We start from the raw sequence: 70855 nt of genomic DNA on the forward strand, positions 1-70855 counted from the left end.
TGTTTGCTAAGGTTAATGGAAAGGTCGTTAATTATATAAGCGTCATTTATTTATCCTCTGTGTATTTACTGAACACCTACTATGTTCCCTGCACTGTGCTAAGGGCTGGAGATATATATGACTGACAAGATAGATATAGTCTGCCCTCACAGAGCCTAGATTCTGGCAGAGATAGACAGTAGCCAGTAATTACACATATAATAATTCAACCGTAATTGTGATGAGAATTATGATAAAGCATATTAGGGGTAGACACTGCAGTGAGGGTGTATCAGAGAATCTCAGAGAAAGTGATTTTTAAGCTGGTAATTGAAAGGTAAATAGGAATTATCCAAAGTGTGGTGGTGACAGTGGTGGTGGCTATATTGGTGATGTTTGTGGTGGTAGTGTTGATGGTGATGATGATGATGGTAGTAAAAATGGTGGTAATGTAGGGATGATGGTGTACTAACGGTGGTGGTGGTGATGGAATAGCGATTTGACAGGTTCAAGGAACAGAATGAAGGTCAGAGCATAAAGCAGGTGAGATTTTTCACAGATGTACATAGTACTAGATAAGGGAGACACGATGAGTCTTCAAGAACATGAACAGATGAATGGAAAATACTAATTAGCAATTTTTATTATTTTGTTGCCTTAGAGATCTTCCTAAATAAGGGGAAATATTCAGTCATTTCCTTTCCATTCTTTCATCGTTCATTTTATTCATAGATACACACACAGACACATTACACACATTTGTACATTTTTGTATATGTAATGTTATCAGAATGTACAAGACAGAAGGTGACTTCCCTTATGGAGATTATCATCTGGTTAATGACACTGAAATAACACAAATCATCCCACAATTACAAACTTCTAGGTGCTATAAAGGAAAAGGGAAGGTAGATTTCTATGAGAGTGCATAACGAGAGCACTTGGTTTAAAGCAGAGAGTTAGCAAAGGCCTCCCTGAGTAACCAAGCTAGACAGAGTTTGTTGAATTTAAGGTCTTGAAAGAACACCATTGTGGCTGGAGCATGGAGAATGAAGGGGACACTGGTGTAAAAGACCCTGACAAGTTGTGTAATCTTGGGCAATTTTTTTTTTGTCTCTGAATTCAAGTCTCTGTATATCCATGAAGTCAGTCAATGAAGTATCCATTTGTCAACTATCCATCCATCCATCCATTCATCCACTCATCCATCCATTCATCCACTCATCCATCCAACCACCCACCCAACCACCCACCCATCCATCCATCCATCACCCATCCATCCATCCATCCATCCATTGATTCATTAATTTCCTCCCACTGTCTTCTTCCTTTTCCATTCTCCTTTTATCTATTTTCCCTCTATTCATCCATCCAGTCATTCAATAAGTATTTTTTTTTTATATCCAATAAGTGCTCGATGCTGTGCTTTATACCACTGGGGATAGAATGATGGATAAGTTTAAGATGATCCCTGTTTTTGTGGAATTGATAGTGTGGGAGGAATTTGGTTATCGAAATCATGCTCATGTTATTCCAGGGGTATCATGAAAGTGAGGATATAAAAGTGTTTTATGGAAGTCTCAGGCATGAAATTTTTCTGCAAATTTTACAAGCAAATGAAAGCGAGGGGGTGGATTTGATGCTGTAAGTACTTCGGTTATATTCAGTATCAGGGACTGGGCAGATTGCATTTTTAAGGTCTCCTTCAATAAAGGGACATGTTCGGGTTATATTGTTTCTCTCTGTGAAGTATACACGTCAGGTGTTGTTTGTGTTTTAGAGATACAAGACAGAGAAGTTTCCTGCTCTTGTGGATTTATGGTAGCGAGGGAGATAGCAATGGGACAAATGGACAATACTAATATAAATTAATATATGCTAATAGTTACCAGCTGTGATAAGTGCTATAAATGAAAATGAAAGAGTATGAGGAAAATGTGTAACAGGGAGATCTGATATAGACTTGAGTGGCAGTGCTTAAGAAAGGCTTCTCAGGGGGCGCCTGGGTGGCTCAGTCGGTTAAGCATCCGGCTTCGGCTCAGGTCATGATCTCACGGTTCGTGGGTTCGAGNTAAAAAAATAAAAAAAATAAAAAAATAAAAAAATAAAAAGGCTTCTCAGAAGTGCCGTAGTAGGGATAGTAACAATAGTAATAGTAATAGTAATAATAGTAGGGATGTGTGAGGCAGTACTCGGGGAAGGTTAAGCCGAAAATTATTCCAAGCAGCATAAAGGTCTCCTGGCCTTAAAGAATTTGGTGCATTTAAAGACTGAAAGAGGGGTGCCTGGGTAGCTCAGCCGCTTGAGTGACTGACTCTTGGTTTCAGCTGAGGTCATGATTCCAGGGTCGTAGGATCAAGCCCCGCATCTGGCTCTGTGCTGAGCATGGAGCCTGCTTAGGATTTTCTCTCTTCTCTCGCAGCCCCTCCCCTGCTCTCTGTCTCTAAAGTAATACCTACAGACTGAAAGAAGTTGTACTCCCCACTATGTTAGGATGGGAAGAGCAGTGGAGGGGACTACAAACAAGGAGGCAGGGGCCAGATCACGTGGGCAAGGGTGTCAGGCTTGATCAGGGAGGGTGTACAGAGACGTGCCGAAGAGAAGAATCCATCGAGTAGACCTGGCTTTGCGCAAACCCGAGCTCCGCTTCTCCAGGCTTTAATTTTCCTCTCTGTGAAGTGGGGGAAATAATACATTCCTCATAAGGTCTAGTGGGAAGAGATGAGATGTGAGAACGTTTGTTAGAATCTTGGCACAAAGCCAAGGCCAACGGTCAAGGCCAAAGGTCCGCCAACTACAGCCCATGGACAAGTCCTGCCCGCCCTTTGCTTTGGGGTTAGTTGTATTTTTAAACCATAAATCATACTGTGTTTCCTACCTGGTTCAAAAGCCAATAGATGAACAATAAATTAGTCCCGCTAGAATAACGTGGCTCCAAGGTCTTATGTGGCCTGGCTCCTGGGGGTAGGAGCCTCTTCCACCTGCTCCCTGTGTTCTGGTTTCATTGGCTTCTTTGCTATTCCTCTAATCTCTCCTCCTCACAACATTTTGCAGGGCTCTCCACTTAGCCTGGAATGTTCTTCCACTAGATCTTCCCTTGTCTCATCTCTTCCTATCATTTAAGTCTCTGATCAAATCACACCTGCTTAGACAGACTGCTGTTGGCTGCCTTGTCCAGAGGAGGCCCATTACCTGCTGTGTTCCTACCTTGCCCCCTTTTCCCCCATAGAATCGATCGCTCCCTGAAATTATGTACTTGTGGATTCTTCCTTTGCTCGGGCCACCATAACAAAGTGCCACAGCCAGGGGGTTAAAGAACAGAAACTCATCGTCTCATGATGTGGAGGCTGGAGGTCTGAGACGCAGGCGTGGGCAGGGTCGGTCTCTCCCAAGGCCTCTCCTTGGCTTGTAGACAGCTGTCTTCTCCCCATGTCCTCAGTCTGTGTGTCTGTGTGTCTGTGTTCCCCTTTCCTTTCTTGTGAGGACACCAGCCATATTGCCCTCCATACTGGATTAGGGCCCGAATGGCCTCATGTCTATTATTGCCTTAAAGCCTCTATCTTTAGGGCGCCTGGGTGGCAGTTGGTTAAGTGTCCAACTCTTGGTTTTGGCTCAGGTTGTGTGATCTCATGGTTCCTGACTTAAAGCCCCTGCATCTGAGTGTGGAACCTGTTTGGGATTCTCTCTCTCTCTCTCTCTCTCTCTGCCCCTCCCCCATCACATTCTCTCTCAAACAAAAAAACAACTTAAAAAAAACAACAACACCTCTATCTTCAAATATAGTCACATTCCAAGAAACTGGGGGGTCAGGCCTCCGGCACCTGAGCTCCCGGGGGCACGATCCAGCCCACGGCACTGCAGTTCCCCGATTCGCGGTCGGTTCTCCTTCTGGCATGGAACTGCAGGAGGACTAGGCTTTCTTAGTTTTTTTTCCCTTTTTTTAACATTTGTTTATTTTTGAGAGACAGAGCAGGAGTGGGGGAGGGGCAGAGAGAGAGGGAGACACAGAATCCCAAGCAGTTCCAGGCTCTGAGCTGTCAGCATAGAGCCCGACATGAGGCTCGAACCCAGGAGCTGCGAGAGCATGACCTGAGCCGAAGTCGGACGCTTAACCCGCTGAGCCACCCAGGCGCCCCTGTGAGTCTTGTTTATATATTTTATGCTGGGTGCTCTATTAAGATGGTTGAATGAATCAAAGATGCATGAATTCGTGGAAGAATAAAGGGGCTGGAGGGTGTCCTGTCCCAGTGTTACTCTACCTCCAGTGCCCTAAGCTGAGCTGCGTGCAGCCAAAGGGGAGCCACTGACCCACAGGTCACAGACTCCCGGCTGCATTCTCCAGGCCTCCAATTAAAAACCACGAGGGAAATAAAGTACCTGGGACTGGGGAGGGAAGAGAGTCTGGGGTCCAAGACAGGAGGCACCTAGAACCCATGACTCAGGGCCATCAGCTGGTTGTACAAGAGCTGACCTCTGCATGTCCATTCCCCACCCCCCACCATCTTTGCTTCAGCCACACTGCCCTTCTTTCCCTCCCCCAGACACACTATCATTCCACCACAGGCCCTTTGCACCAGCCATTCCTCCCTCTTGCAAGGGTCATCGCTTAGTTTTGTGCTTCCTCCAGAACCTGGCCTCTGTTCTTCCTCCAAGTCTTAGTTGAAATGGGGTTTCCTGACGACATCATCTCAAAGTCTCTGCTCCGCCCCTGGATGTCACTTCCCTTCCCATCACCCTGTTTTATCTTTCCCGGCACACATCACTCTCTGAAATTGTCTCGTCTTCTCATGTGTTTACTTCTCATGTGTTTCCCGTGGCCAGCGAGGACTCATAAATGGACTTTGGCGGCCAGGGCATAATGCTTTCTCTGAACCAGTATTTCAAGGTTGGGCAAATTCCCATAAAACATAGGAATCCTTTGAAAAATTCCAGCGAATCTTAAAAACTTAGAAGATCTGGCAATTTGGGTCCCCATTTCTGAAGGATTGCAGTTGGCTGAAGCTGAGTTTGGGGATCTTTGTCATTCCCCCGNTCATCGCCTCCTGCAGGCATCTGAGCTTTGCAAGCCTTGGTTTATTTGTTTACCACCTGTCTCCTCCCCCTAGAATATAAGCTCTGTGAGATCAGGGTCTCTGTTTTGTTCTTCTTTTCTTGCTGTTTTTTTGGGTTTTTTTTAATCAAATCTCATTGCAACTTGACTTGACTGCCTTTCCTCTTGTTTTGTGATCCACCATCTTTACTGGGGTATGGTTGATGAGTAGAAGTTGTAGCTCTTTAAGGTGTACAACTTGAGGTTCTGACCTACATGCATGTCATGAAGTGACCGCAGTTAGACCAGTTAACAACATGCGTCACCTCACGTGGCTACCTTGGTGTGTGTGGTGAGAACATTGAGGACCTATTCTTGTAACAGATGCGATACGGTATTGCTAACTACAGTCACCATGCTGTACATCAGATCCCCACAACTCGTTTGTCTTGCGTAATTGAGTTCTGTTCCCTTTGCCCTACATCTTCCCATTTCCCTTCCCCAGCTCTTGGAAACCACTTCTGCTCTGTGCTTCCATAAGGAGTTCAGCTATTCCAGATTCTACCATTGATTTTTCCAAAAGCCTGATGGAGTCTTTTTTTTTTTTTTTTAAGTAAACTCTATGCCCAACGTGAAGCTTGAACTCATGACCCAGATATCATGAGTTGCATTCTCTACCCGCTGAGCCAGCCAGGCACCCCTTTTATTTTTTCAAATAATTTTTTAATGTAGTCTTTAATTAATTTTTGCTATTTTTGATTTTGGAGTTTGATTTTTTTTTTTTTTTTGAGAGTGAGAGTGTGAGTGCGGGTGAGGGGCAGAGGGAGAGAGAATCTTAAGCAGGCTCCACACTCAGCTTGGAGCCCAACACAGGGTTCGATCCCACAACCCTGGAATCATGACCTGAGCCGAAATCAAGAGTTGGACACTCAGTTAAGCCACCCGGGTGCTTTTGCTTTTTTCTTTAAAAAAATTTTTAATGTTAACTTATTTTTGAGAGAGAGAGAGCGCGAGCACGGGAGGGGCAGAGAGAGAGAGGGAGACCCGGAATCTGACAGCTGAGCTGTCAGCACAGAGCCCGACGCAGGGCTTGAAACCACGAAGCGAGATCATGACCTGAACGGAAGCTGGATGCTTAACCGACTGAGCCACCCAGGCGCCCTTTCGTTTTCTTTTTAAACTGATAAAATACACATAACATAAAGTTTACCATTTCTCCTGTTTTGTGCTCCGTTCTGTGGCATTTATGTACATTCACCATCCAGCTGCAGAATGTTTTCATGTACGTTTCCCCAGCTACAGCTCTGTCCCCACTAAGCCGCAGCCCCTGCCCGCCACCCCCCCACCCTGCCGCTCCTCTGCTCCTGGCGACCACCACGCTCCCTTCTGTGTCTGTCCATTCGTGTTGTGTTCCTTCTTCACCTCCAGCTTCCAAACACCCGCCACAGGGTGGATGTTGACTGAGCAGCTGTTGAAGGAACGAGGCGGGCGGTGCTGAGGGTCCCGGGGTCCTGAGCATGAGATGGGGTGTGCTGGGAGGCGCCCAGGCGGGCCGGGCTCCGGGCGCCTCAGTGCCATGCCTGTCCTCTCCCCCCACAGGTCTGCTGCTCCTGGTCAGCCTGGAGGTGTTCCGGCATTCCGTTCAAGCCCTGCTCCAGCGAGTCAGCCCCGGGCCTCCCCCAGCCCCAGCCCTGACCTACGAATACTCCTGGTCCCTGGGCTGTGGCGTGGGCGCCGGCCTGGCCCTCCTGCTGGCCGGCGGCTGCTTCCTCCTGCTCACGCTGCCTCCCTGGCCCTGGGGCTCCATCTGCCCCAAGCTGGGGCACAGGGCCCCCTAGACCCACCAGGGTGCCTTCTCGAAGCTCCTTCCTTTTCTTCTTTTTATCCCGCAAAATCCTTTCCCTTTGTCCTGGAGAAACCGTGTTCTCCCTGCTGCGGGGCACACGTGGTTTGCACAAACATCCCTCTTCTGTGAATATGTTCTTTCCCTCCTCCTTTCCCTCTGTGAATATGTTCTTCTCGGTGGCTGAATCGGGATGCTTGGGGGTGCGATGGGGGAGAGGCTTTTTGCAAACGAGGGTCCCCAAGGGAAGGCTTGCAGGGGGACCTGATGGGGTAACCAGGAAGTGGGGGGGGGATGAGGTCAGGGGGTTTGGGGACGGAGTTGGACTGATTCATTTCCCAGAGCTGGATGGACTCACTTGTGGGAGAGACTTCTTCCAACTAATCTGACCTTGGGGAAATGGGGCAGGCGGAGGGGGGTCTCTGGGTCGGGCCTCGCTGTGGTCTGGTTCAGGATTAAAGGCTTGGAAATTTAAGAGCTTTGATTTGGAGTCTGTCTGGATGTGGCCGTGCGTTCCGGGGTGGAGAAAACTGACCCCTCGTGCTCTCCAGAAACCGGCTACTTAGCGGCTCCGAAGTCATTTGTCAACAAACCCACAGAGGGACCGGAAAACTCAGCCACTTAGAGCACGGGCATCATGGGTTGAACTGCAGCCCTCCCAGCTCCCTGTGCTGGGATCCTGACCCCCACCCCCGCCCCAGGACCGCAGGGTCTACGGAGGTGTCCAGGTGAGAGCGAGGGCAGCAGTGTGGACCCTGCTCCGCTGTGACTGGAGGGGAGGGGAGAACGCAGACAGGCGGGCAGCCGGTTACCAGCCGGGGACAGAGCTGGCAACAGCTTCTCCCGCACGGTCCTCAGAAGGCGACACCCAGAGACCAAGACCCGCTGATCCCGGCCCCCCGGCCTCCCCGCCTCTGGTCATACAGACGGTCATACAGGCTGCCGGTCTGGCCTGTGTTGCGGGCTGGACGGATTCCAGGGCCTGGAAACGGCGCTGGGACAGGGGTCAGGGCCAGGCAGGGGGCTCTGAGGCCCAATGAAAGAGCCGCCCCGGCCTCCAGGAGACGGTCGCAGAGGGGGCAGGAGGGCTGTGGCACCGTGGCTGCGTTCTCAGGGGGCCCGGCATCGCTGTGCACAGGAAGCTGGTAGTAGCTGGAACAGCGCCAGCTGATGCTGCAGTGAAGACCCGCGTCCAGGGCTGCAGCGCTCGGGCCCAGGGCCGGCCTCGCACCTTGGGAAGACCAGGTGTGTGTTTCAGCTCACGAAGTCACAGCTGGAGGGGGCGTCCAGCTTCGGCTCAGGCCAGGATCTCACGGTTCACGAGTTCGAGCCCCGCCTGGAGCTCTCTGCTGTCAGTGCAGAGCCTTCTTGGAATCCTCTGTCCCCCACCTCTCCGCCCCTCCTCCTCTCTCAAAAATAAATAAGCATTAAAAAAAATCATGGCTTGAGTGCATTCTTTGGTTACACAGGAATAGCTAAAGCTGCTCTGTTACCTCTCAAAGGCCAAAGTCTCTTAAACCTAAAAGTATTTAAAACAGGAGTCCCTGGCTGGCTTGGTCAGTAGAGCATACAACTCTTGATCTCGGGGTCTTGAGTTTGAGCCCCACGTTGGGTGTAGAGAGTATTTAGTAAATGAAATCCTTAAAAATAAAGGGCACCTGCGTGGCTCAGTTGGTTGAGCTCCATCTTCGGCTCAGGTCATGATCTCGCTGTTTGTGGGTTCAAGCCCCATGTTGGGCTCTGTGCTGGGCTCTGTGCTGACGGTTCAGAGTCTGGAGCCTGTGTCTCCCTCTCTTTCTGTCCTTCCCCCAGTTGCCCTGTCCTCTCTCTGTCTCTCAAAAAATGAATAAATGTTAAAAAAATTACAATAGGGAATATGTGCTGGTTTATGAATACAAATGTGTTAATATTCTAAGTGTGATTTCTTAAATGCTATATTTATAACATAAATATAATTACATATATATAATATACCAATTATATATATCATATGGTATATATGATATCCATATAATCATGGATATAATATACATATCCCTAATCCATAATACAATTATATACCATATGATTAGAGTTAATTGGTTACTATTAATAATATGGATATTATATTTAAATGTTAATATATTATCTTAACATTTTCTATGTTTAGCTATGTATTATAAATACAATTATAGGGGCATCTGGGTGGCTCAGTCGGTAAAGCCTCCAACTTCGGCTCAGGTCGTGATCTTGCTGTTCATGAGTTCGAGCCCTGTGTGGGGCTCTGTGCTGACAGCTCAGAGGCCGGAGCCTGTTTTGTGTTCTGTGCCTCACTCTCTTTCTGCCTCTCCCCTGCTTGCATTCTGTCTCTGTCTCTCAAAAATAAATAGACATTGGGGCGCCTGGGTGGCTTAGTCGGTTAAGCGTCCGACTTTCGCTTNGCCACTCAGGCGCCCCTTTGTTTTTGTCTTTTAAGTTTACGTATGTTGAGAGACAGAGAAAGAGAGCAGGTGAGGGGCAGAAAGAAAGGAGGGAGATAATTCTAAGCAGGTTCCATGCTGTCAGAGCAGAGCCCAATGTGGGGCTTGAACTCACGAACTGTGAGATCATGAGCCAAAATCCTGAGGCAAAATCAAGAGTCAGACACTCAACCGACTGAGCCACCCAGGTCCACAGTAAATCATGTTATATGAATATAGCATTCATAATGTTACATATATGAAACATAATATACAATGTAATGTAATGTATAAATACAATATTTATAATAAGATCTGTAACATAATATTTATATAACATGACATGTTATATAATTACAAATTGTCCCAGGGTTCCCAGCAGCCCCCTTGCTGGGGAGGTGGGCTCACGGCCTTGGACAGGTGGTGGAAGCATGGGCCAGGGGCTGGTGGGGAAATGCTTGCTCCACCTTGCCCAGCCCGAGCAATTGTCTCCGCTTCTTCCTCCCTTACAGGAGCTGCTCACACGCTACCTCCTACAGCCAGTGCCAGGAGAAATGCCGTCGTAATCCCTGCAGAGCCCTGGAAGACAGCCTGGCACGGGGTCATGACTAGATCAGCCCTGCTGTTATTATTTATCTAGTGGCACTTTGGGCTCGGCATACAGTAGAGAGCAAAATAGGGACCCCCAGGGAGCTGACAGCCTGGTGATGGAAACAGATATTAATCACATAATCACACTAATGAACGTGTAATTATAAACTCAGATAAGAGCCAGGGAACGGGATCAGCAACACATTTGTTTTTTCCTGCTTGACTATGTGCCCAGCCGGCTCAGGGATGGCCTGGGAGCTGTCCGCCTCGGGCCAGAGCCCTCTGGTCTCGGGATTGGCTCCTTGTGTGGCCGGCCTTCACTCTGCACCTTCTTTCCCTCCTGCAGTCTGTGTGGACTCCTCAGAGGTGGGAGAAGGGAACGGAGACCCAGCAAAGACCAGTAACTGGACCCACATCATGGTCTGGGACTTGATTTCTTCACTTTCTAGTTTCTGCAGTAGAGGAAAAACAGAAGCTTTGTGAAATCTGCAAGCCTGGTCTTTACGAATACATTTTAAGGCTTTTAAAATATAATTTCAAGTTTACAGAGAAGTTGCAAGAATCAAAATACTGCACAGAAGACCCACATGCCCCTCACCCAGGCTCATCGGTTGCTCACACTTTACCCTAGATCCGAAGGTGTCTTTTTGAAATTCAGCAAACGTTTATTTTTAGTTTTTAAAAATGTTTTAATGTTTATTTATTACTTGGAGAGAGAGAGAGTGTGAGTGGAGGAGGGTCAGAGAGAGAGGGAGGCACAGAATCCGAAGCAGGCTCCAGGCTCCGAGCTGTCAGCACAGAGCGATGCGGGGCTCGAACTCCTGAACATCGAGATCACGACCTGAGTTGAAGTCAGCACTTAACCAACTGAGCCACCCAGGTGCCCCGAATCCTTCCCTTTTCATTATAGTTTTGCAAACTATAATTCTATTCTTTAAAGAAAGTTGTTTCATTTTGCTTTTGTTTGAACTTCATGTAAATTTTATGTAAATTCAGTCTAAGCATGTAAATTTTTCTGTGTAATACTTGTCTTTTTTTTTTTTTTTAAAGCCTGAAGAAGATTCAAACTTATGGCCAGAGGGACAGATAAGACCCACAGACCTATTTGTTTAGACTTCACAGTATTTACCAAGTTATTTACTTATTTAATCAAGGTAAAATTCACACAATGTAAAATTAAACATTAACCACTTTTTTTCTTTAAGAGTTTATTTTTGAGGCCCTTGGGTGGCTCAGTCAGTTAAGCATCCGAGTCTTGGCTTCGGCTCAGGTCATGATCTTGTGGTTCGTGAGTTCGAGCCCTGTGTCAGGCTCTGCACTGACACTGTGGAGCCTGCTTGGGATTCTCTGTCTCTCTGCCCCTCCCCTGCTTGCTCTCTGTCTTTCTCCAAATAAATTAATTAAAAGATTTTTAAAAAGATTTTATTTTTAAGTAAAGTATGCCCCCGACGTGGGGTTCAAACTCACAGCCCCCAGATGAAGAGTCACACGCTTCCACCGACTGAGCCAGCCAGAGCCGCAACCATTAACCACTTTTAAGTGAAAATTTAGTACATTCCCAATGTACTAAATTCCCCCTGACGGCCCCTCATCTGTCTGTCTTTGTGGATTGACAAATTCTGGATGTTTCGTGTAACCGGCAACAGGTGTTGTAACAAAGGCCTGTCTGTGAACGTTCCGGGCATCACTGTTCACCGGAGCCCAGAGAAGTCTATGTGGACTCAGAGGAGGGCACAGCACAGAATCTGATGGTATTAGCGCTAAACATTCACCTTCTACTCAAGGAAAAACAAAGAGCCCTCAAGTGTGAGATGTGAAAAGCCACAAGACAAGATAAGGAGGGCTTAGGAATTTTCGTGTCTCCCTTATCAGTGTTATGAAGGCACTTTCCACTTAGATGAAAATTCAGATTTCTTCTCCTGGCTCCACATGATCTGGCTGCATACCTTTCTTCCTGTGCTTCCAGTTGCACTGGCCTCGTATCAGTTTTAACTAGAATATGCCAAGTCTCCCCTGCCTCAGGGCCTTTGCACTGGCTGAATGGCTCCTGAATGGCAACTCCCTTTCCATTTCTCCTGGCTGGATACTTCACAAGCTTTTTTTTTTTTTTTAATTTATTAATTTTTTTGTTTGTTTTTTTCTTCACAGTCTTTAATTTTCCTTCTAAGCCTTCTCTAACTCCCTTCCTAAAGGTAAGACCTACCCTCCACACATCTTTTAGGCAGTATCATAACACGCTGTTTATATCTAGCATAATCTATAAATATTTAATTACTTGGTTCTGTCCATCTTTCCAAGCAGACTATAAGCTCCATGAAGGTGGGGATCTTGACTACTTTAAAAACATTTTTTAAATGTTTATTTATACTTAAGAGAGACAGAGACGGAGTGTGAGTAGAGGAGGGACAGACAGAGGAGACAAGAATCCGAAGCAGACTCTGGGCTCCTAACTGTCAGTACAGAGCTCTATGTGGGGCTCAAGCTCATAGATCACAAATGAGATCATGACCTGAGCTGAAGTCAGACACTTAACTGATTGAGCCATCAAGGAGTCCCTTGCCCATTTATCTATCTATCTATTTATATTTTTTACCAGTTTTTAAAAATAGTAACAGCCGGGGACACCTAGGTGGCTCAGTCGGTTCAGCATCCGGCATCAGCTCCGGTCATGATCTTGCAGTTCCTGAGTTCAAGCCCCGCATCGGGCTCTGTGCTGACAGCTCAGAGCCTGGAGCTGCTTCGGATTCTGTGTCTCCCTCTCTCTCTGACCCTCCCCTGCTTGCACTCTGTCTCTCTCTTTCTCAAAAATAAATAAAGATTTTAAAAATTAAAAAAAAAAATAGTAACAGCCCTGGGCACCTGGGTGGCTCAGTTGATTAAGCATGACTCTTGATTTTGGCTTAGGTCATGATCTCGTGGTTCAGTTCCTGGGATCGAGCGCCATGTCTGGCTTTGTGCTGACATCGCTGAGCCACCCAGCGCCCCTGAGGAGATGCACTTCTGTTGCTTAATCTGCCCAGCTATGATATTCAGGGGCTGCAGCCCGAGCTGACTAATACGTATGCACACACCACAGTTTGCTTGTGCATTCATCTGCTGGTGGATTGCTTCTACCTTTCTGTTATTGTGGATAATGCTGCTGTGAACACGGGTGTGCACACATCTGACACGAATCTGCACATTCGAGTCCCGGCTTTTGATACTTTCGGGTGTTTGCCCAGACGTGGAACGGCTGGAGTCTTACTTTATGAGTTGGAACCTAACGGTCTGGATTTTTGTTGTGTCAGTGAGGACTCAGAGCGAGAGACCGAAGCTCAGTGGGGGGACGGCTCTTAGGAGCGTGATGTCTCAACAAACTAGATCTCATTTCCTGGAGGGTCAGCAAAGACCAATCGTGGGGCAGACAGAGAAGGGAGGGAGTGTGAGCTCGGCAGCTTTGCAGAACTCCGGCTGCAGAACTGAGAGGGGGTCTTTGGGACAGGGACAGGACCCTGGGCTCCTGGGATGCTGCGATCGGCTTGAGGCTGGAAACGAGGCTTTCGGTGTGAGACGCGCAGGTGGGATTGGGTTTCTGTTAGGAAATCACCGTGACAGTTCTGAGTGACGTCTGTTGAACACTAGACTCGGCCATGGGGGAGCTTCCTTCTTCCCCATCTTCCTTTCTGCAGGAGACAATCATTAGCCGCCACCTAGTGGCAAAGAATGGCAGCAGCGACCTGGACGCGGAGCAGGGGCCTTGGGAACAGACTTTCAGGACCTCGTCCCTTCGAATTGCAGCCCCCAGAGCTGCTGCTTCCCTGTGCTGGTCATCTGCCGCTTTATGTCAAACCACCCCAGACTTAGTGACCTGAAACAACTGTCACCTCGTTATGCCCGTGGATCCAAAGGCTGGGAATCCAGACAGAGCACAGTGGGGGTGGTATCTGGCTCACAGCACCCCAGCCTCAGCCAGGAAGACCTGAATGGCTGGGAATGAGACCCCAGGACCCTGCACCCATGCTGTTCCCACCACGCTGTTCCCAGCACCCTGCGCTCTGTGCTTTCTCTCAGCCTTTGACAACTAAACTTTTTTTTTTTTTAATGTTTTAGTGTTTGTTTATTTTTTGAGAGAGACAGAGCGTGAGTGGGGGAGGGGCAGAGAGAGAGGGAGACAGAATCAGAAGCAGGCTCCAGGCTCCGAGCTGTCAGCACAGAGTCCGACACGGGGCTCGAACTCACGGACCACAAGATCATGCCCTGAGCTGATGTCGGACACTTAACCGACTGAGCCACCCGGGTGCCCCTAATAACTAAACGTTTAATTACAATAGTTCTAGGTCAGGGCATCTGGGTGGTTCAGTCAGTTGAGCATCAGAGTCTTGATTTTGGTTCAGGTCATAATCTCACAGTTTGTGGGATGGAGCCCCAGGGCTTTGCACTGACAGCATGGAGACTGCTTGGAATTCTCTCTCTCTCTCTCTCTCTCATTCTCTCTCTCTCTGCCCTTACCCCACTCGTGTGTGTGTGCATGCTCTCTCCCTCTCTCTCTCTCAAAAGAAATAAACTGAAAAAATAGTTTAAAATTTAAAAAAAAAACATTCATTTCTGAGACAGAGAGGGACAGAGTATGAGTGGAGGAGGGACAGAGAGAGAAGGAGACAGAATCTGAAGCAGCTCCAGGCTCTGAGCTGTCAGCACAGAGCCTGACGTGGGGCTTGAACCCACAAACTGTGAGATCATGACCTGAGCTGAATTCAGATGCTTAGCTGACTGAGCCACCGAGGCACCCCAAAAATAGCTTTAGATTTACAGAAACATTGCAAAGAGAGTACACAGATGCCCCTTTGCTCTATGACCTTTATCAGTTTCCTCTCTGCCCTCCATTAGTATGGTACGTTTGTCACAATTGATGAACCAACACCAATACATCACTGTTAACTAAAGTCCATGCTTTATTCAGATGTGCTTAGTTTTTACATAATGTCCTTTGTTCTTTTTCCAGGATCCATGACATTGATACATGGTGCCTCCTCTTACCGGCAAGAGTTTCCAGACTTCCCTTGCTTTCAGTGACCTTGATGGTTTTGAAGAGTGATGGTCATGTACCAGGGGCAGGCATACATTCACCTGAAGGTATGAAAAAAGGGTGTTGGGAACTAAGCAGCTGATTTGTTTTGTTTCCGAGAGCTCTTGGGGTGCTGTGAGTCCCAACCTGGGAGTGCAGCAACGATGCGGGGCTCTCACTCCAAGCCTCAAGAGGGGAGGCTTCCACTGGACCCCTCAGAGCACTTCGTCTGGGGTGAGGGCAGGCTCAGAGAAGAGTGGGATCCCGCTCATTTGAGACATCGAAGGGCTCAAGACTGGCTCTGAAGACCCTTGGGCAGAATGAATGAATCAGGTGTCTTATGTCCTTTCCACCAGCGCCACCTGGAGGTAGAAGGTGCGCCCTGCAGAGAGGCCGGCACTACGGCTGGACCCGGGGGCCTTCCGTGAACGCGGCCTCAGGGAGACTGCAGGTAAGAACGGGGGCTGCAGAGTGGGGAGGGGGCAGGCGCCAGATGGGGAGACAGAGAAAGCTGACCGTGCTCGCTGCAGCTGCCGGCAACCTGCCAAAAGCATTTCAATTACTGAACTGACACTCTTCTTCCCCTCGCATGTGACTAATTGGACGCCTTTATTGCCTCCTAAGATGACTGTGCAGGTCATGAGATTTGCCTTAGATGCCCCCCAGGAGCACAGGGAGAGAATGAGACCTGTGAGGTGGGCGTGTTTACAGCTTGTATGCTTACACTGAGGGCCACACGCTCTTCCTACTTGCCCGGGGCAGTCTCAGTGTTGGCCCCCAAGAACTGACATGTCTGTGTCCTGTGAAACTCCTCGTTCCCACATCCTGGGACACCCCCCCTGCACCCCCACCTCGGCCCCANGCACCCCCACCTCGCCCCCAGGCCTGGGAAAACTGGGACAGTGAGTCTTTGCACTTACAGGAACCTCTAGGGTGAGGACGTGGATTCCTAGAGATTTTAAGAAATCATCCTCAAGTTCACGTAACCTGAACGTATACCCAGCACCATCTGAAAACAAAGGACCTTCCCTTCCCAGTGTCCTGGCCTCTTCCCGGCGTGTCCCACCCACCAGACCGGCCGGAGAGCAGTGGAGGTGGGCTTGCTGCTGCGTTTGGAGTGTTAGGAAATAAGCAGTCAGGAGTCACCTCATTAAAGTTGAAGCTGTACCGGGCACATGGGTGGTCAGTTAAGTCAGGCGTCCAACTCCGGCTCAGGTCATGAACGGTTCGTGGGTTCGAGCCCCGCGTTGGGCTCTGTGCTGGCAGCTCAGAGCCTGGGGCTGCTTCCGATTCTGTGTCTCCCTCTCTTCCTGCCTTCTCCCCCCCTCATGCTCTCTCTCTGTCTCTCTCAAAAACAAACAACCACTTAAAAATTAAAAAATAAATAAAATTGAAGGTGTACGCTAGTGATTTAGGATGCGTACCAGAGGAGATGCCCACAAATGATCGCTGTCGGGGTCATTGGTTTTAACGATATTTGTCAAGACTGTGTTCAAAACAAAATCTCTCTTCAGACTCTCTCCGACTCAGAAACCTTTTCTGGGTGCCATTTAATTAATTATTTTGTTTATTTTTGGCTCAGAGGGTTCCAAGAATGATTGAACAAGAAAGCTGCAAGGATGGGGGGCGGTGCTGAGTTCGGGAAGCAGTCAGAGAAAGAAAACAAAAGGGACAGGCACCCCATCTCCTCCGCAGAGGCTCTGAGTCATCCTTGCGTTTCTCGAGTGGCTTCCTCCACATGCTGAGACAGATGGCCGCTCAGAGCTCCCAAGTTTGAAGAGAATGACTTCCGGGACCAGAGGAACAGAGGCACTGACCCCCTCCCCCTGGTGAGGGCGCTCGGGCACCTGGGCAGCCTGTGCAGGGAGCAGAGGGGAGCAAAGGGGAAGCCCCTTCAGATCCCGGGGTTTCTGGCTGAAGCTGGGGTACCCCCTCCAGGGCTCAGAGCGGGTCGTGGGAGTTCACGTCCAGAAGGGCGCTGGGCTTGGGACTGCCTGCTCAGTTCTGCCACCTGGAGCTTCTTAGTCATTTATCCTCAGATCTGTCTTTTGTTAACAAATTCCAACTCTTCGTGAAGACAGCCAGCTGGTTCTGCCACTTGCACGGGGGCCTGTTTCCCGGGAACTTCGCAGCTCCTGGCTGTGGCTTCAGCTTTACAGCCTGGGTCACATCTCTGTCGCTGTCGACTACCCCAACTGGTTTGGGGAGGGGGTGAACGAGCCCACGAGCGGAGAGGCCTCCTGAATCTTGGAGCCCTGGCCTGTCCCAGGTTCTCCCACCTTCCTTGGCTGTGTGGGTCTCTCTGCTCTCACTGTGTGTGTTGGGGGAGGGGCACTCTGGGGGTGAGGACAGGAAGCAGAGGAGAGAGAGGGGTCAGCAAGCTTGGAGGAAAGGGAGCAGAAGATACACTCTGGACTGCGAACCTAGGGGGGCCTCTGCTCTACAAAGTCTCTCTCTCTCTCACACACACACATACGCACACACATGCACACGCACACCATATTAGACTCCCTCTGGCCAAAATAACATGCTGTAGATTGGGTGATCTAAACAAAAGGCATTCATCTCCCTAATTCTGGAGACAGGAAGTCCAGGATGGGATGCTGGCCAGTGAACTTTCTGGCCAGAGCTGTCTTTCTGGCTTGCACATGACCACCTTCTCGCTGTGTCTTCACATACATAACCTTTCCTCTGTGCTCATGCAGTGGGTGGAGAGAGACAGAGAGAGAGACACAGAGACAGAGGGAGACAGAGAGAGAGGACGAACTCTCTGGTGGCTCATCTCATAAGGACACTAATCCTATCAGACGCCCCACTCTTAGGACCTTGTGAGCCCCTCCTGGAGGCAAAATCTCTGTGGTAGGGAAAGGGGGGGAGTGGCCCCTGGGGCTTAGCATGTCAAGACAGAGAGGACCCCAGAAACCATTCTATCCTGCTTGTTTCTCACTTTGGCAGATCTGAGAACTAAGGAAGGGGCAAAAAGGTCCCCATTGCACCCCAGAACACATATCTCCTAGCTTAATTCAATTCTTATTCCGGTGATGCATTTGGATTTCAAAAAATGTTGGTCTAGGATGGGTGTTGGCAATAGGCCATCACTTGTGTTTGTAAATAAAGTTTTATTAGAACACAGCCCCACATATTTGTTTGCATAACAGATATGGCTGCCTTCATGCTTCAAGAGCAGAGGTGAGTCATCATAAGAGATCCTATGGTCCCCAAAGGCTGAAAATACTACCCTCTGGTCCTTTTCAGAGAAAGTTTGCCAGCCTCTGGTCTAGGTGTTAGCAGGCGTGATTTTTCTATCCGCCATGTAGATACATGGATGACCTATCCTAAGCCATAGACCCTGTTATTACTCCTGATAAGGTGGGCGTGTGTCAGCCAAAGATAAGGGTTGGAGGTTTTCTTCTTCGTGGATTAGTTGTACTAATGTATGAGCAGACATTTGGCCTCCTAAACTATGTGGTTGTCCTGAGGTACGGGTTATAAGTGAAAGGCAAGATAAATGCTTGATTTCCTTCCTCTGTGTTTAATACTTTTATGAGTTGGGTTTCTAGCATGTTCCAAAGGTAGCCAATAATATCTTTTCTAAATTGATCCAGTAAGTGAAAGCCCCCCTTACCTCTTTGGCTAAAAGTCTGCAAGGCTCTAAGCCTAGAATTGTCACTGTCAGTCCCAGACTCCACGGGACAGCTGGTCTGAATAATAATGATAACCCAGAAATAGAAATAGGGATGAGAGATACAGAGAAGAGAAGTCTTTTAAATGATATTTGAGCCTGTGGATGCAATTGTCAGAAGATATCTGTAGTTCTGTCTTTTGCTTAGTTAGGTTACATGACTCAATATCTTCCTTCTTTCCCTCCTTCTTTCCTTCTCTCTCTGCTTATGTAAGCTCTACACCCAACATGGGGCTTCAACTCAAGACCCCAAGATCAGGAGTCACATGTTTGCCTCTACCAACTGAGGCAAACCTGGCACCCTTCCCCCCACCCCCATTTTTCCTGATCGTTTTCAAGTCTTTCCAAATTAGGTTTCCTCTTTTGTCATTTCCTACCAAGAATTTGGACTATGCTAACAATGGAAGGCAGCATGATGGAATAGAAGGGAGTGAATTTGGGGGGCCTGGGTGGCTCAGTCGGTCATGCACCTAACTCTTGATTTCAGCTCAGGTCATGATACCAGGGTCATGGTTTGAGCCCTATGTGGGGCTCTGCACTGAGCGTGGAGCCTACTTAGGATTCTCTCTGTCTCTCTCTGTCTCTCTCTCTCTCTTTCCCCCTTTGCCCCTCTCCCCTGCTTCCTCTTTATCTCTCTCTCAAATAAATCAATAATAAAAAAGAAGTGGGCATATTTCATCAGATTGAAGACACAATTTTTTAAGTTTATTCATTTATTTTGAAAGAGAGAGAGGGAGAGCAGGGGAGAGGCAGAGAGAGAGGGAGAGAGAGAGAGAATCTCAAGCAGACTCTGCACTGTCAGCACAGAGCCAGACATAGGACTCAAACCCACAAACCATGAGATCATGACCTGGGCTGACATCAAGCGTCGGATGCTTAACTGACTGAGCCGCCCAGGTGCCCCCAAATTGAAAACATTTTAAATTTAGGGCATATGAAAGAGTATATTTGTCATGTAAAGCTAGTCAGGACACAGAGAAGTCTCTCAACATGTAAGTGAAAAGATGAATTACTTTGATAGCTAACATTAAAAGATACTAAAGGAATGAAAATATGTCACAGACTTCCAGGAGACAGCTTACAAAGGAAAGGTGTGCCTGCTATATAAAAATCAGAAAGAGGGACACCTGGGTGGGTCTGTTTGTTAAACGTCTGACTTCAGCTCAGGTCATGATCTCACAGTTCATGAGTTTGAGCCCCATGTGGGGCTCTGTGCTGACTGCCAGCTCAGAGCCTGGAGCCTGCCTCAGATTCTGTGTCTCCCTCTCAATGACCCTCCTCTGCTTGTACTCTGTGTCTTTCTCTCTCTCAAAAATAAATAAACATTTAAAAATTTTATTAGAATCAGCAAGGAAAAGACTTATAGTTCAGCAGAAACATGAACAATGGATAGAAACCATCAATTTACAGAAAAGAAACCCCAAATGGTCAATAAGCCTCACCCATAATCAGGAAAATGCAAATTAAAACAACAATGAGATATCTTTATATAGGAGGCTTAAATTGGGTTATGAGTTCATCTATTTTAATCAGCAAAAAATATCAAGTTTAATATATTTCTGAAGTGGCAAGAACATGGGGAATTGGGAACTTATACATCCCTGGTGGAAGTATAAATAGGGAAAACTACCTTAGTTTTTTTCAGTTTGCCTCTCCCGGTGGGATTAAAGGTGTGCACATCACACAAGACAGATTTTACTTCTAAATGTATGCCATTAAGAGATCACATTTGTGAGCAAGAGGGCAGGTCGGTGGATGGAACTGGAAGGTATTATGCTGAGTGAATAAGTCAGTCAGAGAAAGACAGGTATCCTATGTTTTCACTCCTGTGTGGATCTTGAGAAACTTAACAGAAGACCATGGGGGAGGGGGAGGGGGAAAATAGTTACAATCAGAGAAGGAGGGAGGCAAAGTACAGAGAATAAACTGAGGGCTGATGGGGGTGGGAGAGAGGGGGAAATGGGTGATGGGCATGGAGGAGGGCACTTGTTGGGATGAGCACTGGGTATTGTATGGAAGCCAATTTGACAATAAATTATATTTTTTAAAAAAGAGGGCAGGTACAAAGATGTCAGTTGCAGGATTTTTCTAACAGCAGAGCCCTAAAAACAACTCAAACATCTAGCAGCCAAGGAAAGAATAAAGAGAAACCATGATTTGTGCAATATAACCAAGTTCTTTTCAAAAATTGGTTTTATTGAAGTATAATTCACATACCATAAAATCTATGCTGCTTCCTTTTTTTTTTTTTTAAAGATGTTTAAGTAATCTCTACACCCAATGTGGGGCTCGAACTTACAACCCCGGGATCAAGAGCTGCATGTTCCACTGACTGAGCCAGCCAGGTGCCCCACAATCTGTTTCTAAAGTGTACGATTCGGTGGGTTTTTAAAAATATATTTACAAGGTTGTGCAATATATTGCACCAGTCTCTAATCCCACAGCATCTCCATAACCCCCCAAAACGGAGTCCCATGCCCATTCTCACTTCCCTCAGCCCCTTGGCATCCATGCATCTGCTTTCTGTGTCTAAGGGCTTGCCTAGTCTGGATATTTCACATAAATGGAATGCTAAAGTATGTAGTTTTTTGTTTGTGACCAGCTTCCTTCACTGAGCATAATGTTTTTAAGGTTCATACATGCTGTGTCAGGTCATTCCTTGTTATGGCTGAACCGTAACATTCCGTGGTATGGTTAACAGCTGAATTCTATACAATGGGCAATGAGCCAGACCCACAAAATTCACCTGGGTGATTTCCAAAAGCATAATATTGAGGACAATTAAAAGGTCACAGGATTATAACCTACAACGTGATTCCATATATTTGTATATATATATATTAATAACACATAGACTCTTGCCCTATATTGACAATCAGTAGATGTCTGTGTAGTAGAAGTGTGAAGAATGCACAAGAACAACATATAGCAGCTTGGATAATACTCACCTCCAGGGAGAGAGGAAGGAGAACAGACTGGAAGTGGTAGAATTGAAACACGGCAAAATGTTAATGTGCAGAAAGTAAGGTCAGTATGCCTATTTCCATTGATATTTGGTGTTTTCTTTTTTTAGTTATTATTTTTTTAAATGTATTTATTTATTTTTGAGAGACAGAGCATGAGTGGGAGAGGGGCAGAGAGAGAGGGAGACATAGAATCCGAAGCAGGCTCCAGGCTCTGAGCTGTCAGCACAGAGCCAGTCGCGGGGCTCGAACTCACTAACCGTGAGATCGTGACCTGAGCTGAAGTCAGACATTTAATCAACTGAGCCACCCAAGTGCCCCTATATTTGGTGTTTTCCATAATAATTGAATCATTTCATAATTAAAAACCTAACCTAGAAAGAGAAAAGTTACCCTGTATATGCTTGTGAGCTAAGAATATTTATGTGTGCATCCCGAATCCTTACACTTTAGTTCATTCATATGTTAGAAAATGACTTTCAAACTTGATCAGGTGATGTAACTTTGGAATCAGGGTCATGTGTTTGTGTTTACATGTTCCTGGCCATTCGGAGTCGTTGTCACAGAAAAAAAGACCACCCTCAGAAAGAGCCTTACAATGACATAATACGTAAATTAATGAAGTTATGGGCTCCAAGCAATAATACCCACATATATGTGGCAAGTCTAGCTTCATTGTATCCTTTGATTTTAAAGAAATAATGTAAACAGAGATATGATGGGCACTGAGAAAACTCTTCCATGCAGGTCAGAAAGGAAACTGGTCTTGACTTTAAGACTAGATGGCTCTGCCCAGCACGGCTTGGAAGGATCATGAACCAAATACATCTAGTGACTTACTGTGGCCCATGCCACTTAGGGTTGCTTTTAATAGGTCACAGTTGGGTGTCTACATTTGTGGCTTGTACCTTGTGTTCCTTTTCAAAATCCCTCAGTCTATGGGATGCCTCACCCAACAGCAACCAATGGACTTTTCTGGGGAACAGTTTTCTTTCTTTTTTTTTATTTTTTTTAAAAGGTTTTATTTATTTCTAGGAGAGAGAGAGAGAGACAGCGTGAGCAGGGGAGGGTCAGAGAGAGAGGGAGACACAGACTGAACAGGCTCCAGGCTCTGAGCTGGCAGTCAGCACAGAGCCCGACGCGGGGCTCGAACCCACGAACCGCGAGATCATGACCCAAGCGAAAGTTGGACGCTTAACCGACTAAGCCACCCAGGCGCCCCAAGGGGAACAGTTTTCTATGTATGGGTCCCATCCAGCATTCCCTGAGTGGGTATCATGGTACTACCAGCCCAAACACATGGTACGTGTTCTTAGCCTATATTTTAAGTCAAACTGAACAAAAGTCACACTCCAAATTTTGGGGAAACCCAGCCAGTAATTCTTGAAAGTGTGGAAGCAAAAAGGCAGAAATGTAATTTTATTACTGTGGACTCTGAGCCAAGGACACACAGTGACCTGGTTTCCATGTGTCCAGTCATCTCCACCATCTTAAGCCCTGTTCTCCTTCTTCCCGGGATTCTGCAACACTGAACGTTCAAAGAATCCTGGGTGCTCCTCATCCGGGGACAGAAGCTGCCTCAGGTGGTGCCTTGGGGTTTCGATCAGCATAGCTCACTCTCTGGGAGTCTTTCAGCCTTTGGGGAAAAAACAAAGGCATTTAGAGCTTAGCTGTCTAATATGGTACCTACGAGCCATACATATGGTTATTTACATCTAAGCGAATTAAAATGAAATCTAACTTAAAACTCGGGCCCTCAGTCGCACCAGATGCATCTCAAATGTGCAACAGCCACACGTAGCCAGTGGCTGTTATAACAGCACAGCTACAGGGCCCTCCCACCATGGCGGGAAGTCCGACTGGACAGCTCCATCCTAGGAATGGCCGTGTTTCACAGGCAGTGAGGGTCGTGACTCTGTTTTTAACGGAACGATGCTAATAACTCTAACTGGTACTAATAACAGCCATCGCAAATGTATGGTTTGAGAATAGGAACCACCACCCTTTAAGAATACCTACTGGTGGGGTGCCTGGGGGGCCCAGTCGGTGAAGCGTCCGGCTTCGGCTCAGGTCATGATCTCGCGGTTCGTGGGTTCGAGCCCCGCGTCGGGCTCTGTGCTGACAGCTCAGAGCCTGAAACCTGCTTCCGATTCTGTGTCTCCCTCTCTCTCTGCCCCTCCCCTGCTCATGCTCTGTCTCTCCCCTTCCCAAAAAAAATAAAAAACAAAACAAAACAGAACACCTACTGGTTATGTAATTAGTGAATTGGTAGATTGATGTGGCCATGGCCACACTAAGTTTTAGAACATTCATCACCCAAAAAAGTTCCCTGGTGCCTGTGTGTGGTTACACCTGCTCTCCCCACCCCACCCCCAGGCAACTACTGATTTGCTTTTTCTGGACATTTTACACAAATCAAACACCCCCATAGACAGTCTTCTGTATCTGGCTTTTTTTCACTTGGCAAAATGGTTTTGTGATGCATCTGTTTACCATATGTACCTAGTTTCTTCCTTTTTTATTGCTGAATAGAATTTCACTGTATGGAGGTAGCACATCATAATATTATATTATTTTAGTATTATTATCAACAATTTGCCAATCAATGCCATTAATCCAGTGCTTAAAATAGGCCAGATTTGTTCATGGAGGCTTCATTTGTGAATCTGTGAACTCTGTTTTCCACACCTTAAAAAAATTATACACATATCTAAATGAATGCCATGTGCATAAATATTTTTAAAACACAACAGTGAACCATCTGCACTTTTTGTTAATGCCTCTCTTTACTTGCTTTGACATAAAGAATGAACCAATGAACTTCTGTGTCCCATGGGAAAATGTATAAATGTTACCTGATACTGTTCTTAGAGGTAATGCTAATTAAAAAAAAAAAATTTTATGTTTTTTCATTTTTGATAGACAGGGAGCGACAGAGCGTGAGTCAGGGAGGGGCAGAGAGAGAAGGAGACACAGAATTCGAAGCCAGGCTCCAGGCTCCCAACTGTCAGCACAGAGCCCAACGTGGGGCACGAGCTCAGGACCGTGAGATCATGACCTGAGCTGAAGTCGTACACTTGAGCAACTGAGCCACCCAGGTGCCCCCAAGGTAATGCTAATTAATGTTAAATCACAAGTAAACAGTATTTTAAATAGAAAAAAATTGATGATGTACATTGATTAACATTTGTTAATTGATGCTTTCATGCCATCCATCTGATGTTTAAAATTTTCTGGAAACTCCAGCAAACCCTTTATGATTAGTACATCACTGGATTCACACAGGCCTTTAGTTATCTAAACTAACAGGGAGGGGTCCAGATCACAGGGGTTGTGTGAGTTGCCTCAGACCATATAGGTAAAAAATAGTAGCCATGGGCAGCTGGAGTCTAGCTACTCTGGAATTCAAAGCACATGTATCTTTGTTGATTGCGATATATTTGACATATAACATTGTATAGGTTTTACTTCCACTATGGTGGTGATCATGTTGCAATATATAAATGTACCAAGTGTTGAATTGATAGATTTATATGTTACATGGTTACCGCCACAGTGTTAGCTAACACATGAATTCTGTCACATAATTATCATGTCTTTTTTGCAGTGAGAACAATTAAGATCTAGTCTCTTAGCAACTCTGAAGTTTGCACACAGCATTATGGACCATAATCACAATGCTATGCATTTCATCTCCAGGACTTACTGATGTACCAACATCTCCCCAGGTTTCCCACCCCCCTGGTAACCACCATCTACTCTCTGTTTTTATGAGTTTGGTCGAAGCATATGTTTTTAAACACAATGTTAGTTGGCTCCTCAATGTTGTGTGAGCTGCATGGGATGGGGGGCATTCACGTAACCAGACTATGGGCTAACGGGGTAGGGGCGAACAAAGTCAGCCTATGGAGATAAGTGAGCCCATGGGGAGAACTCACCGAGACAGATATCCTTTCCAGGTCGGGTGAATCTGCATGTGAGTGAAAAGGAAAAATAATTAGTTTTCAGATTGTAGGAGTCAGACTTATTCTTTCTATCCTCCGATGCCCTTGTGGTTTCTTCCCTCATCACTCACCCGTAGCCTCCTGCTGGGGAACTTGGGAGTGGCTGGCTCTGAGAGAGAGACACACATTAAAGTATGGGATCTGAAGATTGGGGAGCAGGATAGGGTTTTGGAGAGAAGAGGAGAGTCATAGCACAGGCCGGACAGGCGTGCGAATCACACGCAAACAGGGTCTGTGAAGAAGGGGGGGCACGAGATACATCAAGTTGATCTACCTCTTGGTGGATTCTTCTTCATGTGATGGACCTACAAAAAAAGAAGAAGAAGAAGAACAGGGAGGAATTTATCTAATGAGAAAATCCTTCACTTCACTCCCCTTCCCCAGCGTTTTGAATTGGTGCGTCCCTGAACTCACCATCTTGGGTGCATTTGTTGATGAAGAAGATGGAGAGAAAGAGGATCAAGATGGAAAGGCAGCTACAGATGGCAGCAATGGTGGATCCGGTGGCTGCTGGGAGGGGAGCAGGTCAGAGAGTCAGTTTGGCTCCCGTGACACCCTGATCGAGTTTACTTGAACAGTCGTGAGCAGCCAGACAGCCTGGCCTCTAAACCTTCAGCTGCTGCTTCTGAGCTGGAACTTCCAGTGACTTGGGGGAATGTTTCCGACTTTGCATTTCCCCATTCAAAGCAAGGATCAGAATAGTAGCTACTGTCCTGCATGGTTGGGGTGGGGGTGGGGGGCCCGGTCAGCATTCTCAGAGACAGCCTCACCTGAGGGAAATTCCCAGTAAGTGTGTCAGCCAATAAGTGTATCAGTAATATCGAAGATTTAGGGGCGGCTGGGTGGCTCAGTCGGTTAAGCATCAGAACTCAGCTCAGGTCATGATCTCACAGTTTGTGGGTTCGAGCCCCACATCAGGCTCTGTGCTGACAGCTCAGAGCCTGGAGCTGCTTCAGATTCTGTGTGTGTCTCTCTCTCTGCCCCTCCCCTGATCACATTCTGTCTCTCTCTCTCAAAGTAAATAAATGTTAAAAAAAGAAAAAAAGAAAAAAAGGCACACAGCCGGGATGGGCTTTGAGTCCTGGGATGCCTACCCTTCAGGCCAGGCGGCCACAGGTCAGGGCAGCCCTGTGCTGGCCCCTGGCTGCGGAAACCTCAGAGAAGTGAGCTCACAGTCTGGGCAGATGCGTGTCTACGCACACAACGGTGATGCTGCAGAGGCAATGGCAAGTCCCATCAGATGAGTGGAAGTCCGAACTCCGTCCCAGTTCAAGGGTTGTTTACATGTGACACACGCTGGGATACTATTCAGAACATCCTACCATGTGCAACAAAGCCTATGATCCTGGAGGGCATTATGCTAAGTGACAGGAACCAAAGACAAACACTACATGATTGGATTCTACTTACACTTGGAATCTAAAAAATTAAAAAAAAAATTTTTTTAAATTGAAGTCCCAGAAGCAGAAAGTAGATGGTGTTGCCAGGGACTGAGGGTGGGGTAAGTGGGAAGAGGCTGGTGAAAGGCTACTGGCTTCCAGTTAAAGGATGAATAGAGGCGCCTGGGGGGCTCTGTTCGTTAAGCATCCAACTTGGGCTCAGGTCATGATCTCTCAGGTTTGTGAGTTCGAGCCCCGTGTCAGGCTCTGTGCTGACAGCTCAGAGCCTGGACCCTGCTTCAGATTCTGTGTCTCCCTCTCTCTCTGCCCCTCCCTTCCTCACGCTCTGTCTCTCATTCTCACAAAAATAAATAAACATTAAAAAAATAAAAATAAAAGCTGAATAAGTTCTGGAGATGTAACATATAGCATGTGACAGTTGTTGATGACACCCTATTGTATAATTGAAATGTGCTAAAGGAGATCTTAAGCATTTTCACTTAAAAAACAAGGTGAATATGTGACGGGAAGACCTATTCATTAACTTAATGAAGGGATTCCTTTCATGGTGCAAACGTACATCCAACCATCACGTGGCACACTTTAAATATTTTATTTGTTGATTGCCTCTCCATAAAGATGGGGCCAGAAGGAGAGGGGTGGGGGTGAGACTCCCTAACTTGTAGAGCTGGATAATGATGGAAAGTGCTGGCTTTAAAGCACTCAGTCTAGAATCTGACTCATCGTGTAGGATAATGAGATTGCAGCGATAATGATTATTTTCTCCCCCGATATCTCGCCCACACCTGTCTCCCTCTGTAACAGATGATGCCGATACTTCTCCTTCCCCGCTCCCCCAGATTCCTTTGCCGTTTTTATGCACTCTGGATCATGGTTTCCTTCACTTTCCACTGTGAGCACTTGCATCTCTTTGTTGGGGACTGCCGGGAAGGATCCCGAATGCTTTGGGATTTATGTACCCAGGGACACCTCTCTACCCGATGACTGCCTTTTGTGGGAGCACAGCCACCCTATCCCCTGGCCGCCCAGTGTGTGTGACCTTCTCTGTGTCCCACACTTTCCTGCAGCATTGAGCAAAAGACACTCACTCTTGATCTGTCCTTTTCTTCTCATTTCTTCTTCTCCTGTGCTCCCTACGAGGTCACTTCCACCCTCAGACTTATGTGAGAGTCTGCCTCTGGTGGCCCTGAATCCAAGACACCCTCAAACACAGCAATCTATCAGTGCATCCCCAGGGATGTGAGAAATGGGGCAGGAGCGGCTCTTCCTGGACCAGCAAGGCCCCGAATGGACGCAGAGAAGCCTCAGCCTTCTTCTAGCCTGGATTTCTCTCCCACAGCAACTCACTAGAAATGAGAAGTAAACTCTTACAAGATTTTCATCTTCATATGGCCCCACACGTGCTGATCTGAGTTCACCCTGAGATGTCCACATATCCTGGTCAAATTTCACACTGCTGTTTACAAGGTGCCAGAATAAATTACAAAGAGCCTCTGGTGTTGGTGGGAGAGGAATCAGACAAGCAAGTGGATATGGCTTGACATGGGAGGTAAATAAAGTCACAGGCACAGAAGAGAAGGCCGGCCTCACGTGTGGGCTGGGGACATCCTATCTGAGCTTAAGGCTCTGTTCTGTTTAGGATTGCGGTGGTATAAACTTGAACTCAGAAAGTACATCTTAAGAAGACACCCACTAGGGAGTCTATAATAAAATGAAAGGAAAATAAGGGTTGGCAAGGATGAGGAGATATTGGAACCCACATGTATTACTGGTGCGAATGTAAAATGGGTGGCCACGTTGGAAACTAACTTGGCAGTTTCTCAAAGAGTTAAACATAGAGTTATATGCCCTTCTAATTCTACCCCGGCTCAGGGCAGCATTATTGCGATACCCGAAAGGTATGAACAACCCAAATGTCCACCATGGGGATGGGAGTGGGGAGAGACCGCTTAACAGGCTGGAGATTTCACTTGGGGGTGATGAGAATGTTCTGGAATTGTATAGCAGTGATGCTTGCACAGCTTTGCAGATGTATGAAAATGCCACTGAGTCGTATACTTTAAAAGGGTGAATTTACCGAGTGTGAATTATGTATCAATCAAACAGAAAGAAAATAACGCAAGAGCTGAAACCACGAATGTTTCTCTTCCTCTTTCATGACCACTGGACTTCCGGCTCTACCTCTGCCATTTTCATGCTCCTTGATGCTATCCGATTTCAGACCTCTCCAAGAAAACATTTGTGGCATGCATTACGTTCCTGGAGTTGGAATAGAAATCATTTCCCAAGTCTGCTAATACTGAATAAAAACATTGTCAAAGGCTATTACTTATTTTGTAAGGACATTTTGGGAGATAACCTTAAAAAAAACAAAAACAAAAACAAAAACAAAACTGGTCATGCCAGTGTTCACCCTAATGACGGCCCTGAACAATTCTGGCTCTTTGGAATAGCTTACAGGGAGGTTACGAGTTGCAGAAATTTAAGATGAGTAAGCTTCTAGTTGCCAACTTACATTATATATTTGGCCATTAAAATCTGGATGAGCTCCTGTTTTCATCCAAAGATGTCAAAAGCTCTAACTTTTACAGGCATCTCTGAGGATAGAATCTTAGCCAATTCTTTGTGGAAAAGCAACATTAGAGAAAAGTAACTGAATGTTCAGCTGTGTTTAGAATTTTGAAGTTTTAGCAAGTCCTTTGGTCACACGTGTTTCCACAGCACGCGGACTCCGCAGTATAGGGGTGCTGCGGCTCAAACCAGACACACGAGCCACCCCATTCTTCCCAAAACTCCATCATAGCTTTCTCGTTACGTAGAACGACAGACGATGCATCTTGTGCTCTCACTCATCAGATTTTTATGAACCCAGGAGGGGCCTGGGGGTCGTCTCCCCTGGAGAGGCAAACATTCTCCCAATCATATCGAAAAATCAGGCATCAAGATGCTTCTCGTGCCTTTTAATCAAAGGGGATCCCCCGCCTCATGAGGTGAGTATAATTTGGAAAAACATTTTTCTTTTTCTCCTCCTCCTTTTCCTCCTCCTCCCCTCCCCCCCTCCTCCTTCTTCTTCTCCTTCTTCTTCGTATTCCAATAAATCTTTATTTACAAAACCAAGTGGTGGGCCAGATTTGGCTTGCAGGCTGTAGTTTGCTAACCCTTACTATGGTGAACAGTTGTTGTTTTTTTTTTTCCCATCAGTGCCTTCCATTTCTGAAAACACTTGTCGAATATACATACTAAGAATGTTTAGTAATAATATGGAATTCACTATTCTATTCCTACTATAGTAGTATTTACTTGGTGCTTTCTTGATTTTTTATTAAAATATTTATAAAGAAATGAAGTAAATCTTGAAATTATGATTGCATCTGAATAAGTCACATTAGTTACATGCCTTGTCATACGGTACATAAGTCACCTTTATAACTGATTAACAAAAATGTACTCTTTTTTTTTTTTTTTTTTTGGTTAATATCTGGCTGGCCTCTGAACACACACTAAAATGATGAAAATAACCATTCTCTTATACTTGTGGGGATTCTTTTTTTTTCCTTATTTTTTAAAATATAGTTTATTGTCAAGTTGGTTTCCGTATAACACCCAGTGCTCAACCCAACAAGTGCCCTCCTCCATGCCCATCACCCACTTTCCCCTCTCCCCCACACCCCCATCCACCCTCAGTTTGTTCTCAGTATTTAAGAGTCTCTTATGATTTGCCTCCCTCCCTCTCCTTAACTATTTTCCCCTTCCCCTCCCCCATGGTCTTCTGCTAAGTTTCTCCTGATCCACATATGAGTGAAAACATATGGTATCTGCCTTTCTCTGCCTGACTTATTGGAAAAACATTTTTCGAGCTATCTTACCTTTTTCCTCTGGAGGACCTCTACGTTTATCATGGTCATCTAGAAAACAGGATGCAAGAAAAAAGTCACAATGATTGTGTGGGAACCTAAGGGATCTAAGTTCTCTTGCTCCACTCATAGACTCTATGCCTTCTTTAGGAAGCAGAGAATGTCTTTTCCACTCTTGGGATGCTTGCTGGGTCCCCAAACCAGGGTCATAATGTTAGATTGCTCTTTCTAATATTCCTGGAGTTTTGATATCATTTTTAATAACAAAACTATTTATATGACTCCACTAATCCCCCCCACCACCACACACACACACACACACTTCCAATCCTATTCCTTGCCAGTCTTCCCTATCCCAGGAAAGAGCACCACCATTTAGCAAATATTTTCTCCCATTTTGTAGGTTGTCTTCTCATCTTGTTGACCGTTTCTTTGGCCGTGCAGAAGCTTTTTAGCTTGATGCATTCCCACTTATTTATTTTTGCATTTGTTTTTTTATACTTTATGTGTCATATCTGAAAAACTCATTGTCAAGATCAAGCAAAGGAATTTTCCCCTTTTTTTTTTTTAACAGGAGTTTTATGGTATGGGGTCTTACGTTTAAGGCTCTAATACACTTTGAATTAATTTTTGTGAATGGTGCAAGATGGGGTCCAATTTCATTCTTCTGCATATGGTTATCCAGTTCTCCCCACACCGTTTATTGACAAGACTACCCTCACCCCAATGAGTATTTTTGGCTGCCATGCCAAATATTAGTTGATTGTATATGTGAGGATTGAATTCTGGGCTCTTGGTTTTGTTTCACTGGTCTATGTGGCTATTTTTATACCAGTACCATACCATTTGGATTACTATAGCTTTTTAGTATAGTTTGAAATCAGGATGTGTGATACTCCCGGCTTTGTTCTTCTTTCTCAGTATTGCTTTGACCATTCAGGATCCCGTAGTTTTTTGCTTGAGACTTTAGGATTTTCCACATATAAGATTTCATCATCTGCAAATAAAGACAGTTTTACTTCTTCTTTTCCAGTTTGGATATCTTTTACTTCTTTGTCTTATTTGATTGCTCTGTTACTACGTTTTACTACATTGAATCAAAGTGGTGAGAGTGGACATTCTTGTCTGGTTTCTGATGTTAGAGGAAAAGTTTTTGACCTTTCCCCTTTGAGTATGTTGCCAGCTGTGGGCTTCTGTATGTCCTTTGTTATGTTGAGATGCATTCCTTTTATACCCAATTTGTGGAAAGTTTTTTATCTTGAAAGCATGTTGTATGTTGTCAAATACCTTCTCTGCATCTATTGAGATGATCATATGACTTTCATCCTTTACTCATTAATGTAGTCTATCACATTTATTGATTGATTGTATATGTTGGACCATCCTTATACCCCAGGGATAAATCCCACTTAACCATGGAGTGTAACCTTCTTAATGTGCTGTTGAACTTGGTTGCTAATGTTTTGTTGAGTATTTCTGCATCTTTGTTCATCAGGGATATTTATTATATTGCTCTGTAGTTTTCTTTTAGTGTTGCTGTCTGGCTTTGGTATCAGTAATGCTGGCCTCATGAAATGAGTAGGAGTGTTCCCTCCTCTTCAACTTTTGGGAAGACTCTGAGAAGGATTGGCATTATTTCTTCTTTAAATGTCTGGTAGAATTCATCAGTGAAACCATCTGGTTGGTCCTAGGCTCTTCTTCTTTGGGAGGTTTTTTATTTTTGAGACACTCTCCTCAACTCTCCGTTATTGATCTGTTCATATTTTCCATTTCTTCATGATTCGGTCTTATTTGTAGACTTCCACACAGGTTCCCTTGTCCGTAAGTGATTGGTCACATTTCCAGGTGCTTCTGGACCATGGCCAATAGGGCCTGGAACTAATTTACAGTCTCCTGAAGGTTCCACAGCTGGTACTGAGGTCTGTCTGCCTTTTACTCAATGCACAGGAGGGTGAGACTCCTCTTGGGTTCCTTGGTGTATGGTGCCAGAACTGACAACTCCCACAAAAGCACTTTTGTTTGTGCATGGATGCCACATTGCTGTTGTTGAAGTTGGGGTGGGGGTAACAAAATTAAGGGATGTCTTATGCCGCCATGATGCTCAGTTTGGATTTTCTTATTTTCTCAACTTGTAGCAGCTCTGCGATCACCATTTTCAGCAGAACGATATCCTTACATTCAGTTCTGTTGTATGGACTCAGACATCAGAGTCTCATACTGTGACCTGGAATCATCTCAGGGTCTATGCCAAGTAAGAGGGTAGGTTTTAGGATTGATCCTGAAGAGGACAAAGCAAAGGGGTGTGAGGGGGAGGACCAGGGTTTCCCCTTTTCCAAAGCACCTGGGGACATTCTTACCATCTCTGTGTTAACCACAACTTTTATTTTCTGTTTTTGATTCTTTGACATCTTGGGACCTTGCTGACACTGGAGACATTCCCCTCCCGGGGTGTCTACTTCCTAGAGATAGGAGACAGCTCTTCCTCAAGCATGCCTCTCAAACGCAACCCAAGCAATCCGGAGCTCACCCTCCCAACCACCTCAACTATGGCTCCCGCACTCTGGACCACTGTTTGCTGGCCCTAATGACTCCAGAGCTAGATACCAAACAATCAGAGACAGCCTCTATACCCCAGAGCCAATCCTAAACCTGTTCCTTCCCGCAGAAACCACAGTGAAGACTCTGGCCCTGTCTTCTCTCTCCCTCTGCTTCCTGACTAGTCCTGGTGCTTCTCTTTGTGGTCCTGAATGGCATAGCGCCCCGCTCTTCTTGGGAAGTATAACAACACCCCTTTTTTTTCTAATGACAATGACCTCTCCATCTTTGGTCCGACTCTACCTCAAATTTTCTGTTAATACCTGTATTCTGGAACACTCTCCCACACCCACCTCATTGATACCCACTCAGAATCTCTGATGAGAACTGGTCTCCAAATTCAGTTCCCATCCACTACCACCCCCAATTCTCTACACTCAACCAGTCACACCTGTCTTTGTTTCCTGGATTCTTCTTTCCCCAGGCAGGTTCCATCAAAGGACAAGGAATATGTGCCTCAAGGACAGACCTGAAGCTGCCTTTCTCACCTGTGACCTCCAACTGCAGATGTTCACTCTTCTCTGACCACTCCTGGGAGTCCATTGCCTTGTAGGCACAAAAGTATGTCCCAGAATCCTTTGGCTCCAGGTAATTGAGGAAGAATTCAGCTGCATGTCCTGCAGATCTCTGCTCCTGTCTGTACCCAGAGTCCTGCAGCTTCCCCAGCATGAATGTCACATTCTGGCAGTGACCCTGGCACCTCAAGATCACATTACCTCCGCGTTCCACCACTGGGCTGGGCAAGGCACTGAGGTAGGGTCTGGTCAGTGTCTCTGGAAAGAATTCAGAGTTAGTCTGACTCTTCCTCATGATGACGGCCAATGCCCTCCCAGAATTCAGAGGATCTGACAGAAAACTTGGGATATAGGAACAGATTGAGTTTATGCAAGAAAACTCACCATTCTTTTTCTCGTCTTCAAAGCCCAGGGAAAGCCCTGGAAGAGAAACCCTCGTGAGACGTGAATTACATACTCGTCTTTGAGTACAAATCAGGCAGGCAATGCATGAGTAATTTGTTAAAGATCCATCCCTTTTCTTGAAGGTACTTCCTTGAGTTAATTTTTTACCTTTTGCTAATGTCCCATTGTTTCTCATTCAGGAGTTATGTTTATGTACAAAACTCCAGTAACCTTTCCTGATTTATTGTGTTCCTTTCACAATTAGTCTTTTGTTTCACCTTCTAGAAATCATTGCACATTTACTTGTATTTTCCTCTCCTATCTTGTATGACTGCACTTTTCACCCTTACCACTTAAATGATACAGTGGTTATTTTACTGTAGAGTGTGAGTGGAGGGTTCCCTCTCTGATTCAGATGGAGAGCAGTTGCTCTAACAAAGTTCTTCTTTTCACAAAGAATTCAAGACATTCATGGTCCTAAATGCTTTCTTCACTCATGGCTTTGATCTTGACAAACATTAGCTCCTCTGTGTTCTGTTCTATGTATTTCATTCTGGGACAGGAACGTAATCCCATGGATGAAAATATGGGAAACCAGTCTTGGGGTCTGCCAAGAGTTGAAGCTAGAATTTCTCAGTGCAAGAGTAACTCAAGACATCTGGCCCTTGTTTAAACTCAGAGGCCAACTTACAACATGGACCCTCAGGCTTCACCAAGAAGGAAGGAAGTGGGTGCTAGAGAGTGTACTGAGAGAGCACCTGCAGTGACAGTGTCTGGGATTCGTAATCATTCTAATGATTCTAAATCATTCTCTGGGTGGTCAGGGGTCCTAGATCTCATGGTCCCTTTTTAATGCCCCCTCCCAATCCTGCTTTCAGACTCATGTTATCTCAGCTCTGATATCAGCCAATATTCTGCTCAAATAGTGAATCCCTTTTAGTTCATTTTACATTGTGAAACACTACCAGAGAATAGAAAGTGACGGAGCGGTCCTCTTTCTTTGACAAATAAAATTGTGTATATTTTAGTTATATAATATGATGATTTTATATCTATCTATCTATCTATCTATCATCTATCTATCTATCTATGACTACCACCATCAAGCTAGTTAACACATCCATCACCTCATATAGCTACCCTTTGTGAGTGTGTGTGTGTGATGAGAATACCAAATTATTAACTAAAGTCCTCATAGTGTGCATTGGATCCCTCAGAACTTGTCCATCTTTCTTAACAAAGGACCACAGCTGACTAACACAAGGAAGACCGGCTGCAATGGAGAAAACTGTCATTAGGGGAAAGAGACCCATTGGCATTCAGGATAACTTGAAAAAGCACATTTCCCAGGAATAATTACAATAGAAAAACTACCAATGATCAAGTATCTGTCATTTGGCTGACACTTTACAGACATTGACCATTTACATACTCATATGACTTAGGAGGTCCTTTGCAGACAACGGTCACTTACCATACAGCTACATATTTGCCTGCCTCTACCATGTATCCAACACTTAACCTTTAGAATGGCCTTTACGTACATCAAATGGAGAGCTGTACAGTGTCCAGCCTAGTTAGGGGCTAGTACCTTCTACTGAGATAGGAAGGAGTGGGGGCACTAGAAACCACAGTTCCCTAAAAACTAATGTGATACTGAGATTTATGGTAAGAAATAGACATTTGGTTTTTGTCCTGGTTCCTGGCACAGAGGTCCTGAAACCCTTGGAATTTTCTAAGTGTTGAAAGCAATAAAGATCCCTTCATTATGTAAATGAAGTGACTTTGGACTGAACCTAAGGATGGGGGCTGGTTGCCAAGGGAATCAACCATAGGAGGACAAGGTTGGAACTTTGAGTTCCACCTCCTTGACCTGGGAGCGGAGAGGGGCTGGAGATGGAATCAATCACCAATGGCCAATGATCTCATCAATCATGCCTGTGTAATGAAACCTCTATAAAAGCTCAAAAGGACGAGTTCAGAGGGCTTCCAAGTTGGTGAACATATGGAGGTGCAGGGAGAGCGGTGCACCTGGAGAGGACATGGAAACTCTGTGTCCTTTCCCCATACCTGGCCCTCCTCATCTCTTCCATCTGGCCATTTCTGAGTCATATACATATAAATAAATAAATATATATATATTTATAATATACTAGTAATGTAGTAAATAAAATATTTCTGTGAATTCTGTGAGCCTCTTTAGCAAATAACTTGGGCCAAAAGAGGGGGTCATGGGAACTCTTGATATACAGACAGTTGATCAGAATCCAAGGTGACCACCTGGACTGGTGACTGGAATCTGAAATGGGGAGGAGACATTCTTGTAGAACTGACACCTTACCTACAGAATCTGATGCTACCTCCAGCTAGGTAGTGTCAGAATTGGGTTAAATTATAGGATACCCAACTGATGTTCAAGACTTGCTTGGTGGTATCAGGGTCCCACCCTCACACACCAGAACTGGGTGCTGGATGGGGCGCCTGGGTGGCTTAGTCGGTTAAGCGTCCGACTTTCGCTTAGGTCATGATCTCGCGGTTTGTAGGNTCCCAGTTACTGTCAAATTACAATTTAACAGATCCTTTGAAATCATCATCTGGAAAGCTTAAAAATTTTATGTAAAGGATTATTCAGATTATGGTATATTATCTTATTTTATTATAGAAAGAAATGTCACAGCGATACATGCTACATCATGGATGGACCTTAAAAACATCATACCAAGAGAAAGAAGACAGACATGAAAGGTCACAGGTCATATGATTCCATTTACATGGTATGTTCAGAATAGCTAAATCTAGAGAGACAGAGAATAGATTGGTGGCCGGCAGGTCTGGGGGAAGGGGAATTGTCAGTGACTGCCTCATGGGTATAGTATTTCCTTTACGAGTGATGAAGTCGTTTTGTGATGGTTACACAATATTGTGAATGTCTATAATGCCACTATATTGAATACTTTAAAATGGTTACTACTTTGTGAACTGTACCTCAATACATTAAAGAAAATTTATGGAAGTTGGGTACTTTTACCCTCTGTACTAAAGATGTATAAGGATTCAGATATCAAAAGTCCACCCAAAATAAGATTAAGCGGAAATGACAAGTTGCATTAGTTTCTGCAAGCAGCCTGCATCAAATGCAGTGGTGGCTCTGGCTGGCCTCCAGAGCTGCCTGATCCAGGGATTCAGTGCTGTTAGGGCCCTTTCTCTCCACTGGCATGTGTCACGCCCTCTGAATATTGTCAGGATAGAACCAAGAGCCTGGAAGCGGGGCAGAGGGCAGCTACAGTATGACATCTTTGGAAGGTCACTTCAGAGGACCAAACTTTATCTGCGTCCTGATGCCAGTTTGAGAAACTTCCCAATAGAAATGAACTGACTTGCTTTGCATCATAGACTCATCCCTGGAATAATGATTATGGTCAGAGAGGAGGGCAGTCTTATGGGTTGATTTGTGTCCCCCCAAAAGATATGTTCAGGTCCTAATATGTGACCTTATTTGGAAATAGTGCTATTGGGGAGTAAGATGGCACCCTAATCCAGTATGACTGGTGTCCCCATAAGAAGAGGCGGAGAGACATGGAGACAGACACAGAGGGAAGATGGCCACGTGAAGACATGAGAGATTGTAGCAAAGCACCTGCACACAAGGAACCCAAGGACTGCCTGCTATCCTCAGAAGTGATGAGAGCCTGGAACAGCTTCTCCCATGAAGCCTCAGAGCCCTCAGAAGGAAGCAACTCTGCACCTTGATCTTGGACTTCTGGCCTCCAGAACTGTAAGAGAATACATTTCTATTGTTTTAAGCCACTTGGTTTGTGGCACTTTGTCACGGCAGCCCCAGGAAATGAATACAGGCAGGAAAAGGCCAGTCTCTTGACTGCCCAGCTTATTCTGCCCTACAATGGGAGGTTTGGGGTACCACGACAGACAGCTGCCCCTGAAGCTCAAATGTGTGTGTGGAAGGAGTGCTACCCCAAATGCTTCCCCCACAAGAGGCAAGAAGGAACTGGGAAAGATGACAAGTCCTGATGTCCTCCACACACACCCCTCACCCCCAACTCACGAAAGAGGGAGGAAGTGGGGACTTGATCAGTGGAGCTGCTGGTTCAACGTCTAGAGCTCCTTTGTGACCAAGCCACAGTTACAATCGAGGGGTTCCCTTCTACAGGCTGAGGTCCATCTGATTACATCATATTCAAGTCAAGGACAGTTAAAATCAGGCTAAGGATAGGGCTGGCCAGAAAATTTGCATTTCATCCATTGTCTCCAGACATAGCTCTTTACTGAATTCCTGATTTGTACTCAAACCCACAGCTCCACAGCCCATATATCCCACCCACGTATATGCCAACAAGCATTCATGGTGAGACTGGTATTTAGATGAAACAGGTTTGGGGACCCCATGGGAGCGCTGCATTTCTCAGCTGAGTAAACCAGGGTGTCACTACATGTCTCTGAACCTTGGTTCCTCATTTCTTATATTCAAACACCAGTATAGAGCCATGTCGTACCACAGCCCACCAAACTCTGACAGGCAGCATGTATCCAAGACACAGAAGCCATCAACTCACATCACCCCCCACTTCACAGTAGATTTTCTCACCCACCCAAACCCATCCATCCCAGTCCTGGAGACTCACCGAGGCAAAGCAAGGACAGGAATTCTGTGATCATAGTGTCTCTTCCACCCAGACCAAGATCCTGTCTTCAGTTTTATAGTTCAAAGGAAGACAGGGGACTGGACCATCATGGATCCCTCCTGCCCACTTTGTGCCCAGGCTGTGTGGGTAGAGGTTTTACCCTGACACGTTGGTTCTCCGCCACCTGGTGTAGCGTTTCCTTCTCACAACCAAGCCAGGAAATGATCAATGACAACATCTCCTTCATAAATCCGGTGTGTGAGGCTCTAGCTCCACCCACGCCAAGATCTGTCTTATCTCATCTAAAGTCCTGACCAAGACATTTTCTTTAAAAAAATAATAATTGTCTTGGAAAACATTTTACAGTTGAAAAAAAAATACAGGGTTCTCATGTACCCATCAACCAGCTTTCCCTATGGTAATAGAAGTACAGTACATTATCAAAACCAGAAAATTGGCAACAGCATGATACAATGGCTGGGCAAGCACATGGTAACGTCTAAAATGCAAGAGTCTCTGGTAAAAGCTGGGCACCCACTGCCCCTGAGAGCAGGTTGGTCAACAAGAAAGCAGAAATGGATGTTTGCCTTTGAAGCTGAGTAAACTTGTCTCTTAGTAAGCCTTGACAAATGGGTCACATATCAGATTTTTTATGTACTTTCTTTTACAGAAGAGAAAGTAATCCTGGGAAATTGGAAAGCCTCCATTAATTTTTTTCCCACACGGGAAGAGTGTAATTCCATTTTCCAGGAATAAAGGAGGAAATATTGGTGCTTCATTAAAAAAATTTTTTTACGTTTACTTATTTGAGAGAGAGAGAGAGAGAGAACAGAGGAGAGACAGAGAGAAAGGGAGTAACAGAATTTGAAACAGGCTCTAGACCCTGAGCTGTTAGCACAGAGCCCGACATGGGGTGCAAACCCACAAACGTGGGATCATGACCTTAGCTGAAGTTGGATGCTTAACTGACTGAGCCCATCCAGGCACCCCAGCACTTCAAATACACTATACCCTAGACAGAGGTAATGCACAGCTGAGCAAGAATTGAAAAGTAGATTCTCATACATTCTCGGAGAGGGAAAAATAGATCAAGTCCCTCAGATTGGATTGAAAAGATTGGAAGGGATTAAGATTGGAAGGGAAGACAGAGTAAGTGGGGAGAAGGCCCAATGCTGGACTACCCCATGCCTATTACAAACCATTTGTTTGAGGGGCGCCTGGGTGGCTTAGTCGGTTAAGCGTCCGACTTTCGCTTAGGTCATGATCTCGCGGTTCGTGGGTTCGCGCCCCGCGTCAGGGTCTGTGCTGACTGCCAGCTCAGAGCCTGGAGCCTGTTTCAGAGTCTGTGACTCCCTCTCTCTCTGACCCTCCCCTGCTCACACTGTCTCTCTCTCTCTCCTAGAAATAAATAAAACATTAAAAAAAAAAAAGACCATTTGTTTGATACTTATATGCCTTCTGATTCAACCTCCACCTTGTCCTGCAAATGATTATTTTTTAAGTACAACTTTTCAGAAGTTAAGTTTCCAACAAAACACCAGCGGAAAGTGAGTTCTGATTTTCATTAAGATTTGAAATCACCCAGGTTCAGCCCTAACTAGTCATAGGAATGTGTGTATAAATGCACATGTGCACACATGCTCTCCATATTTCCCAGATCTGCTTATTTCTGTCCAGCTCTTTCTGCATTCAGATGGGTTGACTTGGCTCTTATTCACATGTCTTTCATCCTCCTGAGAACAATGTGCTAGCCCTCACACATTCTTCTGGTGGAAATGGAAGATATGCTGGGGGCTAACTCAAAATATGCCACGCCCCTAAGGACCTGGGCTGAAGCTAAAATATTGCCGCTTGCGCTTTATCCTGTTGACCAAAGCAAATAACGTGGTGAACTCATAGTCAAAGGGCTTTAATGAAATCTATTGCACTATGACTTCTTGACCACAGTTATTCATATCCATCCCAAGTACGAAATATGCTCATTCCCATCCCAGGACCTGCTCCCCCAAATTTTCATCCAATAATGGCATTTGTCTTCAAATCCAGGATCTACTGATCACTATCAAGTCTATATGTGGCTCCTTTTGAACTGGGATTCATGAACTAAAGAGACAAATTAGCTGTCCCATACATCATCCATATAACTATAAAACAGAAGTGGGATAACCACAGTACTCCCAAGTGAAAAGGCTTCTTCCCTGTGGGAAACACCAGTAGTCACTGATTCACAACATTTGCCAAATCACTCTGGGGAAATGCTGCAAGATGCCACGGTTCTGGGGATGGAAATGTTCCTTCATAAAGTTTCAGTCCTATTCTCTGTGAAGGGGTTCCCAGTCCACTGTTCTTCACAGCTCTTGGTTCCTCCCTTTGAGTTATCTTTATTTGATCAACCCTCCTCTCCACTTCTGAAGAGGACCCTGGAGAATATGACCCTCTTGATTTCTCAGCTTACTTTCTGCACATAGAAAACTGAGGCTTCAAGTCTTTGTGTAATTTGTTTTCTTTTTCTTTTTAATGTTTATTTATTTTTGAAGGAGAGAGAGAGAGGAAGCAAGGAAGGGGCAGAGAGAGAGGGAGATACAGAATCTGAAGCTGGCTACAGGCTCTGAGCTGTCAGCATGGAGTCCAACATGGGGATCACACTCACGAACCACAAGGTCATGACCTGAACCGAAGTCAGATGCTTAACTGACTGAGCCACCCAGGCACCCCAAGGATGTTCATTTAAAAGGCTCGCCTACTTCAGAATGTTTGGGGGTAATATATATATGTATGTGTATATGTGTGTGTATATATATATATATATATATTTNATTTTTTTTAACATTTCATTTATTTCTGAGAGAGAGAGACAGCGTGAGAAGGGGAGAGTCAGAGAGAGAGGGAGACACAGAATCCGAAACAGGCTCCAGGCTCTGAGGTGTCAGTACAGAGCCCAACGCGGGGCTTGAACCCACGAACCGTGAGATCATGACCTGAGCCGAAGTCAGCCGCCCAACCGACTGAGCCACCCAGGCACCCCACAAACCAATCCGTTTTAAAGAGTGTTCTATCCCAATGAGTACTTTCCCATAACGCAGTTATAAATTGCTTCCACAGTGTGATTTATTCTTAAAAGTTTTAGAACTTTGAGTCTCTTTTATTTGTTTATACATATTTTTATACATTATCATACCTTCTTGGAAAATTGAAATTTTATTTTTATGCTTCACGATGTACTTTAACTTGATGCATAGTCTTCCTCTCTATGGAAGTAAGAACTTGTAACTAACCAATCTCCTACTTCTGCACAGTTATATTGCTTCCAATTCACTTGCTAATATAAACATAATTAAAATGAGCAACTTGAAAATCTTTTGGACAACTTTAATTATTCCTCAGGGTAAACTACTGGAATTCAAACTCCCAGGTGGAAGGCTATAAATGTTTTGTGTGATGGTGGGAGGAGGCAGATAAGCTTCATAAGCGAGTTGCCATTTAGTAAAGAATATTGATTTATCATTCTAAAAACTGATTATGCACATGTATATTTTGCAAAATTCTAGTCAACATTACATGTTAGCATTAAAAACTTTGGGGGCGCCTGGGTGGCTCAGTCAGTTAAACGTCCAACTTCAGCTCAGGTCATGATCTCACAGTTTGTGAATTTGAGCCTCATGTTGGGCTGTGTGCTGACAGTTCAGAGCCAGGAGCCTGCTTCAGATTCTATGTCTCATTCTCTCTCTGCCCCTCCCTCACTTCTGCTCTGTCTCTCAAAAATAAATTTTTTTTGTAGAGTGAAATAGCATTTTATTTACTTTCTCTGGGTTTGATTGCTTGGGTAGCAAATGTCTTTCTTTCCTTTCTTTGTTTGGACTTGTGTTTTTGTTTTGTTTTTTTGTTTTTCCATGTGGAATGTAGTTACTGAGAGAGATACGTTAAAAGATAAAGTGATTATATGTTTATTTAAGTTCTTTATAGTGTCAACAATTCTTTTATGGATTTTTGTGTGTATGTTAGTAGGTGCATACAAAGTTAGAATTATTTGTATTTCCCTTCAATTGGCTATTTTATCATTAGTAAATATTCCTCTTCATATCTATTGCTATTTCTTGCCTTAAAATCTACTAGTATAGCCATTTCACATTTCTTTTGCTGGTTATATGTTATATCTTTTGGGGGTTTTTTTGGTTTTGTTTTTTTTTTGTTTAGTTTTGTTTTTGGCTTTCAACTTATCTGTGCGTATACTTAAAGTGTTTGTCTTTTAAAAACAGCATATATGGGGCGCCTGGGTGGCTCAGTCAGTTAAGCATCCAACTTCAGCTCAGGTCATGATCTCACAGTCCATGGGTTTGTCTCGCATCGGGCTCCATGCTGACAGCTCAGAGCCTGGAACCTCCTTCGAAGTCTCTCTCTCTCTGTCTCTCTGCCCTCTCCTGCTTGTACTCTGTGTCTCTCCCTCAAAAATAAATAAACATTAAAGAATTTTTAAAAACCGGCATATATTTAGGTTTTTAAAAAACATCCAGTCTAATAGTCTTTTAATTGAATTTTTGAGTCCATTTATATTTAATGCAATTACTTATTTATAGAATGTAAGTTTATCATCTTGCTAATCCTTCTCTTTGTGCATCTCTTTTATGTTTCCTCTTTTCCAAAGTCTTTGTTTTAAAAACAATTATTGTTATTTTCTTAAGTTTATTTATTTTTGAGAGAGAGAGAGAGAGTGCACACAAATGGGGGAGGGGCAGAGAGAGAAGGAGAAAGTCCCAAGCAGGCTCCACACCCAGTGTAGAGCCTGACACCAGGCTTGATCTCATGAACCATGATATCATGACCTGAGCCGAAACCAATAGTTGGATGCTTAGCCATGTCTGAGCCACTCAGACACCCCTACTGTTATTTTTTAATAGGCCATTTTAACTCTCCTTTTTTTTTTTAACCTCTATTTGTTTTTTGTACATTTATTTTAGTGATTATCCTATGGCTGGCAACATGTATGTCTGACTTACTTCTTGTTTTCTGGATGTGGTTGGAACACAAAATGTCACATGAGAGGAAGGAAGGGAAAAGTCAACCAAAGTTGTCACACCCACATGCAGCTTCCCTCCCTGTTGTGGCTGAAACAGAAGAAGGACCCTTAGAGCAGCCTGAAGGACCAGTATGGTCTCTGAATTCCTTTGCCTGGTCTGCCTTGGTAAGTTTCTTGGGCCTGAATACTGGGATTAGAGGTGGGGGTGGATGGAAAGAAATGTGATGGTTATAACTGGAAAGAAAACTAATAACACCTGCTTGTCTTTACTGATTGCTTCATACGTGTTAGGCACCCTGTGGAGGCTTTAGTCACATCAAATGTTTTCTAGCATGCAAATCCTTACTTTCCACATCCGCGGTCTATCCCGTAGGCCTCTATCATCCCTATTTATTTAACATTTTACTGATTCAGTATCTTTATTTTATTATTTTTTTCAATGTCTTTATTTTAAACAACTACATTCATTTGAAGCTGGAAACTTTATGCCAATCGCTTAAATAAAAATTTAGGAGCGCCTGGGTGGCTCAATCGGTTAAGCTTCGGCTCAGGTCATGATGTCGCGGTTTGTGGGTTCGAGCCCCGTGTAGGGCTCTGTGCTGACGGCTCAGAGCCTGGAGCCTGCTTTGGATTCTGCGTCTCCCTCTCTCTGCCCCTCCCCCGCTCATTCTCTCTCTTTCTCTCTTCTCAAAATAAATTAAGCATTAAACTTTTTTTTTAAATAAATAAAAGTTAAAAGAAAAACCAGGGTCACTTACCAAAAATAGGTCGAGGTAAGCATATACACATTGCAAAGGAAGATGTTAGGACATTCTAGCCACGCAGGGTTGCCCATCAGATTTCTGAGCCCATGGCCAGCTCCTTCCTTAATACAAAGGGCAATAAGCCAGAGACAGATGTGTAAGAAGCTTGACCTCTAGCCTGAAAAGTTCTTTGTTGTGATCAAAGAAGTGGAAGTGATTTGAGAGGGTAATACCTTTCCGATGCTGTGATCATCTCCTAAAATCATCTCCTAGTGCACCTGTGGTCTGTAATCCACCCTGTGGGAAACACCACTCTGACCCTTGCCAGCAGTCCCGCGTGGTGGGAATTGCCCCACGCTGAGAAAGGAGGGCCCTGAGATTTTTTTTTAAATGTTTTATTTATTTCTAGGAGAGAGAGAGAGACAGCGTGAGCAGGGGAGGGTCAGAGAGAGAGGGAGTCACAGACTGAAACAGGCTCCAGGCTCTGAGCTGGCAGTCAGCACAGAGCCCGACGCGGGGCTCGAACCCACGAACCGCGGGATCATGACCTAAGTGAAAAACCGACTAAGCCACCCAGGCGCCCCATGCAGGGCCCTGAGATTGACAGCTCAGGGTTCCTGCTCAGGACCATGCAGAGAATGAGCAGAAAGGTCAACATTCAAACGCTGGCCCGTCTGCCTCCAAAGACACTGGTTTTTCCACTTGAAAAATCTCTCTGAGTCACGTTTCCACTGGGGCATCGCTTTGGTCGGTTTCCATGCATGTGTTGAGTCTCAGTATGTTCCAGACACTGGGGAGGCTGAGGTGAGCAGCACAGAGCAGTTACCTTCCAGGTGTTCGCAGAGCAGTGCCACCGCGTGTGTCCTGTGGCACAGGTACATAAACTCTCAAGAATCAAGCATTTGGTGGATGTTTGTGGAATGAGCAGAGGTCCTGGGGCAGTGCAGGTGGTAGAGAACCCCCAGATGCTAGTCCTCCAGGGTCCCGTCTCAGCAACACTCCCCTGGGGAGGCCCCTGGGGACGGGGACTCAGGTCTCAGGACAGACGGTTCTCTTGCAGGGCTGTGCGCTGGCCAAGGAAGCAGGGAGACTGACGGTGAGCATTCCTCCAGTTAAACCCTCCCTCTCCTTTGCTCCAAATTCCCCACATCCCTTCTCTTTCCTTAAAGGGGTTTCCTCAGAGCGGGTGAGGGCACCAAATCCCGTCCCCGATCTGCTTCCTTCCAGAACCCCTTCCCAAGCCCTCCCTCAGGGCCTGGCCCAGCTCGGTGGTGCCTCGTGGGAGCAACGTAACGCTGCAATGTCGGGCCCCAGCCAAGGATGTCGTCTTTGCTCTCAGGAAGGGAAATATTCGTTTGGATTCTTCACCATCACCGGCTTCCACAGAGGGCCTGGCTGAATTCCACCTCACTGACCTGAGAAACAGGCAGGCTGGAGTCTATACCTGTGAGCTCTACAGACGAGGGGCCCCCTCCATACGATCACCGCCCAGTGACCCTGTCCTGCTACTGGTGACAGGTGAGGCCTGGGGGAGGGACCCGAGGAGGGCGGGGGATGGAGGAGACGCAGAAGCACAGCAACAGAATGACTTGGCCGCTGCATCCAGGGCTTGTGGGGACGGGACCTCCTTCCCGCAGTCAGAGTCGAAAGAGGGTGACACCAGGGACCTGTCGCGTCCCACACTGGGCAGGAACCCCAGCGGGAGAACCAGGGTGAGTGGGGGACCCTGGGCTTCTCCCCGTGACCTCGGAGCCCCTTCTCTTGCAGGGGATTGGCCTAAACCTTCCCTGCAAGCCCACCAAAGGGGTGTGGTGACCGCAGGAAACACTGTGACCCTGCAGTGCCAGAGGCCAGATGATGTTTTCAGGCCAATAATGTTCGCTCTGCTGAAGGCGGGAGCGACAGGGCCCATCCAGCTCCGGACTCCAGTCGGGAAGGAGANAGGAGGCCAGGGAAATGTTTTTCCTCTTCCTCCTTCTCCGGATCTCAGGCCTGTCCCTGTAGGCATCGGCTCCACAGTTACCACAGGGAATGATGAGTCCTTGACCAAGTTACCATGTGTGAGATTTCACAGGTTCTCTTCCCTTCTGGGACAGAAGCTCAGCATGATTGGGGTAGGGGGCTAGGGAGGAGGTTTGGGAAATTTGTAGATAAGATGGGGTCTCACTCATCTGCTGCCAATATCAAAGATGCAAAGTGCCCCCTGTGTCCCCTAAGAGTGACATCTGGGATAGAGTGACCAGGAACTGTTCCCTATGTTAAATGCTGCTTGGTACTCAGAATGACATAAATTAAGATAGAATCATTTGGTTGTAATTTGTTTGCATGTCAAAATCAAAATTAATAAAATATATGGCACCAGCTGTCTTTTACCAGTCCTAGGACATGGAAAAGGTAGAATTTAACCAAAAAAATTTCTACGGTTAGTTAACTGTGATACAGCATTTAGAAGCGTTTTAATAAAAGAGTCATGACTTCTAGGTGTTCCATTAGCTGACAAATTGGAGAACAAATATCTTTTACTTAACTGTGATCTTGTTTTCTGAAATCAAAAGCTAAGAGCAAGTGACCTAGAAAAGGAGAGTCTTTTTTAAAAATACTTATTTATTTTTGAGGTGGGGGAGGAGGGGCCGAGAGAGGGGGAGACACAGAATCTGAAGCAGACTCATAATCTGAGCCGTCAGCACAGAGACCGACGCAGGGTTCAGACTCACAAATGGTGAGATCATGACCTGAGCCAAACTCGGACGCTTAACCAACTGAGCCACCCAGGCGCCCCAAAGGATTTTCTGATGTGTGAATTTACATATAAGTCATTGAAAGGCATCAAAACTGCTCTCACAAATCATCCATTCCTCTCAGGGACAAGCCCCAAAGCCTCAACGTCCTCCGGTAGGTCAAGAAAGATTTGAGTCCACTTCCCTTGGGATTTTGGGCACATTAAAAATGGGATAAATGCCAAAACAATTTACAAGAACTATAGCATATTTTGAAAGTTTATATCCAGCACACGCACACACCATGCAGTCTAATTTTGCTACTCACTAGTTAATTGCAGGATTAACAAAAGCGCATGTATTCTTAGGGCAACACAAACTATGAGACCCAGAACCTGGAAACAATCGAGGAGATGCCATCTTTTATTTAAGCCTCAAGATGCATCTCCCAACCTGTACTGACAGTCTCCGCTGGAGGAAGGGAAACTCAAAAGGGAAGTGCAACCTTCAAACAGCACTTTTTTTTTTTTTTGGTCAATTTATTGTTCCGTACCTCCTACCTTGCAAGTTCATCTTCCTGCTTAAGCTAAAGTGGGCATGAGCTCACCTACTCTGCACCAGTCCCAGAAGGAGTTGAGCACAGAGCAGGCATTCAAGTAACGCCGACCCGGACTTGGTGCGGGTGAAGCAAACGGACGGGTCCCCACGCCTACAGGTTCCCAGAGGGATGCTGGACGCGTCGGCCCCGCCCTGGGGACTCTAAGTCCCAGCGGCCCCTGCGGGCCTGGCCCTGTGCCCGGGGTTGGGGGCGGGGGGCAGGGGACGCGCAGGTGCTTTCCACCTAGCGCGGCTCCTGCCGAACAAAATGCTGGAGCCTCTCACCGCGCTGGGGAGGGATCCGACANCATCCCCACAAGTGCCCTTGTGGGAATGTTTATTTTTGAGAGAAACAGAGACAGAGCTGGAGTGGGGAGGGGCAGAGAGGAGACAGAATCGGAAGCAGGTTCCAGGATCTCAGCTGTCAGCACAGAGCCCGACGCGGGGCTGGAANCACTGCCTCCCCCACCCGCCTCCGCCCCTGCCTTGCTGGGGAAGAGGGTTTCTGAAGCCCCAGACTTCAGGCGCTCTGGGGGTGGCATTCCAAAGAGCGCCCTAAGTATGCAGGGGTGTCTTGGTCTCTCCGTTACACTTTGGCCATTAGTGTAACCAATATAACACTTTAAAGTCTTGAAAAAAAATTTTTTGTTTATTTTTTATTTTTTAAAAAATAGTTTATTGTCAAGTTGGTTTCCATATAACACCCAGTGCTCATCCCCACAAGTGCCCTTGTGGGAATGTTTATTTTTGAGAGAAACAGAGACAGAGCTGGAGTGGGGAGGGGCAGAGAGGAGACAGAATCGGAAGCAGGTTCCAGGATCTCAGCTGTCAGCACAGAGCCCGACGCGGGGCTGGAACCCAGGGACTTGAGATCATGACCTGAGACACCCAGGCGCCCCTTAACACTTTAAAGTCTTAAAGTAGGGCATGCGAGACCTTTTTTAAAAATTATTTTTGACTAAATTTGACTTGTAGGAGCTCCTGGGTGGCTCAGTCGCTTAAGCGTCAGACTTCAGCTTAGGTCATGATCTCATGGTTCGTGGGTTCGAGCCCCGCGTCGGGCTCTGTGCTGACAGCTCAGAGCCTGGAGCCTGTTTCAGATTTTGTGTCTCTCTCTCTCTCTCTCTCAAAAATAAACATTGAAAAAATTGGTGGAACCTTGTATAAAATTACGATGTACAGCTGTCATTTTGATGTTTATATGTTGTAATATGACTGTAGCGATATTATCACATTGTGTAATTATAGTACAATATTATCATCTGTATTCTTTATGCCCTGCCTTAGATCTCCGTGGTTTATTCCCTACTTGTTACAAATTTGTACTTTGAAACAGCCTCCGTCTAATCTCTGCATCCCCTGCTAATCACCATTTACTCTCTGGTTGTTTTACGGGTTTAGATTTTTTTTTTTAGATTCCACACAGTACCTGTCTTTCTGTCTGACGTATCTCAGCGTGATGTGCTCAGCATCTATCCACGTTGTTGTAAAGGGACAAAGTTGTCTTCCCTTGATATTACATTGTGTGTATCTATTATACCTCTTTTTTTTTTTTTTTTTTTTGAGAGAGAGAGACAGAGATAGAGTACCAGCAAGGGAGGGGCAGAGAGAGAGAGGGAGACACAGAATCTGAAGCAGCTCCAGGCTCAGCTGTCAGCACAGAGCCCAATGCGGGGCTCGAACCCATGAACCATGAGATCATGACCTGAGCCGAAGTCACATGTTCGACCGACTCAGACACCCAGGAGCCCCTATACCTCTTCTTTTTTAAAGATCTTATTTTCAGTTTGTCTTTACACCCAACACGGGACTAGAATTCACAACCCCGAGATCAAGAGTCGCACACTCCACCAGCTGAGCCCGCCAGGGGCCCCTGTACTGCATCCTTTTATCCATCCATCCATTGATAGGCATTTGTTGTTTCCTTATCTTGGCTCTTGTGAACAATGCTTTGATAAGCATGGGTGTGCAGAGGTCTCCTCGAAATCCTGTTTTCATTTCATTTGGGTATATTCCCAGAAGTGAAATTGCTGGATCACATAGAGTTCTGTTTTTAATTTTTTGAGGAGTCTCCATATTGTTTTCCATAGTAGTTGGACCAATTTACATCCCCCCCCTACAGCGAACAAAGGTTTGTTTTTGGTTTTGTTTTTCACCACATCCTCACGAGCACCTTTTGTCTCTTTTTTTTTTTTAAGTTTATTTATTTTGAGAGAGAGAAAGAGCATGTGTGCATGCATGCCTCAGTAGCAGTGAGGCAAAGAGAGAATCCCAAGCAGGCTCCGCAGTGTCAGTGCAGAGCCGGACGCAGGATTCGATCTCATGAACTGGGAGATCGTGACCTGAGCTGAAATCAAGAGTAAGACATGTAACCAACTGAGCCACCCAGGCGCCCCTTTTCTTGATGATAGCAGTTCTGACAGGTGTGAGGTGGAATCTCATTGTGGTTCAGTTTGCATTTCCCTGATGATTAGTGATGTTGAGCTCCTTCTCATGCCTTTTGTCCATCTGGATGTCTCCTCTGGAGAAATGTCTATTACTTTTTCGGCCCATGTTTTAATCGGATTGTTTTTGTTATTGTTGTTACTAGGTTATGTGAGTTCTTTATATATGTTGCATATTAACCCCTTGTCTGATACATGGCTTGCAAAAATTGTCTCCCATTCTGTAGGTTGTCTTTTCATTTTGTTAATTGTTTCTTTTGCTCTGCAGAAGCTTTTGAATTTCATGTAGTCCCATTTATTGATTTTTTTAAATGTTTACTTATTTATTTTTGAGAGAGAAAGAGAGAGAGACAGAGCATGAGCAGGAGAGGAGCAGAAAGAGAGGCAGACACAGAATCTGAAGCAGGCTCCAGGCTCTGAGCTGTCAGCACAGAGCCTGACACAGGGCTCGAACCCACGAACCGTGAGATCATGACCTGACCTGAAGTCGGACACCCAACCGACTGAGCCACCCAGGCACCCCTGACCCATTGTTTAGAAGTGGGTTAGTTTCGGGTCGCCTGTTGGCTCAGTCGGTTAAGCATCTGACTTCGGCTCAGGTCATGATGTCATGATTTGTGGGTTCAAGTCCTGCATCGGCCTTTGTGCTGACTGCCAGCTCAGAGCCTGCAGCCTGCTTCGGATTCTGTGTCTCTCTTTCTCCCTGACCCTTCCCTGCTCACGCTCTCTCTCTCTCGCTCAGAAAGAAATACAACATTAAAAAGGAAGAAGAAGTGGGTTAGTTTCTACATATTTGTAGATCTTCTTTGACACTTTCCTCTTGTTGTTGATTTATGTTTCACTGGTCATTCTGACCATTATAGTCAGAAAAGATAGTTGGTGTGGTTTCAGTCTTCTTATATTTGCCAAGATTTATTTTGTGGCCTGTCCATGATCTGCCCTGGAGAATGCTCAACGTGCACTTGAAAAGAATGTGGATTCTGTGAATGTCAGATAGAATGTTCTGTGTTAGTTCTTTGGTTCCAAAGTGTGGTTCATTTCCAACATTTCCTTGGTGATTTTCTGTCTGGATGATCTATCCATTGTTGATGGAGGATATTGAGGTCCCTTATTATTATTATTGTATTATGGTCTATTTCTCCCTTAAGCTCTGTTAGCATTTGCTTGATACATTTTGGTGCTCAGGTATTAGGAGCATATATATTTATGACTTTCTTCTTTTTTTTTAATTTTTAATGTTTTTTATTTACTTCTGAGAGAGAGAGACAGTGTGAGCAGGGGAGTGTCAGAGAGAGACAGAGACACAGAATCCGAAGCAGGCTCCAGGTTCTGAGCTGTCAGCCCACAGCACAATGAGGGGCTCAAACCCACAAACCGTGAGATCATGACCTGAGCCAAAGTCGGACGCTCAACCGACTGAGCCACCCAGGCGCCCCTCTATCTTCTTGTTGTATTGACCCCTTCATCATTATATAATGACCTTCTTTGTCCCTGGTTACCCTTTTTGGCTTGAGGTCTGTTTTGTTTGATAGAAGTATGGTTTTGCCTGCCTTCTTTTGGTTTATGTTTCCCTGGAAGATCATTTTCCATCCTTTCAGCTTGGGCCTGTCTGTGTCTTTAAAGCAGAAGTGAGTCTCCTGCAAGCAGCATAGATTTGAGTGGTTTTGTAAAAATCCAGCCAGCCGGTCTATGCCTTTTTGATTGGCAAGTTCAGCCAGTTTACAATTAGGGTGATTGCTGATATGTAAGGACTCACTATTACCCTTTTATCTTTTTACCTTCTGGTTACTTTGTCTCTCTGTTGTCCCCCCCACCCCCGTTTCTATCTTTGTAAGTTGGTGGTTTTCCATTGTGATTTGTTCAGTCTGTCCTTTCTTTATGTTTCATGTCTTTGCCATAGATTCATTTTTGCTCTGTGGCTACCATAAGGTTTACATCAAACATCTCATAGATGGAATAGTGCCCTTGCTGCCTGTAGCAGTTTATCGTCATTCGCCCGTAAAGGCCCCATCTTTTCACTCCTCCTCCTGTATATTTTTGATGTTATAAATTATCTCTTTGATGCCTTGATTTCATCACCAAATTGCGGTAGTTATGGTTATGCTTAATGCTCTTTTTCTTTAACCTTCATGCTGTATTTAAGTGTTTAATATACTATTCTAAAAAAGAGTTACACTTTTCTGATTTTTTATCACCTGACTATTTATCACCTTGATCAGATTTTTTTGGTATTTGTGTCCTTCTGTTTTTGTTGAAGAACTCCATTCAGCATTTCTTGTTAGGCAGGTTGAGTGACCATGAGCTTCCTCAGCTTTTGTCTGAGAAAGTCTCTCCTCTCTTTCACATCTGAAGAGTGTTCTTGGCTGGCAGTTTTTATCTTCCAGTATTTTGAAGATGTCATTTCACTCTCTCCTGACCTCTAGAATTTCTGCTGAGAAATCTGCTTATACTGTGAGGGAGGTTCCTTTATAGGTTCCTCCCTTCCCTCCCCCGCCTCAGCTGCCTTTAAAATTCTCTCTTTATCATTGTCTTGACAATGACACTGTCTTTGACAGTGTTGTTGCTTGTGTGTTGGAGAAGGTCTTTTTGCCTTCAGATGATAAGGTGTTCTGTTAGCTTCACGGATTTTTTTTTAATGTTTTATTTATTTCTAGGAGAGAGAGAGAGACAGTGTGAGCAGGGAAGGGTCAGAGAGAGAGGGAGTGACAGACTCTGAAACAGGCTCCAGGCTCTGAGCTGGCAGTCAGCACAGAGCCCGACGCGGGGCTCGAACCCACGAACCGCGAGATCATGACCTAAGCGAAAGTCGGACGCTTAACTGACTAAGCCACCCAGGCACCCCAGCTTCACGGACTTTTAAATCCAGTTTCTTCCCCAGGGTTGGGAAGTTCTTAGCTATTGTTTCTAAAAAACAGTCTCTTTTCCTCTCACCTTCTCTTCTCCTTCTGGTATATTTGTTTATCTTGTGTTTTTTCCTCTAATGGAGTCTGAGTGTTCTTGTACGGTTTTGTGTGTGTGTGTGTGTGAGGTTTTTTTGTTTAAGTTTATTTATTTTGAGAGAGAGAGAGCATGTGTGCATGAGCAGGGGAGGGACAGAGAGAGAGAGAAGGAAAGAGAGAGAGAATCACAAACTGGCTCCGCACTGCCAGCACAAAGTCCGATGTGGGGCTCGAACTCACAAACCATGAGATCATGACCTGAGCCAAAATCAAGAGTCAGACCCTTAACCAACTGAGCCACCCAGGACACCAGAGATTTTATTTTTTTAAGTAACCCCTACACCCAACATGGGGCTCAGACCCACAACCCCAGGATCAAGAGTTGTGTGCTCCACCCACTGAGCCAGCCAGGCATCTAAGCTCTTTTCACTTCTTATAAATCAGATCACAGTATTATGTCTTTGGGTTTAGTTGGTTGCTGGAAAATTCTCATTTGCTTTTTGTGATGCAATATTGCTATGATTTTTCATGGCGTTTGATGAGAAGTATCCCGGCCCCTGCGCTTGAAGTAAGGACCCTCTTCTGACTTGGGTAAGGTTCTGTTTACTTTGATTCTAATCTAAGGGTTCAACCGGTGGGCCCTGTAGGAGCCCTTCTTTCGTTTTCCAGAAGGTGGCGCTAGGGCATAAGCCTTGGTTTCTCTCGCCTGAGCTGCCGGCCAGCTAAGGTTGGGAGCATGTGAAAAAGCAGGTTGAGGAAAAAGGTGGGGGTGGCTCAAAGTGGGGGGAAGTAGAGCTTAGCACTGTGGCTTTGGGTGGGTCCCCAACGTCGGAGGAGCTCCGGGACCCAACCTGGGCAGACAGCGGGAGCCAGTTTTTCAGTTCTCTGTGCGTGCTCCCCCATCCAGCCGGCCCCCAGCCTTCCCTCTGGCCTTGGCACTCTCTCCTCCGAAATGGGGGAGTTGCTGGAGAGCCAGGGACCCTCCAGCCCCAGCCGGGCATGCAGACTCTCACTGAGCCCTTCGCTGCCCACCTCCTCCGCTGCCATCGCCCGGCAGCCGCCTCCAGGCCCAGCCACCTACCCTCCTTGCACAGAAGGATGGCTCTCTGGGGGGTGTGCAGAGGTGAGAGAGAAAAGGACCGACTCCCGTCACCCTGATGCTGAATTCGCTCTGGTTGTAAAGTCTTGCGTGGGTTTACACACGTGTATGTGCTTCGCGCCGTGGGGGACACAAAGTGTCCCTCACCCAGAAAGCCCGGCTCTGTGCCATCCACCTTGGCATCTCGGTGTCTGCGCAGGTCCTGGCAGTAGTAGGGCGTCAGCAAGCGCACAGTGGCAGAGGCTGGCAGGGTGCCCAGCGTCAGGGCGTGGCTCACGAAGGGCCGCGAGGAGATGCAGACTCAGCCTAACTCCCCTCTTCCTGCGCCCGGTGAGCTCCACTTCCCGCACCGCGCTGTGGTCACCCACATCCAGCTGGTGGGGTACAGGGTGGCTCAGAGCGGAGGAAGCCCCACCATCGCAGGGAACTGCTTGTGCCGGCCTTAGCTCTGGCATCGAAAGGGTTTTGGACCTTTTTCCATCGTCTCTTTTCATTCCTTGATACTCTGGATGGACAAGGCTCCCTGCTCGGTGTCCTAAAACAAGCCTGTAAATCCAGGTGGATGTTCAGGAAAGGATAAAGGTCCGTCTGCCTCCGTCGCTATCCAGGGGGATTTGTGTCCCCATCCAGGGGGATTTGTGGCTTCTGTCAGCTCCCGCCGCTCTCCCTGAAGACCGTAGACTGGGGGGTTTACGGAGCAAATGCTGCTTTCTCTCCGCTGTGGAGGCTGAAATCCCGAGACCAGGGTACAGCCATGTTTGGATCCTTAGTGAGGACGTTCTTCCCGCTTTTTAGACCACTGTCTTTCCCCGTATCTTCCCGTAGTGAAGGCGGATTATCTCTCTTGTGTCTCTTATAGGAAGAGACCAGTCCATTGCACGAAGACTCCATAGTTAGACCTGGTTATGGTCCAAAGGCCCTGCCTCCTGACACCATCACCTCGGGGGTTAGGGTTTCCGTATGTGAACTTTCGGGAAACACATTCATTCAGTTTGTACAAGCAGGGGACACTCCGACCCAGTTCCTACTCCTGGCTACTCCTTGGCTCCCTTGGAATTAAAAATAATTGGGGTGCCTGGGTGGCTCAGTTGGTTAAGCGTCCGACTTCGGCTCAGGTCATGATCTCACAGTTCGTGGGTTTGAGCCCCATGTCGGGCTCTCTCTCTATCTGTGTGTGTCTCAAAATTAAACAAAAAAACATTTTAATTCTTTTTCCTCATATATTTTGAAATTCTGTTATTTGGTGTATCCATATTGAGGATTGCTATGTCTTCTTGGTGAATTGACCCTTTTATCATTATGTAATGCCCTTGGTGATTTTCTTTGCTCTGATAGCAAAAAAATGCTATATTGGTAGCAATATAGACACTTCCTTCTTTGTTTTTTTTTTTTTAAGGAGATAGAAGTTTATCAAGACAGACAACCCAGTTAACAATAGGCAGATATTTAATCAGATACTTTATCAGGAATTACAGTAAAGGTTGTATAGTTACCAAGGGAGACTACCCTTATCACAGGGGCCATGGAGTAACATGGAGATTTGTTGGATCAGTTTGTTGTGTGCCTGAAACTAGCATAACCTTGTATGTTAATTATATTTCAATAAAAATTTTTATTTTACCTTATTTTTTTAAAGACGAAAGGCTTTTTTGGGGCGGCTGGGTGGCTCAGTCGGTTAAGCGTCCGGCTTTGGCTTAGGTCATGATCTCGCGGTTCGTGGGTTTGAGCCCTGCGTCGGGCTCTGTGCTGACAGTTCAGAGCCCGGAGCTGCTTCGGATTCTGTGTCTCCCTCTCTCTCTGACCCTCCCCTGCTCACGCTGTCTCTCTCTCAGAAATAAATAAAACATTAAAAAAAAAAAGGAAGACTTTTTCCCATTTTTTTCAATGTTTATTTTTGAGAGACAGAAACAGAGTGAGTAGGAAAGGGGCAGAGGGAGACACAGAATCCGAAGCAGCTCCGGGCTCTGAACTGTCATCACAGAGCCCGACGTGGGGCTCAGACACATGAACCATGAGATCATGACCTGCACTGAAGTCAGATGCTTAACCAACTGAGCCACCCAGCCGCCCCTTCAATAAAAACTTTAAAGGCCAGTAGCACAGAAGAAGATGCTCAACGTCAGTAGCTGATGGAAAAATGCAAACTAACAACACACTGACCAAGTAACTAGAGTAATGATCCCAGAAACAGGTTCATACATGTGTGGAAATTCGGGTTGTGACCCAAGTGGCATGTCCTGTTGATTTAACAAACTAGGGACCGTCCAGCAGGGCGTAAGGTAATAGTTTGGCGGACGAGTATTGACGCCCAGGCCCGTCCTCTGTCCCAGGTGAAGAGTGCGGAAGAGGAAGCCGTCATCTTGTGCGGAGCGGCTCTCAGCAGACGTGTCAGAGGTGACGGTAGGTCTGACCTCGCCCGCCCCCGGCCCCTCAGCAGCTGCGGGCTCCGTCGGGAGGGAGGACAGAGAGCGGTCAGGGGAGGGAGGCACAGGTCTGTCACCAGGGGAACACCCAGCTCCCCCTCCTCCGTATCTGGGGATGTGCGAGAGGGCACGGCAGTGTTAGTCTGTCTACACAGCGACTGGGGCTTCGTCTCATTTAGTGGGAGAAGAGAGGGTGCTGAGTGTCCCTGCAGTGAACCAGGCAGGTCTACGCGGTAAAGGACCTCCCACCGGAGACACCAGCCGCGCCACTGCTGCGAGACAGACGAGGTCCCCCGAGTAGGCGTCTACACCGCCCCACATCGCCAGGACACCCGTGACAAGGAGGCGCGCTCAGTTGTTTGGGTCCCCGCGGAGACTTCTGTGGCCGCGCCGGGCGGAAGAGGCTGGTCTGGGTCCGACCCGCCGGAGCCGGGCCTGAGGACGCCCCGCGAAGCCACCGCCCTGGCCCACGGGCAGCGGAAGCAGAGAGAGCGCAGGACCCGGAAGCGGGAGGACCAGGGGAGAAGAGCGCCCTCGTGAGGCGAGGCGGGGGGACGGATGGGGGAGGAGGGGAGACCGCAGCTAGTCCCCGGTTAGGTCACGTGGGTTAGGCCACGTGGGCGAGGTCGCCGTCCTGGCTCCCGTGAGGCCCCTCGCACGGGGGTGTCCGGCTCCCCAGGCCTCAGCTCTCCCTGTGCCGCTGAGAAACACGGCTGTAGAGACCGTGCCCCTGCACACGCGTGGGCGTGCACCCAGTCCCTGTGCACACCGAGACCCTGATCTCCTGGGGGCTCAGTCGCTTGATGTCCGACTTCCGCTCAGGGCATGATCTCGCAGTTCATGGGCTCGAGACCCGCGTCGGGCTCTGTGCTGACAGCTCCGAGCCTGGAGCCTGTTTCCGACTCTTCCTCTCTCTCTGCCCCTCCCCTGCTCACACTCTGTCTCTCTCTCTTGCTCGCTCGCTCTCTCTCAAAAATAAAAATAAATAGAAAAGGTTTTTTCAATACAAATTAAAAAAAAAAAAAAGACGAGTTCCCATACAAAGATGTCCCCAGGCGGAGATGATAATTTTATAGATCTTGACTTCCAGCTTCTGGTGGGCATGGAGAAGCTTGCAAGTCGCCCCTGCAGCCTGGCCGTGGGTAAAGAGCTGGACAGACAGAGAAGTGTACACTTCTTGTTGGATTCGAAATGGAAGCGAGGTCACAGAGCAGCGCTCTGACCCTCTCGTTGCAGAGGCCACCCCGAGAATGACAACGGCAGGAGCCGAGGAGCTGCAGCCCTGCGCCAGGTGGGGAAGGCCCGCTGGGGCACGTCTGAGGGTTAGAGGGTCCGGCAGCTGACAGTGGGGGCCGGATCATGGGGGACCCGCACTTGTGTGAGTTTCACCTACCCAGTTCTCCTAGTGAAGAGCCAGGAAAACTCCAGAAGCAGGGGGAGGGGAAAGGAGCCAGTTTCACATACACCAGAGTGCCGTGTTCTCAACAAGGCCAGGAGGGGGAGCTAGTTCAGAGCCTAACTAATCTGGAGGAGGAGAAAACACCCGGCCGCAGCCCCCTGTGTCCACCCTGTGCCCACGGGGGCAGGGGGGCTGAGAAGCCTGTGAGGGTCACAGCCCAGGGGCACAGGCTCCCGGAAAACGGAGCCCTAATCCTAGGACCAAAGGAGGCACCTCGCCACCGAGTCACTAACAGCCTGTTTTTAGCAGTTCCTTTGCCCAGCACATCATGGCCAGCCCTGCAGAACAAGGCGTACCACAGACGCAGAAAAACAGTTTTGAGAGAGCCAGCAACATCAGAACCAGACATAGCTATTGCAGGAATGTTGGGATCATCAGATCAGGAATTTAAAAAAAAAATTTTTTTTAACATTTATTTTGTAGACACAGAGTGTGAGCAGGGGAGGGGTAGAGAGTGAAGGAGACACAGAATCGGAAGCAGTCTCCAGGCTCTGAGCTGTCAGCCCCCGACATGGCGCTCGAACTAATGAACCGCGAGATCATGACCTGAGCCAAAGTCAGATGCAAGCTCAACCATCTGAGCCACCCAGGCGCCCCCAGATCAGAAGTTTTAAACAACCATGATTCAAATGCTAAGGGCTCTCTCAGATAAAGTACAGGGCATTCGAGACCAGATGGGCAATGTCAGGATAGAGATGAAAGCCCTAAGAAAGGCTTGAAGCTCTAGAGACCAAAACCAAAAACAAGACGACAAAAAAATAATTGGAATCAGGAACTTGAAGAGATATCTGCACTCCTGTGTTCATTGCAACGGTATTGCCAATAACCAAGACTTGAAAGCAATCTGAATGTCCCTTGGTGGATGAATAGATTAAAAACAATTTTTAACATTTATTTATTTTTGAAAGAGAGAGAGCATGGGCAGGGGAGGGGCAGAGAGAGAAGGAGACATAGAATCCGAAGCAGGCTCCAGGCTCTGAGCTGTCAGCACAGAGCCCCATGCGGGGCTCGAACTCATGAACCATGAGATCATGACCTGAGCCAAAGTCAGGCGCTCCACCGACTGAGCCCCCCAGGCGCCCCACTGGATGAATAGATTTTTAAAAAGTGTCATATACGTACCCTTGAATATTATTCAGGCTTAAGAGAAGAAGGAAATCTTGCCATTTGAGATAACATGGGTGAACCCAGAAGACATTTTGCTAAGTGAGGTGAACCAGACACAGGACAAACCTTGCATAATCTCACTTATGTGAGGAATCTAAAATAGACTTCTAGAAGCAGAGTGTATATGGCGACTCCTAAGAGCTTGGAGGAGGACAAACAAGGAAGTACTCGTCAAAGGGTACAAAGTTTTAGTTACGCAAGACGAGTGAGTACTAGAGATTTACTAGTAGTGACTACATAGTGGCTGTAGTCAGCAGGACTGTGTTATATACTGGAAAACCTGGCTGAGAAGGTAGATCTTTGGTTAAGTGTTCTTATCACAAAATAATAATGATGATAATAACTGAAGAGGGTTGGAGGAAACTTTTGGAGGTGATGGATACGTTTCTGCCGTACATCGTGGTGATGGTTTTGCAGGTGTATACTTGTCTCCAGACTCTTCAAGTAGACGTTAAGTATGTGCAACTTTTAATATGTCAGTCATACCTCAATGTTTTTGTTTTGGTGTTTGTTTTTGTAAGCAACTTCCGTAGGGAAATGTAACTTCTCGGGGCCAGAGCTGAAAATAGAACTCATGTCTCTTCAGGGGGCGCCTGGGTGGCTCAGGCGGTTAAGCATCCAACTTTGGTCCAGGTCATGATCAGGTCATGGGTTCAAGCCCCATGTCGGGCTCTGTGCTGACAGCTCAGAACCTGGAGCTGCTTCAGATTCTGTCTCCCCACTCGCACTCTGTCTCTCTCAAAAATAAATAAACATTAAAAAAAGAAAACCCTCATGTCACTCCAAAAAAAGAAGAAGAAAAAGAAGAAGAAGAAGAAGAAGATCTAGAGACCAAAACCCTGTGACAGAAATGAAGAATGGCTTTTGATAGGTTTGTTGGTGGACTGGACACGGCTGAAGGAAGAGCCTCGTTATTTGAGGATTCACCAACAGAAGCTTTCTGAACTGTAAAGTGAACAGAAAAAAAAAAGAAAAGAAAAGGCTGGAACAACACAGCCCAGGGTATCCAAGGACTGGGGACATGGCATGAGCACAATGAGATTATTAGGAGAAGAAAGAAAGAGACAGAAGAGAAATACAAGAAATAACGACTGAAAAGTTCCCCCCAAATTAACGTCAACGCAAACCACAGATCCAGCAGGCTCAGAGAATAGCAAGCAGGAAAACATCAAAAGCAAAGAAAGCAAAAAACAAAACCCCGAAAACCCTGCCCCTACACGTAGCATTTGCAAAGTATAAAGAGAGTAAGAAAATCTTGAAGGAAGCCAGAGGAAAAGGCACCTTACTTCGAGAGGAGCAAAAAGAATTGCATCTGACTTCTTGGAAACCGTGTAGGCAAGAAGAGTGTAATGAAATATTGAAGGTTTGAGGAGGAAAAAAATAAAACACCGACCTAACATTCTGGACCCTGAGAAATGATCCTTCAAAAGTGAAGAAGAAAAGACTTTCTCAGACAAACAAAAATGGAGGGGATTTTGTTACCAGTGCATCTGTCTTGCAAGAAATGTTACAAGAACATCTTTAGCGAGAAGGGAGGTGATGTGGATCAGACACTCGGGTCTACGTGGAGAAAGGCAAAGCATCGTAGGAGGAATAAGCCAAGGCAAAAATAAAAGTTTTAATTGTGATGTCTTAAATCATCTAGCAGATAACGGTTGGGACGGCTGTGGCAACAGTGTATTTGGGTTCTGTTTGCTTATGTGCGTGTGTGTGTACGTGTTTATGTGCAAGTGAAATGAACCAGCGTGGTACAAGCAATGGCAGGGACGGGTTGGGGTTATTTATGATAAAATTCTCCCGGTCCTTACCTGTCACCCACAGTTTTAAGCTCTTGCTGGGGTGTGAGGCCTGGAAGGGAGCCTTGATTTGGTAGTGTGCACGTCTGTAGCTCCCGCTGTCCCTGACTCTCACAGTCCAGAAGGTGAGGTTAGCCACATTCCCTGACGGCCTCTGGACGTCTGTAAGCTCAGGATTGCCCTCCTTCAGCAAAGCAAACATCATAATTGCAGTCACGAGGTCTGTCTTCTGGCACTGCAAGTCACGGTGACTCCTGGTGTCACCATCAGGCTCATCTGAGTCAGGAAGGAAGGTTGAGGTAAGCTTCCTGGAAGAGAAGGAGGATCAGAAATAATGGGGCAAGTCGCCTGGGGGCTCAGTCGGTTAAGTGTCTGACTTGATTTCAGCTCGGGTCATGATCCCAGGGTTGTGGGATCAAGCCCTGCGTTGGGCTCTATGCTGAGCATGGGTCCTGCTTAAGATTCTCTCCCTCTCTCTCTCTCTCTCTCTCTNCAAGCAGGAAAACATCAAAAGTAAAGAAAGCAAAAAACAAAACCCCCAAAACCCTGCCCCTACACGTAGCATTTGCAAAGTAGAAAGAGAGTAAGAAAATCTTGAAGGAAGCCAGAGGAAAAGGCACCTTACTTCGAGAGGAGCAAAAAGAATTGCATCTGACTTCTTGGAAACCGTGTAGGCAAGAAGAGTGTAATGAAATATTGAAGGTTTGAGGAGGAAAAAAATAAAACACCGACCTAACATTCTGGACCCTGAGAAATGATCCTTCAAAAGTGAAGAAGAAAAGACTTTCTCAGACAAACAAAAATGGAGGGGATTTTGTTACCAGTGCATCTGTCTTGCAAGAAATGTTACAAGAACATCTTTAGCGAGAAGGGAGGTGATGTGGATCAGACACTCGGGTCTACGTGGAGAAAGGCAAAGCATCGTAGGAGGAATAAGCCAAGGCAAAAATAAAAGTTTTAATTGTGATGTCTTAAATCATCTAGCAGATAACGGTTGGGACGGCTGTGGCAACAGTGTATTTGGGTTCTGTTTGCTTATGTGCGTGTGTGTGTACGTGTTTATGTGCAAGTGAAATGAACCAGCGTGGTACAAGCAATGGCAGGGACGGGTTGGGGTTATTTATGATAAAATTCTCCCGGTCCTTACCTGTCACCCACAGTTTTAAGCTCTTGCTGGGGTGTGAGGCCTGGAAGGGAGCCTTGATTTGGTAGTGTGCACGTCTGTAGCTCCCGCTGTCCCTGACTCTCACAGTCCAGAAGGTGAGGTTAGCCACATTCCCTGACGGCCTCTGGACGTCTGTAAGCTCAGGATTGCCCTCCTTCAGCAAAGCAAACATCATAATTGCAGTCACGAGGTCTGTCTTCTGGCACTGCAAGTCACGGTGACTCCTGGTGTCACCATCAGGCTCATCTGAGTCAGGAAGGAAGGTTGAGGTAAGCTTCCTGGAAGAGAAGGAGGATCAGAAATAATGGGGCAAGTCGCCTGGGGGCTCAGTCGGTTAAGTGTCTGACTTGATTTCAGCTCGGGTCATGATCCCAGGGTTGTGGGATCAAGCCCTGCGTTGGGCTCTATGCTGAGCATGGGTCCTGCTTAAGATTCTCTCCCTCTCTCTCTCTCTCTCTCTCTGTCTCTCCCTCTCTCTCTCCTTCTCTCCCCCTCCCTCTCTTTCCCTCCCTCCCTCCTTCCCTCCCTCTCTCTCCCTCCATCACTCTTCCACACTCGATCTCGCTCTCAAAAATAAAAATAAAAAAAGAAGTAATGGGGAGAATGGGGCACACGGGTGACTCAGTTGGTTAAGCCTCCAACCCTGGTTTTTGGCTCAGATCATGATCTTGTGGTTCGTGAGTTCAAGCCCCGTGTCGGGCTCTGTGCTGTCAGCATGGAGCCTGCTTGGGATTCTCTCTCTCCCTTTCTCTCTGCCCCTCCCCCACTTGCACACTCATTCACTCTCTCTCAGAAATTTTAAAAAATAACGGGAAGAAGCTCAGGGTCCCCCTCATCCCTGATGTTCTCGAGGGGCTTTTCTTGGGCGTGTGAACCAAAGGTTCCAGACCCAGCTTTGCCCGCTTGTGGGCAGAGTCCTGCACAGAGCGATCAGGGCCCCTCATCAGCCCCTGATAAAACCAGTGTTCTGAGATTGCTCCTGCCGTCCTCAAGCTTGGTGTGGGGGAGGGGATCACTTCGTGCCCTCTCTTCTGAGTTCTTCCCTCATCCTCTCATGCGGGAGGGATGGATGGATCAAGCAAGACGCTGAGACCCTTCGTTCTCTCACCTGTAACCACGACAAGGACATCACTGGCTAGTGGACATTGATGGGGGCCTCCGTCTGGAAATATTTGCAGGCATATTTCCCAGAATCTTGCTGATGCAGATGAACGAGGGGGACTTCAACCGTTCTTCCTTTTTTTTTTTTTTTAATTTTTTTTTAATGTTTTATTTATTTCTAGGAGAGAGAGAGAGAGACAGCGTGAGCAGGGGAGGGTCAGAGAGAGAGGGAGACACAGACTGAAATAGGCTCCAGGCTCTGAGCTGGCAGTCAGCACAGAGCCCGACGCGGGGCTCGAACCCACGAACCGCGAGATCATGACCTAAGCGAAAGTCGGACACTTAACCGACTAAGCCACCCAGGCGCCCCTCAACCGTTCTTCCTGAGACATCCACGGACACCATGGACTTGGAGGGTAGTGGGATACTTCCATTGCCGAAAATAAATTCCACATTTTTGACTTGCATCCAGCATCTTAGGGTCACGTTACTCTCGGCAGGTACAAAGATGGGCAGCGCCCTGAGAAAGGGTTTGGGGAGTGTTCCTGGAAAGAAGCAGAGCCCAAGGCTGGATTTGATGGACTCACCGATTCTCTGGAAGCCCTTTGATGAGATCTCACCTCGCACCTGTCAGAGTGGTTCTCCTCCAGAAAACAAGAGACAACGGGTGTTGGCAAGGATGTGGAGAAAAGGGAGCGCTGTGCACTCTCGGTGGGAGCATAAGCAGCAGTCACTGTGGAAAACAGTGTGGAGCCTCCTTGGAAAATTAAAAATGGAACTACCCTATGATCCAGCCATCCCATTCTGGGAATATATCTCAAAATAACAAATACTAACTCAGAAAGATCTCTGTGCCCCCATGTTTGCTGCAGCATTATTTACAACAGCTAAGGCATGGAAACAACCTAAGTGTCCAGCGATGAGTGAGTGGGTGAAGAAAATTTGGTGCGTGCATGTATAATGGAATATTATTCACCCATAAGAAAGAAGGAAATACTTCCCCTTGTGTCGATATGGATAGATCTTGGAAGCATGATGCTAAGTGACACTGTATGATGTCAGTTATATGAGGAATCTAAAAAAGGGAGGTAGAGAAAGAAAGAAATCATAGACACAGACAGCAGATTGATGGTGGAATAGATGAAGGTGGTCAAAAGGTCCAAACATCCAGTTACAGAATTAGTCTTGGGGATGTGATGTACAGCATAGTGACTGTAGTTAATGGTACTGTGTTGTGTATTGGAAAGTTGTTAAGAGGGGCACCTGGGTGGCTCAGTCCATTGAGCGTCCAGCTTCAGCTCAGGTCATGATCTCACGGTTCATGAGTTGGAGCCCCGCGTCGGGCTCTGTGCTGACAGCTCGGAGCCTGGAGCCTGCTTCAGATTCTGTGTCTCCCTCTCTCTCTGCCCCTCCCCCACTCACACTCTGTCTCTCTCTCTCTCTCTTTCTCAAAAATAAATAAAAACATTAAAAAAAATTCTTAAGTTGCTAGGAGAGGAGATCTTAAAAGTTCTCATAAGAAAAACCAAAGATAAACTTGTAACTGGGTGGTTATGGAGGTTAAGGACATCTATTGGGGTGATTATTTCCTAATTGTACAAATTTTGAATCATTGTGTTTTACACCTGAACTAATATGTAAAGTGANACCTGGAGAGGAAATTGGGGCTATGGAACGAAAGTAAGGAGGAAGTCACCAGAAAACACTCACCACTGGTCTCCCTGCTTCCTTGGCCAGTGCACAGCCCTGCAAGAGAAGCGTCTGTGAGGCCTGAGCCCCTGCCTGGAGCCGTCCCGTGGGCCCCCTGGGGGGCTGGCGCTGAGACTGGACTCTGGAGGCCATGCATCTGGGGTTCTCGTTTCCCCACGCCCGCCTCTGGCTTCAGCTCTGCCCTCAGCTCCTGCCCTGTTTCTCCCAGAAGGTCTCCTGCGCGGCTCATGCTTCTCACAGTCCCAGGGCCTCTCCTGGCTCCACAGATACTCCAAAAGTCCTTCCAGTCACGTTCAAGCCACTTCTTCTCAGCGTTTGCTGTTAGAGGCTGTGTTCTACTTCCTTGATCACCCTCCTCCAGGAAGAAGATAGGACTGTGCAAGACATCAGTGAGCCTGGGGATGGACAGCTGCTGGCTTACCTCCCAAGGACCTCAGTACCAAGTGGGTCTGGGAGCCTCCAGTCTCCTCTGGAGTGAGAGTATCCCCCATAGGGGGCGCCTGGGGACTCCATCTGTTGAGCCTCCGACTCTTGATTTCGGCTCAGGTCATGATCTCACACTTAGAGAGGTCGAGCCCCCATCAGGCTCTGATGCTAAAAGTGTGGAACCTGCTTGGGATTCTCTCTTTTTCTCCCTCTCTGCTCCTCTCGACTTTATACACTCTCTCAAAATGAATAAACTAAAAAAAAAAAAAGTGTCCCCCATAATGAAGGTTTTCTTGGTGCCTTGGGAGACATAAATTAAGGCAGAAACAATTTGGTCATAAAGTTAGGGTTTATAAAAGTCTGTGTACCTCATGCCATGGGAGATACGAGTCACTCCCTGTGAGCAGCTGGAAGGCAGGGACTCAGTATTCGCGTCGTGAGCATCCCAGTGTCTGCACAGTGGGTCCTGGCACACAGTAGGACCTCAAGGGATGCACACTGACCAGCTGATGAGATGCCCAGTGTAAGCACAGCTCGGATTTTATAAGGAGGGTGAAAAATACAGCCTCTTAGGACTGTTTAAGTCCTAGATTAATCTTCAAGGACCAGAAAATGACAGGCCTTTCCAGGGAGAAACTGACTCCGCGAGTCTGAGTGGCGCTGGGTCCTCTACTGCGGCGTAGTCTTCTTTGGAGATGATGGGTATCCGTTCTTCTCCTTTGTATTCCTGGCACCGTCCAGAACTCTCCGTACAGTAGCTGGTCAGTTCGTTCAAACATTGCCAACTACAACTGTTCTCCTTCCTGCCTGTGGCCGCCATGTCTCCCACACCCATGCGGCTGGAAGGGGCCACAAGCCTTCTGTGGGGAGAGCCGGGAGGACGGCCTCAGCCTTTAGGGCCGAACGGCTCCCGAGCGCACCACCTCTTCCACTGCGCGTCTGCTTCCCTCCTTTCTGCACGCAGGACGAAGCTGGCTGCGTCGCGCCCGAAACACGCCTCGTTCTCCCCGTGCCACACAGCAGCGCTGTTTGCATAACCCCGGCAGCCGGTTGTTCTTAGCACTGGCTACACAGGGGGCTCCTGGGGGATGCGTGGAAACCCCCAGACTGCTGTGACATCAGCACAGCGGTGGGCTGCGGGGGCCCCAACGCTGGTGTCCTCCACAAAAATGAGAACAATGAAAAAAGATTGCGTCTGGACTGCAACGAAGAAGCAGCAGAAACCAGGCGTGACCACAGAGAAAAGCCAGGGCGCCCCTGACCTGTGGCACTGCGCCCCCCCAGTCAGTCTGAGCGGCAGGGCGCCGTGGAGCGCGGGGCAGGAGCCCCTACCAGGGGTCGCATCCCGCCGGGGAACGGAGGGCACGACAACCCCAGCAGCCCTCACACGTGGGCATGTGCAGGCTTTGCCAGCAGGAACCCCACAGAATTCCCCCGACACTGATCCGCTGGGGCTCCTGGACACAGGAGTGGTTCCTGCCCCCAGGAGCCCCACCTGCTGCTGTGCCCAGGGTCTGGAATTGGGACCCCGCCGTGCCTGGCCAGGCCCGCTGCTGCTCTGCACCCACCCTTGGGTCCAGAGTGGAGGCTTTGCCCACTCTGGGTCCTCTGGCTGTCTTGAGCCGCCGTTTCCTTGTACCTGCAGCTGTGTGCTCCTCGCGGGGGGCTGGAGCTGGGGCCTGAGCTTGCCCTCCCTAGAGCGCGTCTATGCGGTGCGCACCATGCTGTCCAGGCCCGTGCTGGATGCTCTGCACATGCCCGGCAGCTCAGACACCACCGCAGCTGCCTGCAGGGGAAAGCATCCCCACCTAACCCGGCCCAGAAAGGCTGGAAGAGGTGACCACTTCCTCAAATGCACAGATATATATGCAGGGCCGCTCGAAGCATGAAAATGCAAGCAGACGCCACCACCAGGGAGCACGGGCATTTTCCAAGAAGAGACTCCAAAGAAACTGAGAACTACCAGTGACCTGAGAAAGGCTTTAAAACGCCCTCTACATGCAAAAGGACCCGTGTTGGCATCTCCGGGAACTCAGGAGAGCGATGCATGGACAAAAGAGCCCCCACCCCGGCCCCCCCACTGCACAGAGCCTGGTCCCTGTGCATCAGAACCCTGGTGCCTGGACCCTGCCCTGTTGTGAGGACCATGTGGGGTGGGCCAGGTGTGTGCGCTTGGGGTGATGACATACGTCTGTGCAAAGGGGGAGGAGACACCCCACAAGCCAGCTGCATGCCTGCATGGAGCAGAGGAGGCAGGTGGGGTGGTGAGGACCTGATCTCATGGACACAGAGGATGTCTGAGTGACTGCGCAGAGCAGAGGGGCAGGTGGGGTGGTGAGGACCGGATACCCCTGGACACAGACGACAGAAGTGCAGGCTGCTCTTGGCCTGGAGCCGTCAGACGAATGGGGTGGAGCAGGGACTGAGGAGTGAGACTCCAGTTCATTCTGGTTAAGCAGAGATTCCCAGCATCATGAAGTAGCTGCTAAGTGTTCTCCACCTGCCTTGTCCCGGTTGGGGACTACGTGGGTTCTGAAACCTTCATCTTCAGCTCCTGCCCGCCCTCACTCACTGCCACAGATGCTGCTGGTGAGGACGGGACCCCCTCCCTGCTTTCCCTCTGGGGCTCAAGAGCTTCACCCAATATGGTAGGAAGAACATGTTGGTTGGATACAGGCTTGACCACCTGGCTTCTCATCACACTGGCCCAGGTCACAGGACATCTCAGGTCAGCTCTGCACAGCACTTCCACAGTGATCAGAGGACACTGTTGTCAGAAGTCTCGTCTCACAGGGGCTGCCTCGGAGCCTGATAATGGGCACAGTTCTCTCAAGGACAGAAGATGCTTTCTTTCTTCACTGACAGGGGGCGGACAGTCCTCTGTGAGGGATTTCCAGTAGAAATAGCTCCTCAGCCAGGGGGAGGGGAGGATAGAAGGATTCATTTCCCCGTGGAAATAGCAGTGATCTTCCTATGAGCACGCAGCCTCGAATCACTGTGACAGCCCTGCAGACAGTTCTTATCTTTTCTGGATAAGGAAATCGGGCCCAGGCACCACGTCATGTATTTCAAATGCAGACTCCCTGCGTGTGCAGGAGAGGAGGCTCCAAAACGTGTGTTGAATTCACTCTTTTCCTGGATACAAAATTAGAAGACCTAAGAATGACATCCTTTTCATTTTCCCAAGGTGACGGTCTGATGTCAAGAGAGCCCATAGACTATCCTAGAGTCTGGGGATCAGAGAAATGTGCTAAGAACTTAGATCTAGTCATGGTGCCCCAAACCAAGCTGAGAACCTAATGCCTTTCTTGCCTGATGAAATCAGGGTTTTGGCACCTGCGCACAGACATCCTGAGCTGCACCCCATTCCACACCCAGGAAATTTTAAAACAGCTTTATCAAGATGTAATTCACTGCCATACAGTTCACCCATTTAATATATGCAATCCAACAGCTTCCCTATATTCACAGATACGTACAAATACCACACAAATTTAAAACATTTTCATGGCTTCAAAAATGACACCCCATTACTCTAAAGCTTTTGCTGTATTTCCCCACTTCTACCACCTCCAGCCCTAAACAACCACTAGCCTGCTTTTTCTGGGGCTTCCCTACTCTGGACTTTCCTATGAATGGAATCATGTCTTTTGTGGTCTTTGGGACTGGTCTTTCACTTAGCACAATGAGCTACTCCTCTTTTATGTCTTTGGAATTTCCTCTCCTCAGCATCTGGTCAGGTACCCCAAAGACATTTCTGTTTCGAAGATTCCATACTTGCATCCATCTTAATTTCCTGTTGTAATTGACTTTTCTGCTCATCTGCATGTGGTCCTGAGCAGGAACCCTCAGCTGTTGGTCTCAGGGTCTTCCTCTACGCAGTTGGGCCACTCCCACCACACAGGAGGGTTTCCAAGGGTCAGAGTGACATTTCCCATAGAGTAGAATACAAAGCACAGGTGCTGTAGGAGATGATTTTAGGCAGCGCAGTGACACGGTATTCTGTAGCTTTGATCATGGCATTAGAAAGTTATTACTCTTTCAATCAGGTTATGCCCTTTTCACATCAAGGAGAGAAGATCCATTTAAAGCTGACTTTAGAAACTTTATCTCTGGTTCATCACTCTTTGTAACTAGAAAGCGGTAGGCCATGGGCTCAGAAACCTAACAATCAACAGCATAAGACTAGCATGTCCTAACATTTTCTGCCTTTCCAAATAGCAGCTAAAGGGGTCTGTTCTTAGCAGGAACCATGAGTTTTACTCACTGGGTAGAAGGGACAGAAAAATTCTCCTGGTGCCTGAGGCTACCAGAGTGTCTACACTGAGAAAGTCTCCCAAAGATTTGCAGCCTGGGAGAACTTCCTGTCTGCCCCCAGCACCCTGAAGCAAGACTCAGCCATGATCTGATGAAAGCCAGTGCAATGAAAGGAAGCAAAAGAAATGAAGAACTACGTCTCCAAAAATCGTCTCTACTCCAATCAGAACAGGATTTTTTTTTTAATTTTTAAAATGTTTTATTTATTTCTGAGAGAGAGAGAGAGAGAGACCGTGAGCAGGGGAGGGTCAGAGAGAGAGGGAGATACAGAATCTGAAACAGGCTCCAGGCTCTGAGCTAGCTGTCAGCACAGAGCCCTACGCGGGGCTCGAACCCACAAACTGTGAGATCATGACCTGAGCCAAAGTCGGACACTTACCAACTGAGCCACCTAGGTGCCCCAAAACAGGATTTTGTTTTTGAGAGAGAAAGCGAGAGAGCATGTGGAGGAAATGGGCAGAAGGAGAGAGAGAATCTTAAGCAGGCTCCATGCTCAGTGCAGACCCCGATGTGGAGCTTGATCCCATGACCCTGATAACATGACCTGAGCTGAAATCAAGAGTCAGGTGGGGTGCCCGGGTGGCTTAGTCGGTTGAGCATCCGACTTTCGCTTGGGTCATGATCTCGCGGTTCGTGGGTTCGAGCCCCGCGTCGGGCTCTGTGCTGACTGCCAGCTCAGAGCCTGGAGCCTGTTTCAGAGTCTATATCTCCCTCTNAGGCGCCTGCCTGAGCCATCCAAGTGACTCCAAAACTGGATTTCTATAAGCGTATCTCCCG

At 46.8% G+C, this 70855-nt stretch overlaps 3 protein-coding genes across 6 annotated transcripts in view; 2 read left to right on the forward strand and 1 right to left on the reverse strand.

Annotated features, from left to right (window-relative positions):
• Window positions 1–7096, forward strand: part of CACNG6 (calcium voltage-gated channel auxiliary subunit gamma 6) — a 10677-nt gene extending 3581 nt beyond the window's left edge. The window contains exon 4 of the mRNA XM_077756915.1: window positions 6608–7096. Coding sequence (XP_077613041.1) covers window positions 6608–6846 — 239 coding nt within the window. The 3' untranslated portion in view covers window positions 6847–7096. The remainder of the gene's footprint in view (window positions 1–6607) is intronic.
• A 15865-nt stretch (window positions 7097–22961) lies between these two features.
• On the reverse strand, window positions 22962–39161 carry VSTM1 (V-set and transmembrane domain containing 1). Of its 4 annotated transcripts, none has more exons than XM_077757069.1 (9): window positions 38962–39161; window positions 34322–34357; window positions 34139–34195; window positions 30840–30878; window positions 25988–26083; window positions 25848–25878; window positions 25645–25682; window positions 25508–25539; window positions 22962–23205 (listed from the first exon to the last, which is right to left on the reverse strand). In XM_077757069.1, the coding sequence occupies exons 1-9, from the start codon at window positions 38993–38995 to the stop codon at window positions 23173–23175; spliced, it is 396 nt and encodes a 131-aa protein (XP_077613195.1). In that variant the 5' UTR covers window positions 38996–39161; the 3' UTR covers window positions 22962–23172. The 4 variants fall into 4 exon arrangements, with proteins under 4 accessions (XP_077613195.1, XP_077613192.1, XP_077613191.1 ...); XM_077757066.1 differs by having other exon boundaries at window positions 25988–26080; window positions 33911–34195; XM_077757065.1 differs by having other exon boundaries at window positions 33911–34195.
• A 4857-nt stretch (window positions 39162–44018) lies between these two features.
• Window positions 44019–46844, forward strand: LOC144225672 (T-cell-interacting, activating receptor on myeloid cells protein 1-like). Its single transcript, XM_077756916.1, has 4 exons — window positions 44019–44140; window positions 45779–45814; window positions 45946–46236; window positions 46486–46844. Exons 1-4 carry the CDS (start codon window positions 44107–44109, stop codon window positions 46842–46844), a joined length of 720 nt encoding a protein of 239 aa, XP_077613042.1. The 5' UTR covers window positions 44019–44106.
• The last annotated feature ends 24011 nt before the right edge of the window (window positions 46845–70855 follow it).

This window comes from Crocuta crocuta, unplaced genomic scaffold (assembly GCF_008692635.1).
Source record: "Crocuta crocuta isolate KB4526 unplaced genomic scaffold, BGI_CrCroc_1.0 scaffold142, whole genome shotgun sequence".
NCBI lineage: Eukaryota > Metazoa > Chordata > Mammalia > Carnivora > Hyaenidae > Crocuta > Crocuta crocuta.

Bases quoted from the DNA above. Each gene is read 5' to 3' on its own strand.
- VSTM1 (XM_077757065.1), bottom strand. From the start codon at position 38,995: ATGATCACAGAATTCCTGTCCTTGCTTTGCCTCG. The intron at 25,683-25,847 runs GTAGATCAACTT...TCTCTCTCTCAG, and splicing joins GAAGAAGAATCCACCAAGAG to AGCCAGCCACTCCCAAGTTC. The intron at 25,540-25,644 runs GTGAGTGATGAG...ACTCACATGCAG, and splicing joins TCCCCAGCAGGAGGCTACGG to ATTCACCCGACCTGGAAAGG.